The 62609-nt window shown below is 43.5% G+C and overlaps 1 protein-coding gene across 4 annotated transcripts; it reads left to right on the top strand.

Moving 5' to 3' along the window:
• The first annotated feature begins 2070 nt into the window (after positions 1-2070).
• LOC118393150 (GTPase-activating protein and VPS9 domain-containing protein 1) lies at positions 2071-32499 on the top strand. 4 transcript variants are annotated; one of them, XM_035785522.2, is made up of 28 exons: positions 2071-2324; positions 7896-8107; positions 8603-8870; positions 9079-9654; positions 9799-9882; positions 10011-10145; positions 10741-10930; positions 11574-11648; positions 13749-13903; positions 14092-14221; positions 14439-14564; positions 17334-17507; positions 20558-20695; positions 21905-22039; positions 22691-22801; positions 23163-23243; positions 23910-24100; positions 24450-24537; positions 26110-26181; positions 26303-26422; positions 26500-26629; positions 26824-26936; positions 27265-27424; positions 27711-27898; positions 28155-28368; positions 28595-28667; positions 28787-28984; positions 29347-32499. In XM_035785522.2, the coding sequence occupies exons 1-28, from the start codon at positions 2298-2300 to the stop codon at positions 29485-29487; spliced, it is 4305 nt and encodes a 1434-aa protein (XP_035641415.1). In that variant the 5' UTR covers positions 2071-2297; the 3' UTR covers positions 29488-32499. The 4 variants fall into 4 exon arrangements, with proteins under 4 accessions (XP_035641415.1, XP_052317418.1, XP_035641416.1 ...); XM_052461457.1 differs by lacking the exon at positions 2071-2324 and adding an exon at positions 2402-2591 and having other exon boundaries at positions 23910-24256; XM_052461458.1 differs by lacking the exon at positions 11574-11648 and having other exon boundaries at positions 2073-2324; positions 23910-24256.
• Positions 32500-62609: the final 30110 nt, after the last annotated feature.

Genomic DNA, 62609 nt, shown 5'->3' with positions numbered 1-62609 from the left:
TTTCCCAAGCTTTAAACATCCCAAGGAGCACTGTGCAAGCGATAATATTGAAATGGAAGGAGTATCAGACCACTGCAAATCTACCAAGACCTGGCCGTCCCTCTAAACTTTCAGCTCATACAAGGAGAAGACTGATCAGAGATGCAGCCAAGAGGCCCATGATCACTCTGGATGAACTGCAGAGATCTACAGCTGAGGTGGGAGACTCTGTCCATAGGACAACAATCAGTCGTATATTGCACAAATCTGGCCTTTATGGAAGAGTGGCAAGAAGAAAGCCATTTCTTAAAGATATCCATAAAAAGTGTCATTTAAAGTTTGCCACAAGCCACCTGGGAGACACAACAAACATGTGGAAGAAGGTGCTCTGGTCAGATGAAACCAAAATTGAACTTTTTGGCAACAATGCAAAACGTTATGTTTGGCGTAAAAGCAACACAGCTCATCACCCTGAACACACCATCCCCACTGTCAAACATGGTGGTGGCAGCATCATGGTTTGGGCCTGCTTTTCTTCAGCAGGGACAGGGAAGATGGTTAAAATTGATGGGAAGATGGATGGAGCCAAGTACAGGACCATTCTGGAAGAAAACCTGATGGAGTCTGCAAAAGACCTGAGACTGGGACGGAGATTTGTCTTCCAACAAGACAATGATCCAAAACATAAAGCAAAATCTACAATGGAATGGTTCAAAAATAAACATATCCAGGTGTTAGAATGGCCAAGTCAAAGTCCAGACCTGAATCCAATCGAGAATCCGTGGAAAGAACTGAAAACTGCTGTTCACAAATGCTCTCCATCCAACCTTACTGAGCTCGAGCTGTTTTGCAAGGAGGAATGGGAAAAAATGTCAGTCTCTCGATGTGCAAAACTGATAGAGACATACCCCAAGCGACTTACAGCTGTAATCGCAGCAAAAGGTGGCGCTACAAAGTATTGACTTAAGGGGGCTGAATAATTTTGCACGCCCAATTTTTCAGTTTTTGATTTGTTAAAAAAGTTTTAAATATCCAATAAATGTTGTTCCACTTCATGATTGTGTCCCACTTGTTGTTGATTCTTCACAAAAAAATACAGTTTTATATCTTTATGTTTGAAGCCTGAAATGTGGCAAAAGGTCGCAAAGTTCAAGAGGGCCGAATACTTTCGCAAGGCACTGTACATGTCGACGTCTGTAAGGCGTTCATGGTGAGATCTTTAATAATAAACTAAACATAATAAACTTATAAGCAAACCGACACATGACGTGTCAGTGCCACGTTACACGACGTGAACGCTACGTCTACATGACGTGTACGTGTCAAGTAACGTGAACTCGTCGGCAGTTTGGCGCCTTAGAAAAAAACTTGTCTCCATTAACAGTGTTAATTCATGGAGGTATTTTATGGAGTTAGGAAGACATTAGGTGACTTCGTGAGAGGTATGAGTAGCTTCACGAGGTTTAAATATGGCCCTTATCACCCCCCATAAGTTTCCTTGTCATGGGCATTTTCTCTATTGGTTTGCTCAACTCCTGCATCCTCTGTCTTCTCTTACCTCCTTTTTTAAAGAAGGTCAAAGGTTATAGACTAGAGGCGGTGAGGAGAGGGAATGTGGACGAAAATGTGCTTGTATGAAATCTACTCCACCCGTACGTCATCAGGCAAATTATATTTACAGGGATCTCAAAATAAGTGTGTAATGTGATAAAAACTAACTAAGTTAGTTGTGCAAAACATTTGATAGATACATTGATAATTAGCATATTGTTTTGAAACGTGCATGCTTTTCTCCTCCAACAAAACAAAAACTAATTCAATGGGGGTGTGGCTGATTTCAAAACTTTTCCGCAGACTCATGTAGGATCACAGGAGGTTGGTGACACCTTAATTGGGGAGGATGGGCTTGTGGTAATGGCTGGAGCGGAATCAGTGGAACGGTATCAAATACGTCATGTATTTGAAAGGTGGCTATCGAGAAGGGGAGGACAATCTTCATTTTGCCTACTAAAGAATTGATGTCTCCTTGACTACTTATTGGTTTCCAGGTCATGGAGGAGAACAGACAAAGGAGAGAGAGTGAAGGACAGACTTTTCTAAATGAGAAAAGGCCCTGGTTACCTTGTCCCAGAATTACCCAGAACGCACCGCATGGCCCACAACTCACGGGCAAAGTATGTAATGGGCGTTCATACAGATCAAACAAGAGTTGACCTGCTAATTTCTTAAATTATTTCTGACCTCAACAGCCTTGAGTCTCCAAGAGGAAAACGTCGAAACGGCATCATTGTAAAGTCCAAACTCGGACATCACCCTCAATGAAGTTGAAATGTAAAACAGTTAAGGTAAGGGTTAAGGTTTTAGGGTTGAGACATTCCAAGGACGCAAGAAAGCGCTGACCGCGTCCAAGAGTATTCTATGCCCAGTGCGCATGCGGGTGGTGCGCGTCTTCTCATTATGACAGCTAACGTTAGCAAGCGCTGTAAACCCGAAAGAGGGAGTTCAGAAACGTTGTGGAATAGACGTATCGAGCTAACGAGTTATTGCTTACTGCAATTATTTCACGGTTATTGGGAATCCGTAAACAACTGTTATACTAATCAACTTGTTTGGTAAGTCATTGAATTAGTGTTATAGTTATGTTTGCATGTTTTCCTCGCAGGCCGCCTCCATGCTAGTTTGCACAGATAGCAGGCTAGCTAGTAGTAGCTGTTAGCTACTTCTTGATGTTTGAACACGAACGGTCCTCTGATTGTACCGGTTTGCTGCTGCAACTGGCCTACCACGGCAACATTGGCGTAGGTATTCCCATAAGATTGTCCCACAGTAACTCGATGTTTGGCTCGTACAGTACTAGTACTGCCAGCATTTAAGGTTAGCTAACTTACGTTAGATCGCTAACGTTAGTTACCTTAACTAGATAACGTTAGCTAGTTATCGTTGTTGATAGTTAGCGCGTTAGCCATTCTCTCTTCGATAGCTTGATATTTTGTTTGTTTAGGATATAACGCTAATAATTAGATAGCTACCTACCTAACCAATGCTTGCTATCTCACTACTAAGATTTGCCAGCATCATGATAGCAAACTAGCTGTTTACAACAACTAACGTTAACTAGGTGGTACAGCTACTACTGTTGTAAACAGCTACTATCGCTTGTTATCATAATGCTTGCAAACCTTAGCAGTGAGATGCTAACAAACAAACCAAAAATTCCGCAAGATGTCGACTATGCTGCACCAGAGTGAACAAGCTAGGGCCTTGACAAATCATAGGACTGGCTAGTTTGTAACTACTTCAATGTCAGCTATCATATAGATGTTTAAATCAGAAATTCCGAAATGGTCTGTAGCTTTTTTGCCAAGTTTAGGATGACAAAGAGGGGTTGTTATATGGTTCTGGGCTGCTGGGCAACTACAGTTTTCTTTCTTCAGACCGCTGCATGGCTGGCACACAAACGGTGGTCGCCCCTTTCATTACCCACCCGATCCCTTAGTTAGGTGTACAGTTGAGCCCCACCCACTGCAGGGGCCATGAATGTAGTGCAGTATGATGAACCATAGAAAAAGGCATGTGTGTATCAAGAGGGCCTCAGTCTTTTTTTAAACCGGATGGTCACTATTTATGTTGATTCAGGGATGCACTTGACATTTTGATTAGGTTCATTGTTTGAGCCAAAAAACACACACACCTCAATCCCTGCAAATAAGAAGTGTGCTCCTAGCTTCTTTAATTTATTATTTAGTTATAGTGATCTACCAGAAATTGGATATAATTCTGGTAACATTGAATCTTAACTGCCTCTGCCCATGCAATATTAGTTGTGTTTCGGCAAGGTCAGAAGTTAGGAAGTTGAACACTCCAGGGGATGTTTCATTCAGCGTTGAAGTGTACTGCCAGGCTTTGTCTTCCTGGCAGGCAGCATTTCAAACGACATTTTGCAAAATAAAATTTGGAGCATGAATATGTCAGTAAAGGTGTTGATTTAGGCCTATATCATTTATCCTTTTCCTGTATTTGGATGCTACTCCTTTGCTCCCTCCCACCTTTGAACTTGAAGTCTCTAAATATTTCCTGCCAGCACTCCTCTTACCTACAGAATGCCCCCCTTTGGTTATGGTGTTTGTAAGAGGAAGCATTTACTAATTTGTCATCTCTGGGCTCAGATAGCCTAACTTAAGTTTCTAGGTATTTATGACAGTACTGCACTGGATTATTCTTTACAAGGTTGGGAAAGCAGAAGAGCTAGCCAAGCATCGAAATTACTCTCAAAGTGAAACTACTCACTGAAAACATCAATTTGGCTTGTAATGCCACACAGCATATTCTCCCCCAACATTGTCCCTCTTCTCAGTGGCCAGGGAGACACCAGTGTCAGTGCGATTCCCTCTACTTCTCCATCCCAGAATCAATAATCTGAACATAAACATGCTGAGCCTCCTAAGGGTACAGCAGTTGAGTATATTGTGTGTATGGCACATGTACTGTTAAACAGGGACATATGCAGGAGGCTTTGCTCAATAATGAAAGTTGTTGTAGGACAGACATAGGCCTAGGCCTACTAGATGTGACAGACAACCTCTGTGGGGAACTCACGAGTGAGAGTGCTGTATGCCTGAGCTTCTGTGATGTAGCCATTTTTATCAGATCTCTGTTCTGACTGCAGTACACTCTCAGCTACCCTGCTCACCCTGGTTTTAATTTCATATTTTTAGTTTCCTAATCATCTAAATCAGAATATATGACTGTCCTATGTTGTCAATTGGATATGGGGAGTGGTGGGCCCAGAATGCTGGAATAGGCTAGGTAGAGTTTTGCTATGTCTCTGTTGTGTGAGCTCATTCTTAGAGGAGGCGATTGTAGGGAGGTGCAGTGTGCAACCCAAGGCATTGCACACAGGAGCTGGTAAATGTCTGCAGTCCAATGGAAGGAGGCCTGACGAGTTTCAAAGGGAGATGCTGCGGCTCAGCAGTGGTGTGGCGTGGACCATAGATTATGGTGTACTGGAGTTGGTAACTTTCTCATGCATACAGTCCTACTTGATCTGATGTGGAGGGGAAGTGAAAAGGGGACTTTGGCTGAGTTTCCAGTGCCTTTAGAAAGCACTTTGTTCTCTTGGTTTGTGTTGTATGTTCAACTGAGGGAATGTTTGGGTTGTGTTCTAAACACCACGACTACATCACTGGTTCAGGTGCTGTTATGGTGTTTTGATCAGATGGATGGTGTGCTTCCTTGTTCTGAGCCTAAGGATGATGTATAGAGGGTTGGGGTGGCTTTGGACTGAGAATTCTATTTCTAGCCTGCCTGCCTGCCTACCTGTAACTACAGTCATTCTGTCTCACACATTCCAACCTGCGCCTTTCCCCACCACCTAGTGTTCTTCTGCTTTCAAGTTCCCCTTCTTTTTCCATTACTTACTCATTGGGTACAGTGCATTCGGGAAGTATTCAGACCCCCTGACTTTTTCCACATTCTGTTACGTTTCAGCCTTATTCTAAAATGGATACAAATTTTCTCATCAATCTACACACACAACCCTATAATGACAAAGCGAAAACAGGTTTTTTGATTTTTTTTGCACATTTATTAAAACAGGAATACCTTATTTACATAACTATTCAGACCCTTTGCTATGAGACTTGAAATTGAGCTCAAGTGTGTACTGTTTCCATTTATTGGTCCTTGATGTTTCTACAACTTGATTGGAGTGCACCTGTGGTAAATTCAATTGATTGGACATGATTGGAAAGTCACACACACCTGTCTATATAAGGTCCCACAGTTGACAGTGTTTGTCAGAGTAAAAACCAAGCCATGAGGTCGAAGGAATTGTCCGTAGAGCTCTGATACAGGATTGTGTCGAGGCACCAATGTGTAGAAAGGTACCAAATAATTTCTGCAGCTTTGAAGCTCCCCACGAACACTGTGGTCTCCATCCTTCTTAAATGGAAGAAGTTTGGAGCCACCAAGACACTTCCTAGAGATGGCTGCCTGGTCAAACTGAGCAATCTGGGCAGAAGGGGCTTGGTCAGGGAGGTGACCAAGAACACAATTGGTCACTCTGACAGAGCTCCAGAGTTCCTCTGTGGAGATGGGAGAACCTTCCAGAAGGACAACCATCTCTGCAGCACTCCACTAATCAGGCCTTTGTCGTAGTGGCCAGGCGGGAGCCACTCCTCAGTAAAATCCTCATGACAGCCCGAGTTTGCCAAAAAGGCACCTAAAGGACTTTGACCATGAGAAACAAGATTTTCTGGTCTGCTGAAATCAGGATGGAACTCTTTGGTCTGAGTGTCAAGTCTTGAGGAAATCTGGCACCATCCCTACAGTGAAGCGTGGTGGTGGCAGCAGCATCATGATGTTGGGTTGATTTTCAGCGACTGGGAGACTAGTCAGGATCGAGGGAAAGATGAACGGAGCAAAGTACAGAGAGATATTTGATAGCCTAATCCAGAGCGTTCAGGACATCAGACTGGGACAAAGGTGCACCTTCCAACAGGACGATGACCCTAAGCACACAGCCAAGACAACACAGTAGTGACTTCGGGACAAGTCTCTGAATGTCCTTGAGAGGCCTGAAAATAGCTGTGCAGCGACGCTCCCCATCCAACCTGACCGAGAAGATCTGCAGAGAAGAATGGGAGAAACTCTCCAAATACAGGTGTGCCAAGCTTGTAGCGTCATTCTCGAGGCTGCCAAACGTGCTTCAACAAAGTACTGAGTAAAGGGTCTGAATGCTTATGTAAATGTGATTTTTCAGGTTCTTATTTTTAATACATTTAGATGAAGGCTGTAATGTAACAGTTTGGATAAAGTCAAGGGTTCTGAATACTTTCCAAATGCACTGTAGGTCTACTCAACAAATCTCTGACGCAGAAATGGCTTTAATACCAGTACCAGGCCACAGTTCCTACAGTACCATCTGTCTGTCTGCCCTAGGCCTATACCCTTTCTCTTCCCCGCAGGACTATGACAAATATAGTCCTCTCTCTCAAGAGAATACGGCACATGCATCATCTCATGGGCAAGTATACTAGTCGTTCAATAATCTATTGATTAACCTTATACATTTGACAGAATTTGATTTAGCAGAGCTCCCACAGTGTTCATGTTTCTAGAAAACTCCACAGTGGCCTGTCCATCATTGGATTTAGCATACTAAAGAAACAGAGACTGCCTTGTGTATTACCCATGATGATAACCTTGCTTATTTGACATGTTTAAAATAAATGCTTCTAAGCCTCTACACTATTTATACCTCAAACCACATTAATTGATTCTGTTTAAAATAGTATCAAGCATTTGCACTTGTTACTAGCTAGCAGGCGGTGTCCTCTGATAGCCGTAGCCTTCTGTCTGAGGCAGGGTTCTCTGGGCTGTTTTCACGGGCCTCCCAGCCTTACAATCTTGTCTGTTTTCCTCGGGAGCAGCCATCCACAAAGAGCCTTTTGTGTCATAGAATACTCCAGGAAATCATTTAAATTTAATGTGTTCTTTCTGGTTTGTGTATGTGTGTGAATAATACTACCAAACGCGTGTGTGTGTGTGAGAGTAGGAGTTAATTATTTTAAAGGCCGCCCCAGTATGGGGCCAGCTGCTGAAGATGGCTTGAAGCCACACCCCTCTTCTCTCTTTGCTGTCATTCTCAGCCAGTGGAAGTAGTGTTTCTACCTTCTCTTGACTACTGACAATCCAATTCCTCTGCCTGTGTGTGAGCTAGGATTCTGCCAGCTATGCATCCACAGGAAAAGGGTTATTTCCAGCTCTTCATCTGAATTCCTCTCAGATATAGAAATGCTACATTGTCCACGCTTATAAATCTACTCCAAAACTGCCCTGTATGTAGCTCTGCCCTGAATGTCTAGGACTCATTCTCCCAGTGTGACTGATCCCTCTCTTCTCTCACTCTTCTGCAGTCCTTTGCCTCTCTGCGTGAGCTGGTAAAGATGAAGCCAGACATCCACACTCTGGCCCATCACCTGAAGCAGGAGCGGCTGTATGTGGCCTCAGAGAAGCAGCTGATCCAGCGGCTCAATGGGGACGTGCTGAAGACTGCTGAGAGGCTGTACCGTGCTGCCTGGATCACCAAGCAGCAGAGGATCAACCTCGACCGGCTCATCCTCACCAGGTCAGCATGGTGCCCCCACAGCTACTGTTACACCAGTGCACTTAATTGACACTGATCCAATTGTAGAATAGAAACAGTTCTAATAGGAACTCTCAATTATTTGGTAATTTAAATTGTCCTGCCCATTGTCCTGCATTTTAAATTGTACAGCAATGTGTGACCACCGAGTGACCTATTAATGAACTAGTAACTTAGTAGTCCTGAAGTCAGATTCCACAGTGTTAACTGTCTTATCTTCCTGATGTGATCATCTTGTTTATGGTAGATCCTGCCAAATACAAACATGGTGCATGCCAGACCCAACTGAGTATTATTTAGTTTAGCAAGTCAAAAGGGAAATTACAAGGAATAAGAGTAGTCCCGTGATCAGCAAGAATATCATACAATTACATGTCACTCCAACCACTAATCAACATTGTGGCCCGCTGTTGCCTAATTCCAGCTCCTGGTTTGTGGAGCCTTCTGCTCTTGTAATTAAAGCTCTCTTTCCTACAGTGCTGAGGCTTCCCCGGCCGAATGCTGCCAGCATGCCAAAGTGCTGGAGGACACACAGTTCCTGGATGGTTACAAGACTCTGGGCTTCCAGGAGAGCATCTATGGGGAGTTCCTGGGCCGGGTGCGGGAGAATCCCCGGCTGGTGGCCTCCTGCCTGGTGGCTGGGGAGAGGCTGAACCAGGAGCACACACAGGGGGTCATTTACACTGTCTTCACCTCACTCTATGGCAACTGTATCATGCAGGAGGATGAGAGCTACCTGTTGCAGGTGAGCAGCCCAGACCTCTTCTGATTTATACACTTACGCTATAAACATGTTGTTCACACACAGCCAATAGCCAGTTGCACTCACAAAGTCCAAGCAGCCACATGTTACTATTACAGATCCCCATAGGCAGTGTGATCAGGCAGTTAGTTTCTAACCTCTGCACTGCTAAAACTGATGGTAACAGTGCTGCTGTTTCTATAAATTCCAGGTCCTGCGATACTTGGTGGAGTTTGAGCTGAAGGAGAGCGACAACCCTCGGCGGCTGCTGCGGCGAGGAACGTGTGCCTTCAGCATCCTCTTCAAGCTCTTCTCTGAGGGGCTGTACTCCGCCAAGCTCTTCCTCACCGCCACCCTCCATGAGCCCATCATGCAGCTGCTGGTGGAGGATGAGGACCACCTGGAGACGGACCCCTCCAAGGTGACAGAGCGTTTCACGCCGGCGCAGCAGGAGCGCCTGTTTGGGGAGAAAGGCTCGGAGGGCTACAGGCAGAAGGTGGCGGCTGCTGTGGAGGCCAATGAGGCCAAGCTGGTGACCCTGGTCAACAAGTTCATCGGCTACCTGAAGCAGAACACCTACTGCTTCCCCCACAACCTGCGCTGGATTGTGTCTCAGATGTACAAGACTCTGTCGTGTGTGGAGAGGCTGGAGGTGGGCGAGGTGCGGACCATGTGCACGGACCTGCTGCTCACCTGCTTCATCTGCCCAGCCATAGTCAACCCTGAGCAGTACGGCATCATCTCAGACGCCCCTATCAACGAGGTGGCTCGCTTCAACCTCATGCAGGTCAGTGGAGGAGCCAACAGACTCATACATCCACACTAGTCTTATATTGACAGCTTAGAGTACAAATCTTGTTTTAACTGTTAAATAACAAGACAAAATATTGTTACCTTTGTATGTATTCTAATCATTATCTTTGTCCTCTAGGTAGGGCAGCTTCTTCAACAGTTGGCAATGGCTGACGGTGATGGAGACCCTAGGAGGAAGAACAATTTGGCCAAGTTCGATAAGGTAATATCCTCAAACACATATCTTAATATGGACCGGTTTGCCCATGGGGTAGCTTTAATTACATTCTGAATACTTGTTTTGCTTCTTGCCTTATTATTGAAGTTGACTGTCTGGTTGTGTCACCTCAGAGCTGCGTATCTGCCTTCCTGGATGTGGTAATCGGAGGGAGAGCTGTGGAGACGCCGCCCATGTCCTCCATGAACCTACTTGAAGGCCTCAGCAGGACGGTGGCGTACATGACACACAGTCAGCTGCTCTGCCTGGTACGCTGCTGAAGCCCAGAGTCTGACTGTTATATAGTTAGCCTAGCCTAAGAATTGTATACCCCCATGTTTTATACAGGCAACGGTAGAGATTCCTATGTTACAGAAAATGTACATGATATGCCCAAACTTGTCAGAGCAGAAAGAAACATTTCACACAGGTTGTTGAGAGTGCTGTTATGTTTTAAGGACTGGTATTAGGGTTACAAAATTCTGGTAACTATCCCAAAAGTCACAGGTTTTCCAGAAATCCTGTTTGTAAAATTCCAGGAATCAGGAGGGAATAACCAGGAACCCTAGCTGGGATATACCATACTCAAGTATACAAAATAGTCTCACATATTCCTGGAGTTACAGGAACCTTTCCTTATAACAGTGCAATAATCAACGCTTACTCTAGCTGTATTCTGCACATTAGCATGTCTCAAGCGCCACTTTTAGTTTAATTGTAAAGCAGAGCCCTGTACTTATCACCTATGCCATAAGTTCTCCAGCTTAGCTATTCATGCATTATTAAAAACATCATAATTAGGTTCCACATAGAGACTATGATGTGAGAGTATTAAATGAAGTAAATCAATCGTATGATGTTCAGGTGGACTTTGTACGGAGTGTGATGGCAGGGGACTACCTCCGGGAGGAGGAGCACATACTCCTGGAGACCCTAATGGCCAACGTGCCCCAGTCCCGCACAGTGAAAAGCAACAGTCTGGAGCTCACCCCCTCCAACACCCCTCAGCTTTCCCCAACCACCACCCCTGCCAACAAGAAGAACAGGAACTTGGGTACCTACCTCAGCTATTGTTACTGTACATGTGCAGCCACTGGCTCTCTGACAGATAGAATTACATACTGCTTAATGATGTACGGTGTTCATCTCCAGTACTTGTCATTCCCATTATAGGATGTCTTTTCAATAGTGTATTTTGCTGTAACTGATGGCACCAGTTGTAGAGTTCAGTTTGAATCTTCGCTGAAACCAGCCTTGCTGTATTTATGTACAAACTATAGGTTGTTTCATTCATGGTAATAAATAACCAGGTTGCTAGAGTTGTAATGGCTGCCTTAGAAAGCCCATGTTACGTAGGAAGCTAATGAGGTTCCCGAACTGTTCTACAGGTAATTAGCAGCTTCTAGATTGGAGCTCAATTCCAGAAATGACAACCAATTAAATGACCAAATATAAATGAACCCTTTTTAATTGGTATAGATGGAGAAATGTATACCTTCCTCCATTAGAAATATATTCATTAAATGTGAGGGCACAACATCCTCTGCCATGAAATAAGCCGCTTCAAGCTGCCCTAAAATATGAACCTTTTAGTCAGATTTTAAACTGTTTTATACTGTTGCTACTAAATATTTGCCCTGTATACTCTTTCACCCTCAACCTTCTTCCTTCCTCCTTTGCTGCCTATGAACGATCAGGACAACAGTTAGCAACGTCCTGGGATTCCACAACCACCACCCTGTCTGCACACATTCCATTAGTTACCCCTTTTGGTGGGTAGCCTGGCAGCCCTGTGAGGCTGACTAGAACTAGTGTGTTTGTACCACTGCCAGTCATAAACATACAGTAACAGCCATGCTTTTAGCCATGTAGCTGCAGTCCCACTGCTTCACCACCAGATAGCGCTAGATGTGCTCTTGTCCATGTTGTTTTGACAATGCCTGCTTCGCCCTGTGCTTTCGTCTTGTTAACATCGTTTATACCCGGTTGTTTGCTGAATGTTTTCAGACGTATGCTTTTGGCGAAAGAGATATTAAAGTTGCTGATGTTGGGATTGTGCATCCCTCTGTTTGAAGGTCTTGCACCATAACCATTCTGTTTACATCTGACCCTTCCTTGGACACTGTTAACAAACCTCCAAACGAGCTTCAATGCCATACAACACTCCTTCCGTGGCCTCCCAACTGCTCTTAAATGCTAGTAAAACTAAATGCATGCTCTTCAACCGATTGCTGCCCGCACCTGCTCGCCCGCCTAGCATCACTTCTCTGGACGGTTCTGACTTAGAATATGTGGACAACTACAAATACCTAGGTGTCTGGTTAGACTAAACGATCCTTCCAGACTCACATCAAGCATCTCCAATCCAAAATTAAATCTAGAATCAGCTTCCTATTTTGCAGACAAAGCCTCCTTCACTCATGCTGCCAACATACCCTCGTAAAACTGACTAGCCCCCAGCACTTTACTCAGCAAATTGGATGCAGTCTATCACAGTGCCATCGGTTTTGTCACCAAAGCCCCATATACTACCCACCACTGCGACCTGTATGCTCTCGTTAACTGTACCTCGCTACATATTCGTAGCCAAACCCACTGGCTTCAGGTCATCTATAAGTCTTTGCTAGGTAAAGCCCCGCCTTATTTCAGCTCACTGGTCACCATAGCAACACCCACCTGTAGCATGCGCTCCAGCAGGTATATTTCACTAGTCATCCCCAAAGCCAACACTTACTTTGGCCGCCTTTCCTTCCAGTTCTCTGCTGCCAATGACTTTAACGAATTGCAAAAATCACTGAAGCTGGAAACTTATATCTCCCCCTCTAACTGTAAGCATCAGCTGTCAGAACAGCTTACCGATCACTGCGCCTGTACACAGCACTTCTGTAAATTGCACACCCAACTACCTCATCCCCATATTGTTATTTTTTGTTTCTCTTTTGCACTCCATTATTTCTACTTTCATTTACATTTAAGTCATTTAGCAGACGCTCTTATCCAGAGCGACTTACAAATTGGTGCATTCACCTCACATCTATCACTTCAGTGTTAATGCTACATTGTAATTATTTCCCCACTATGGCCTATTTATTGCCTTACCTCCCTAACCTTACTACATTTACACACACTGTACATATATTTTATTGAGTTATTGACTTATCCCATGTGTCGTTTTTGCTTTATCTTGGCCAGGTCACATTTGTAAATGAGAACTTGTTCTCAACTGGCCTACCTGGTTAAGTAAAGATGAAATAAAATAAATAAAAAACCACAGAGCACAATGTAGGAACAGATTGTCATCCTGTAGAAGTCCATCAGGTCGGTCATTAGAATGGTATGCATGCCATGTGCAGAGTGTGACTGCTTCATTGTGTTTGGCATGCACTTATGATTTGTGAACCTGATTGGATGCAGTCATTGACCTGTATTACACTGCACGGGTTATACAGCACAGGTTATCTAAGCAGGGCCTAGCAAAATATTCAGTCTCTTAGGAGAGATTCATTGATTTAATTATTAAATGTGAGATTCATTAGTCCAATATTTCTGTTAACTGCAATACTTCTTTCACAATGCAAAACTGAAAGATTGGGAGCAACTAACAGGTTGGGAGCAACTTACAGGTAATCTAACTAGCAAAGCAGTCTGTATGTAGTTGTGTGTAGGTAGGTGAGTCTGTGTACGTTCGGTTGTTTTATAGATAGTATATTGCCTACGTTTTGCTTTTGTTATAATTGAAACCGATCCCAGTCTTTTGCGCACTCTGAATTTCTGTTAATGAGTGAATATTAGAGTAACTCCTTGTCCCCTGCTAACCCTGAATATCTTATTTAGTTAGCCTCATCCCGTCTGTCTTCCTGCTCCCCCAGCAGCCTCCCGCAGTCGCAGCCGTACTGAGCTGGCCCAGCAGGGGGAAGCAGAGGCCAGCTCCATGGAATCCCTGCAGGAGGTGATGCCAGAAGAGGTGCTGGTGATCTCACTCGGAAGCAGCCCGCAGACTATCCCCGGCATGATGTCAGAGAATGAGGTAACTAAGGAGCCTGGATCATGAAGATTAGTTCATTAGGGAGATGTGCTGTAATACAGTTCCACACAATCGTTCAAATCAAAGATCAGTTACTTTTATATATACTTTTATGTAACAGATGTATTTGTCATTATTGGAAGCCCATATCAAGAGCCAGGGTGGCAGTAACCAGTGCTGTTCTCTCTCAGGTGTTGACTGTGCAGCAGACTGATGGAGCACAAGGGTACACTCCTGCAGACGACACCAAGCACCATTGCAAACCAGACAAAACCCTGCGTTTCTCCCTCTGTAGTGACAACCTGGAGGGTATCTCAGAGGGTCAGTGTGCTGACCCTCAGTAGTTACTACAGCAACACAACAGAATGTGTTCAATGTTTGACCATGGAATTGAGTTTATAATAGATGTTATTACAGTGTGTCTTTTGTAAACCACAGTAACTGTTAATGTACCACAAAAATAGGATTCAGAAGAGGACTTTGTAATCTGATGCATTGTAGTTAGAGATGTCACACTGTAATTGTTTTCTTTGCACAGGTCCGTCCAACCGCTCTAACTCTGTGTCGTCTCTGGACCTGGAGGGAGAGTCTGTGTCAGAGCTGGGAGCCGGGCCATCAGGGAGCAATGGGGTGGAGGCTCTACAACTGCTGGAGCATGAACATGGTGTGTTGTGAGAAATCATCAGCTACACTACCGGTCAAAAGTTTTAGAAACTCTACTCATTCCAGTTTATTTATTTGTTTTGCTTTGACTTATGGTAGAGAAATGAACATTCGATTGTCTGGCAACAGCTCTGGTGGACATTCCTGCAGTCAGCATGCCAATTGCACTCTCCCTCAACTTGACAAAATTACACATTTTAGAGTGGCCTTTATTGTCCCCAGCACAAGGTGCACCTGTCTAATGATCATGCTGTTTAATCAGTTTCTTTTTTTCGGTCTTTAAAAAAAAAAAAAACATTTTTTAAATATTTTTTTTACCCGATTTCGTGGTATCCAATTGTAGTAGCTTCTATCTTGTCTCATCGCTACAACTCCCGTACGGGCTCGGGAGAGACTAATGTTGAAAGTCATGCGTCCTCCGATACACAACCCAACCAGCCGTACTGCTTCTTAACACAGTGCGCATCCAACCCGGAATCCAGCCCCACCAATGTGTCGGAGGGTGCACCTGGCAACCTTGGCCCGCCACAGGAGTCGCTGGTGCGCGATGTGACAAGGACATCCCTACCGACCAAGCCCTCCCTAACCCGGACGACGCTAGGCCAATTGTGCGTGGCCCCACGGACCCCCCGGTCGCGGCCGGTTACGACGGAGCCTGGGTGCGAACCCTGGGACTCTGATGGCACAGCTGTCCTTAACCACTGCGCCACCCGGGACGCCCTGTTTAATCAGTTTCTTGATATGCCACACCAGTCAGGTGAATGGATTATCTTTGCCAAAGAGAAATGCTCACTAACAGGAATGTGAACAAATTTGAGAGAGAGAAGCTTTTTGTGTGTGTGGAACATTTCTGGGATTATTTTATTTCAGTTTATGAAACATGGAACCAACACTTCACATGTTGCATTTATATTTTTGTTCAGTGTTGTAAGGACCTCTGTCTATCTGCAAAAAAAGAAAAGTCCCCTTTTCAGGACCCTCTCAAAGATAATTAGTAAAAATCCAAATAACTTCACAGATCTTAATTGTAAAGGGTTTGTTCAATGAACCATAAATAATTAATGAACATGCACCTGTGGAACGGTTGTTAAGACACTAACAGCTTACAGACCGTATGCAATTAGGGTCACAGTTATGAAAACTTAGGACACTAAAGAGGCCTTTCTACTGACTCTGAAAAACACCAAAAGAAATATGCCCAGAGTCCCTGCTCATCTGCGTGAATGTGTCTTAGGCGTGCTGCAAGGAGGCATGAGGACTGCAGATGTGGCCAGGGCAAAGCATTGCAATGTCCTTACTGTGAGACGCCTAAGATAGCGCTACAGGGAGACAGGATGGACAGCTGATCGTCCTCGCAGTGGCAGACCACGTGTAACACCACCTGCACAGGATCGGCACATCTGAACATCACACCTGTGGGACAGGTACAGAATGGCAACAACAACTGCCCGAGTTACACCAGGAACACACAATCCCTCCAATGCTCAGACTGTCTGCAATAGGCTGAGAGAGGCTGGACTGAGGGCTTGTAGGCCAGTTGAAAGGCAGGTCCTCACCAGACATCACCGGCAACAACGTCACCTATGGGCACAACCCCACTGTCGCTGGACCAGACAGGACAGGCAAAAAGCTCTTCACTGACGATTCGCGGTTTTGTCTCACCAGGGGTGATAGTCGGATTCATGTTTATCGTCGAAGGAATGAGCGTTACACCGATGCCTGTACTCTGGAGCGGGATCGATTTTGGAGGTGGAGGGTCCATCATGGTCTTGGGAGGTGTGTTACAGCATCGGACTGAGCTTGTTGTCAGTGCAGGCAATCTCAACGCTGTGCGTTACAGGGAAGACATCCTCCTCCCTCATGTGGTACCCTTCCTGCAGGCTCATCCTGACATGACCCTCCATCATGATAATGCCACCAGCCATACTGCTCGTTCTGTGTGATTTCCTGCAAGACGGGAATGCCAGTGTTCTGCCATGGCCAGTGATGAGCCCGGCTCTCACATCTGGGACCTGTTTTAATCGGAGGGAGATGCACTGCAGTACTTAATGCAGCTGGTGGCCACACCAGACACCGACTGTTACTTTTGATTTTGACCCCCCTTTGTTCAGGGACACAAGATTACATTTCTGTTAGTCACATGTCTGTGGAACGTGTTCAGTTTGTCTGTTGTGGAATCTTCTTTCCCATGTTAAGTTTACTGAAAATAAACACAGTTGACAGTGAGAGGACGTTTCTTTTTTTGCTGAGTTTATATATACACTCACACACATACATAAATATACACCCCCCCCCCTCCCCAGAGGTCCTTACTACAACTGCACTTGAAGAAACGTTCAAAGTTCTTGAAATTTTCCGTGTTGACTGACCTTCATGTCTTAAAGTAGTGATCGACTGTCGTTTCTCTTTGCTTATTTGAGCCGTTCCCCCCACCTTGTCACAACACAACTGACTCAAATGCATGAAGAAGGAAAAAAGTTCCTCATGAAGCTGGTTGAGAGCGTGCCAAGAGTGCAAAGCTGTCATCATGGCAAAGGGTGGCTATTTTGAAGAATATAAAATATATTTTGATTGGAGACTTTTTTTTTTTGGTTACTACATGTTTTCCTATGTGTTATTTCATTATTTTGATTTACAGCGTAGAAAATAGTAAAAATAAAGAAAAACCCTTGAATGAGTAGGTGTTCTAAAACTTGTGACCGGTAGTGTATATCAATGTCAGGTATTGTTAAATTGAGCTGTGATAACTTTGTCTATTTTTAACCCCCAGCCACCACTCAGGACAACCTGGATGACAAACTGAGGAAGTTTGAGATACGAGACATGATGGGCCTGACGGATGACCGGGATATCTCAGAGACTGTGAGTGAGACCTGGAGCACAGACGTGCTGGGCAGCGACTTTGACCCCAACATGGACGAAGATAGACTGCAGGAAATAGCTGGTAAGACATACAGTACCAGTCAAAATTTTGTACACCGACTCATTCTAGGGTTTTTATTATTTACTGCTTTCTACATTGTAGAATAATAATGAAGACATCAGAACTATGAAATAACACTTATGGAATCATGAAGTAAACAAAGTTTTAAACAAATCGAAATCTATTTTATATTTGAGATTCTTCAAAGTAGCCACCCTTTGCCTTGATGACAGCTTTGCACACTCTTGGTATTCTATCTACCAGGTTCACCTGGAATGCTTTTCCATCAGTCTTGAAGGAGTTCCAACATATGCCATGTGTTTTATTTATATATATAATTTATTTTATTTATTGTTCAGTGTAGTAAGGACTTCCCTGTTAGTGAGCATTTCTCTTTGGCCAAGATAATCCATTCACCTGACTGGTGTGGCATATCAAGAAACTGATTAAACAGCATGATCATTACACAGGTGCCCATTGTGCTGGGGAAAAAGGCCACTGTGAAATATGCAGTTTTGTCACGCAACACAGTGCCACAGATGTTTTGAGGGAGCGTCCAATTGGAATGCTAACTGCAGGAATGTCCACAAGTTATTTCCAGAGAATTTAACATGAATGTCTCTACCATAAGCTGCCTCAAATGTCATTTTAGAGAATTTGGCAGTACATCCAACCGGCCTCACAACAGGCTACGGACAATGAACGCAATTGCATTTTATCGGAGGCAATTTGAAAGGAAAGGGAAAGTGAGGATACCTAGTCAGTTGTACAACTGAATGCCTTCAACTGAAATGTGTCTTCCACATTTAACTCAACCCCTCTGAATCAGAGAGGTGTGGAGGGCTGCCTTAATCGACATCCACGTCTTCGGCGCCCGAGGAACAGTGGGTTAACTGCCTTGCTCAGGGGCAGGACGACAGATTTTTACCTTGTCGGGGATTCGATCCACCAACCTTACGGTTACTGGCCTAACGCTCTAACCACCAGGCTACCGTGACGAGATCCTGAGGCCCATTGTTAGGCCCATTTTGTTTTAAAGGTATCTGGGACCAATAAATGAATATCTGTATTCCCAGTCATGTGAAATCCACAGATTAGGGCCTAATGAATTTATTTCAATTGACTGATTTTCTCATATGAACTGTAGCTCAGTAAAATCTTTGACATTGTTGCATATTTTTGTTAAGAGAATGTAGCACAATACTGTTGTGGTGTATGTTGGATAACGGCATGTTATGGTTTCCTCTCCATAAGCAGGCCTGCCCTATAAAGCACTCAAGTCCTCAAGGGATAATCATTGCTATTTCTTAATTAACTTTTTTCGAGTGATGGGTGTGTTCTTGATTGAGGTCACTCTCTTGAATGCCCTTTTTAAGTATAACTATGGGTAGATGGTTATATGTGGGTGGAGAATGGGCACTTCGGGCTGAATCCCAACTTGAGATCCTTGTGCATAACTAGAATGTTTCCATTGAAGCATCGATGCATGATTTCAATCAAAGTATGAGTTCATGTGTGCAGCTCATTATCATGATCTGCTATTCATCTTGCTTGTATTTCTAACTTTTTTTTTTTAACAGTTCCACTCAATATAGCCTATGGTCACATTTATTCTGGAGTATCCCATTTTATTTAGCTAATTCTTTAAAGTAAGGACTACCTTTTAATGTTCTCTAATGGCGTCCGCATACATCCCAGTCGAAACAGTTCGGTAGAATTCGTGCAAATATTATGACGACATTTTGTGACGTTTTGGACTTCGGTGAGTTTTTTTTGGGGGGGGTTGGTTGTGCACACCAAAACATTTCTGGAGGCAAGCTGAAGGTCGAAGTCTACGCCCCTTCATCGGTTATTGGTCAACAGTAGGGGTTCTTGTCATTCAATGAGAGACGACATGTTTTCATGCACATTTTTTTTCGTTGAACAATAATTCACTGAACATCTTAGTTAGATGTAAAATCACGCAAATAAGATTTATTCGGCAAAAATGTCAATGACAGATTTCTTGATTAGTTCTGACTTTTGGAGAGTGGCTACGGCGTCTCAATGGCCAAACGGTACTATTGCTGCTTTTTTTTCTCGTTTTCAAGAGGTCTTTTTAAGGGAGTTTGCGAGCACACTTGTTCGGTTCGCCAAGTTCAGCTTGGCACCAGCTGAACTGAAGCATGCTGACGCCTTAAGACATCAGAATTTTTCATTTTATTCCATGCAAAGCTCTCTCTCTCGCTCATATATATTCACTCAGTCTCTGCAGTCTTATTGACCTTGGTTCCTTCTCATTTGCATCCACCATTTTTCATTGCTCGGAATATGGCGTTGGGGGACTTTTCCATCATTAAGTGAATTTACAACGGTTTCCTTATGTGTTTTCTCCAAGGGATTGGGTTATGAGATGCACATTAAATATCCATTAATACCTCATTATCCCACTGATAAGATTACCATGATAATGAGGCAGACATTCTAATTGTTTCACTTCTTGTTGTGCCACTCATTTAATCATCCACCTGAAAGACAAGTGCTCTGCGCCTCTACCTTGAAGACTGTAAACATGGACAGCAGGGTAGAGCTCTCCTGCCGCAAGGAAGGGCCCTGCCCCCGCCCTGCAGACTGTTGCCTGGGCGCTGTCACGCACGTGCACCTGTGTGTGTGTGCTGTGAAGTGGAAACATGGCATACCTGGGAGTGTGGGTACCACGGGTCAACTCATGATCCGCACCCCGGCCACCATACTCCCACTCACACCTGCTAGCTCTTTCCCCTCCTCCGCATTCTTCCGCCTTGTTAACCTGCCGCAGCATCCCAAATGGAAATGGAGGGACGTCGTGTGGAGGACTTTGTGGGAGGGTGGGTGAGGGGTAATTTGGTTGTGAGTAATGCCCGGCTTAATCAACAGCTCAAAGTCATGGCTCAGGGGGTGGCGGTGGGGTGAGATATTACCATTAACCGTTGACCTTTGGCACAGTTGTGTGTGTGTGTGCGTGCGCGCGCACACCTTTGGGCCCAGCATGAAATGCCTGTGACCCCAGGCTTTCTCTCTCTGTCTGTCTCTGTCTGTGCGTGTGTTCTCAGGGGCGGCTGTAGAGAACATGCTGGGCAGCCTGCTGTGTCTACCAGGCTCTGGTTCAGTGCTGCTAGACCCATATGGATCCACCATCTCCGAGACCACCAGCGAGGCCTGGAGTGTGGAGGTCCTGCCCAGCGACTCAGGTGGGTTCAGTGTGGAGAAGGGGATTATAGGGGCTGAATGCTGTCTCCTGTCTATTTCACAACTTTCTACATTTTCCATGAGTGTATGTATATTCATTTTCTTGTCTTCCTCCATGCACTGCATCTGCATGAGTCACTCCAGTAGGTGTGTGCACGGTATGAATCTCTGTGTGTGTGGGCGGACAGGTGTGGTGTCCCCCAGTTCCAAATCAAGGAAGTGGGTGCAATTTGTCATGTTTGTGTGCACTAGCCTGTCTATCAGGGCACATCTGCCTGTGACAGTGTAAGGCAGCTCTGGGCTTCCCCAGAGGAACCTCCAGGTGTGTTTGCACCTGTAGTGAAGGAACAGTCATGAGGAAATGGGCAACGTGTGCTGTTATCTGCTGGTGACATCCTCTCAGAAATTTGTAGGCTTTGCAACCCTCTTCGGACCATGTTCTATGTATGGACATGTGCTGAGCAGTTCCAGCACATTGTGAATGTGGTCCCATTGCAGCAGTTACAAACCATACCTTATGATGAACAGCAGGAATCATATCAATCTTGCACTCTGTTATTTAGTTAAAAACAAGGTTAAACCTTGTTAGATTACGTAAATCCCCTAGAAAGTCAGTGTTTCATGAATATCAATTGAGTGCTAATAAAAGCATAACTAGGGTTTCTTGGGAAAGCCCGGACTCTGTTAATTGAAGTGCACCGTTGCAATATGTGCAGTGTTAAATTGACATGCATGAGTGTCTTGATTGTTTTTTGTTCCGTTTGCTGCCCCTGTTCTCCTCTGTAATAGGGCTATCTGACGCTCACCTGGAGTTGAGCGCTTGTTTCATGGCTAGGCAGCAGAAAACTGCACTCCAAAGAGCACTTCACTAGCACATTATTACTAATGAGCATGCAAATGACTACGGCTGTTACTATGGAGCCTCTGGGTTAAGCTGAACAGCTCCATTGGGCAGCCACAAAATGGGCTGGACTTTCTGTTTTTCTCTGTCAGTTGTAAATGGTTTGTTTTCTTTCGTGCATATGAGCTTTTCTTCGCTATTACTTTGTCCTCCCAGAGAAGGGAGAGCAAACATACAGCAAGGTGTACATTGGCATTCATAGGCCTATTTTAGGCTGCCTACTGTATGCATGAACAAACCACAATGACTATAACGGGATGTGACTGTGCTGTGTGTGTGTGTGTGTGTACCTCCCCATAATCCCCTCCAGAAGCCCCAGACCTGAAGCAGGAGGAGCGTCTACAGGAGCTAGAGAGCTGCTCCGGGGTGGGCAGCACCTCCGATGACACAGAGGTCAGAGAGGTCAGCTCTCGGCCCAGCACCCCAGGGCTCAGCGTCGTCTCAGGTACCCTGCATCTATGTCACTAATTGAAGCTGTGCGGTTACACCCTATACATCAGGTTTCATTACATGTAAAATGCATAGTGGGAAATCAAGTAAAAGCAACCTAACCGGTCAGTTGCGTAGAATACATGCAGGCTAGTTTAAAACCACGTTGGGAGTTGTCTGTGTTAGTTGGAAAACCATCAAATAATGCTAAATAGCCAGGACAATCAGGTTGGTGTGAGTTTGGCAAGGGCACAGAGCTTAACCCTGGCACTCTGTACTGGTAGCTCTGGTGAACAAGCCGCGCTGACATGTTTGGCGTAGCATCCCAGATTAAGAGGACTGGGCTAGTGCCCATGGCTGAGCCCCTATAGGAACATGTCCCAGAGTGGCCGGGCCGATGGATAGGCTCTGTCTGATTATCACTCTTGCTGCTGCTATTTGTGTCACCATCCCACCCATGGGATCTCCCGCTACCAAATTTAGAGGTCCCAGTGGGATCGTTCGGCATATCCTCTCTATACAGTGTGTATGGTGTCATGCTGCTACCTTTCAAACGTCACACATTCAATCCCTCAGAATAGGAGCTAGTCAGCAAAACCAAGTATTCCACCAAATGTAAACATCTCCTGGATGACAGACTTTTGAACAGACATTTTTTCTTCTGCAGCGACATCAGAAGACATCCCCAACAAGACAGAGGACCTGCGGTCAGAATGCAGCTCGGACTTTGGGGGGAAGGACTCTGTGACCAGTCCAGATGGGGAGGAGTCATCCCACGGTAGGAGAGCGGGAAGAGTCACCTCAACCCTGGCCTGGCTGTGCCATCACTACACTGTCATCAGCAAGACCTATCAATCCCTGTCTGCTCTATAGCTGAGCTGCCACGACCTCTCCACTACACTAGAATGCTGCTGACCCTGTTGGAGTCTTTCTGCTATGTTTTCATACAAGATGTTTAGACTATATTTCTCAAATACAAAGTGTAGGTACATGATGATGATGATGATGATGACTTGTATAATACGAAGCACAGAATAGCCCATGCGCTTTTCAGTGACATGACCAATTATAGCAGAAAGTGGCTCTCTGTTTAGTATATGAATGTCATTCAGAATTCTCTATTTGCCTTGTTGTTTCAGGAGCACATCACAGTTTGGCCTCTCCGCCCTCTCAGGCTGACTCCTTACTGGCCATGTTTGATCCCCTCTCTTCCGGCGAAGGTACTTTCTTCTTCCACAATGCTCTGGGGTCTTTGCTGTGTCGAGTGTCCAATCAAACCCAGAAATGAGCATCATTAAGTCGTGTCTAATGGCATGGGCTCACAGAACAGCTTGAGCTCTGAGAAATGAACCAAAGAGTCCCGCCCCAATTACTGGACAAAACATTAGTGCAATAAAAATGTCTACTGCGTGGGAATGTCATTTCAATTAGCTAATTTGGTGTATAATATTTCCATTGTGGTTTGCTCTTTGTTCTCTCTGCGCTTGGTAAATTGTGGCCCTGTCTTGCTCAGTGTTATTGTGAGTGGAGGAGGAAGATGGCTGGAGAGGGAGGGGAGCTGTGGCAGGGCTGTGTGTCTGTGGCAAGGTGAAGGGATGACAGGTTGAGAGACCTCACCCCAGGCACTTTGGCACAGTCCCCTTGTCCCACTGTGCTCATGGCACCAGGCTGCCATTGGAAGCTTTTCAGGAGAGACAATCTACCCTTGGAACAGGTGGCCTACCCACACCTAGGGCTTGTCTCCCACCAACTTCTCTCTAGCACTGTCCCTTACTTTCTAATTGTATTGCTGTTTTTTTTGTTTCTGGACAATCTGGGTAATAGTGTGATACACCCCTATGTATAAAGCTGTATAACCAAACTAGCCATGTTTTCCCCCACCACAGATTCCTCCACTGGTACCATCGTGAGGCCCAAGGTGCACTACGCCAGACCCCTTCATCCTCCGCCTGACCCACCCATCCCAGAGACCTGTGCCCTGGGCCAGGAGCCCCGCTACTCCCTGTTCACGCCCCACTGCCTGGCCCAAGCCGAGCTGGAGCACACCAAGCAGCGCCACTCCTACACAGACAGGCTGGTACGCAGCCGCAGCTCTGACATTGTGTGCCCAGGCCGCCGACCCACCAGCGACCCGGGCCTGAATCGCAGGGCTGCAGCCGAGGAGCGGGACCATGCGGGGGCCTTCTTTATGGGGCCGTTCTCGTCTCCTAGCAAGGACTCCCTGAAAGGGGAGGTGAGAGCTGCTGGTCATCGCTGCCTGTGTCGCGCGTTAGTCCTGTATGCTGCTCTCAAAGCCTAGTTTTAGACCTGCTGCTCTATAGCAATAGTCTAAGTTTGAACTCTACTGCAAGCCTTTCTTTCTTGTCCTACTGTACAGTATGTCACTACGGATTCTAAAACATACTTGAATGTCTGTTTTCCCTAAGGTTGAGGAGAGAAAGGACAGTGATGAGGAAAAGTCTGATCGCAACAGACCATGGTGGAAGAAACGCTTTCAGTCAGCCATTCCCAAAGGTAAAGAGTCACTTCAACTACTCTCTTTCCCCTCCATCACCGTGTCATTTTGGCATGCTGTCTGTTGCAAAAAAATGCTTTTAGTCGGTTGAAAATGGTTACAATTCGTTAGAGAATTGCATGGTTCCTATGTATCATACATTATTTTCACTCTTTCACGATCTTCTCTTAATCACATCTGTTCCAGAAAATGGAGTGTTTCAGACCTGTACTGTTTGTAATGTGAGAAAGGGAGTGATGATGCGTGATCGCTCCACTTCAAATACTGTTTGTTGTTGAAAGTTTTCCTCACGTCTCACTTGCGCTAGATTTATTTTTAGTTTGTGAAACGAATCATTAATGTGAGGGGCTTGAGCAGGTGTAGATTGTGCGGTGGTACCCCTCCAAGCAGTCCTGTCATCCCCAGCCTAATGGTCATTACATAGACCTCGCTGTCATCACGGCAGATAGATTACACATCTCTTGTTGCAGTTAAACACCAAAACCATCTTTCATGGAAGTGTCAGGGAAATAATGGGGCTGTGCCTACAATAGATGACTGTTTATTACTATTTTAGATAATGATGTTCCTTTAGTGAACATTGAAGTTGTATTAATAAAGCCAGATCTGCAAAGAGAAGTGTAAACCTGTGAAGTCCACATAAAGGCCCTTCTGTTGGCCTTGCTGCTGCTGTGCTGTGAATACCATGGTGATGTGTAGCCCCTCACACAGAGTGGCAGCCAGGCAGACTGAGTGCGTGAAAGGCCAACCTTGTCTGTTGTGTTCCTCACACAGTGCTGTATTGGACGGCTGAGAGTGAAGTCCCAGGTAACACGTCCCGACACTGTAACTGTCACCATTGAGCTAGCGGCTCTGAAGTCAGTGCCTGAGTTCTGTAGGTCATGAGGCTTGTAGACGTGGCCCTTTGTGATAAAGCTGTGATGTGACATGGTGCCACCTGAGTTGATGTCTCTGGCTCAGCATTCATGCATTTGTTTTGGTTGTCTCCATTTTTCTTTTTGCACTGTACTGTTTGCGATACAACATTGTGAGCCAATGTTTTTGGAGCGTACAGAATGACAACCCATTTAGTCTAATCATTGCTAGTCCTCTTCACATTCTTTCCCTTTAAATATCAGTCCTGTAGGATACGTCTGTTATCTGGACGCATCCCGTTTGTCTAGTTGACACGTTATTAGGATGAGCCTCCCCTGCTTATTTGTACAAATATACACACTTAGTGTATATATTGTTATTTTATCATGTGTATATATCTATGTTCTTATTTCTCCATTGCGGTCTGGCAGTTGTATTATTTCAGCCATGTTGGTTTTATTTACCACTCTTTTCCTTTGCTATTTTCATGCAGTAAAAATATGGATAAATCTCCTTCGTTTTGTTCAGTGAGATGATGCTATGCTACGGTATGCATCTCTCCTCTGCATTGTTAGTTAGAAAATACCTTGTATAAACACATGCTGTCATGAAACACTGCTGTGTGAAGTGAGTCATGATGGGACTGTGGTCCAGAGATGGTGATAGGAGAGCGTAGCTGCACTTCTCCTAGCTCACTCATTATGCCCTCTCCACAGCTCCGATAGCAGCCTTACGGAAAAGGGACAAGCAGGAGAAAGACAATATGGGCCATGAACGTGTCCCACAAGGTCTGTCCTGATTTACTGTCATTGCACTCAGATATGGCTGAATCACGGGGAAAGGAATTGGGCATGTTTCCCATGGTGGGTTTAATCCAAATGTGCCTGTGGTGTCTTCTGTGTGTGTCAGACGACCCTCTGTCCAGGAACTCCCAGGCCCAGGCAGCAGAAGACATCCTTGACAAGTACAGGAACATCAAGAGGACCAGTCCCAGTGAAGGAGCCACTGCCGCAGCCTACGACGCCACAGGTCAGTGTCTTTCTCGCTCAGGTACACCCACTCACACACGTTACATCAATTTGAGCGTGTGAATGTGTTGTACACAGAGTTGTGTGGAGAGGAGTGTGTGCACAACTCCCCCAGAGACGAAGCTCTGCAGAACATATCCACAGACGACCTGCCAGACTCAGCTAGCCAGACAGCCCAGCAACACGATTCCAACAAGTTCTCATTCAGGTCAGCCAGCGCTCATCAACTCACAAGAATCACACAGCTAGGATTTTGATAATAGTAATAATAAGATCTTTGTTTATGCATCAGATTTCATGTGATGCTTAATTAGCCAGAAGTGCTTCAGAGGTAAAAGACAGAGTGATAAGACTGTCAAACCAAATCTACATTTGGCTATTTTTTTTACTCATATTTTGCAGTGATGCAAAGAAGAAGTTGAGGCTGGCCTTGTGTTCAGCAGAGTCTGTGGCCTTCCCTCTCATGGCTCCTGCCACCACACGCAATGGGCTGCCAGACCACACAGACTTTGAAGGTACCAGACGAGCTACTGTAAAAAATCACTGAATCTGTTTTGCACATTCTATCATCACTGTTCATATTATATCTGACCACATTCATTCCTGTAAGTAAGCCATCCCACTACACGTTTACCATCAGGGCACGGCCACACACAATAGAAAGTGAAATCCTTTGAAATGATTACATTTGAAATCCATAAGAGACAAACTCTGTAGTCATCAGTCACATCCACATGTCAGGGGGGAGCAGGGAAGGCTGATCTGATTACTGCAGTAGCCCTTCTCCCACTGAGGGGCCTGCGTATCTGACCCACCGCCATCTCCCTCCCGTCTCCTTCCCAGACAACGAGATCGTGTGCTTCCTGAAGGTCCAGCTGGCGGAGGCCATCAACCTGCAGGATAAGAACCAGATGGCCCAGATCCAGGAGACCATGCGCTGCGTCAGCCGCTTCGACGCACGCACCTGCAAGAAGCTGCTGGCTGCCATTGCTGAGGATTACAGGTAACTATGGAGGAAGACAGACATGCTGCCGAAGGACCAGCACTGCACATTCACCTCTTCTACTGCAAGGACATAGTTCTGTGGCATAGTTAGGTGTTGTTTGAAATACCTGTGTGTATGTCGATTTGAAAGGATAAAATAAACATTTTGGTAGACTATCAATGAATGTTTAGTGTACTGTCTTATTTCACTGGTATTATCTCAGATCAACATAATTTTGTCACTGAACACAACTGTTAATAAGCATAATCCATCATGCCTGTGTGTCTGTTGTACCCTCGGGTAGGAAGCGGGCACCCTACATAGCATATCTGACACGGTGTCGGCAGGGTCTGCAGACATCCCATGCCCACCTGGAGAGGCTGCTGCAGAGGGTGCTGAGGGACAAGGAGGTAGCTAACCGCTACTTCACCACAGTCTGTGTTCGCCTCCTACTGGAACACATGGAGGCGAAGTCCCTGGACTTTATCAAAGGTCTTTGCCGCTTATTACGGACACAATCACTTTAATATTGTAACCATTAATCTACTCATGTTGTCTCTGCTAGTTGATTGTCTGCTGAATGTCCATAGAGTGGAATTCAAAATACAGACACTAATATTCAACCTAACTACCTGCACCAAACTGCAGTGCCTCAATCTGTAACCTCGCTAAAAAGACTATCTCAGGTTCCTCCCCCAGCCTTCCAGGGGTGCATAGTGCTCAGTGTGTCTGTCTCTGCCCCCCCCAGCCTTCCAGGGGTGCACAGCATCAGACGACAAGACTGCGGCGGTGGAGGACTTCCTGCGCTACCTGTACGGGGCCATGGCCCATGATGCCATCTGGCAGTACGCCAGCGAGGATCAGCTGCAGGATGCCCAGATGGCCATCGAGCGCAGCGTCATGAACCGCATCTTTAAGCTGGCCTTCTACCCCAACCAAGACGGGGACATCCTAAGAGACCAGTGAGTAACGGTGCCCGCCACCTCACCTCCGTCACACAGCCACAGCCTCGGTGTGGCTGTAACCCCTGACGCTATCAAATGACCCAGAATCCTCTCCTCCTCCTCTGATGCTACTGTAGCAGCAGTATCTTTGACATATTTGATTAACCAATATGTATTGCTATGTTATGTGTTCATCTTAGGCTACTGTAGCTATTGCTCTCTACATCCATGTTTCCCCCTCTAGGCTTCTTCAGGAACACATAGCACGTCTCTCAAAAGTGGTGACAGCGAATCACAAAGCTCTTCAAATCCCAGAGGTAATGCCCCACAGATTTGTATCCCCCAACTGTCTGTCAAAGTCTGAGATGTTTTGTGTTGATGTTTTGCAGCTCTTACAGATTTGACATGCTGAATGCTTTTTCCTGTGTGGCTCCAGGTGTATGCGAGGGAGGCTCCCTGGCCGTCTGCCCAGTCAGAGATCCGGACCATCAGTGCCTACAAGACCCCTCGGGACAAAGTGCAATGTATTTTACGCATGTGTTCCACCATCATGAATCTCCTGAGTCTGGCCAACGAGGACTCTGTCCCCGGAGCTGACGATTTTGTCCCTGTGCTCGTCTTTGTCCTGATAAAGGTGAGCATCCATCGCAAACTGATATAAAGTTACTCTGAGATGTTTACAACAACATATTCACTTTAGATATTGAAAAGTGATACCTCATTAAACCATATCTTTAATTTCACAAACATGGTTATTAAAATGATAGGCTTTGCTAGAATTATGACCCTCATCTCCCAAAAAGGCAGAGGGTAAAACTAAATCCTTAGCAGAACTTCTGACAATTCTTTCTCACCTAGACAACTGCATAGTAAATGTGTAGTAGCATAAAGATCTTGCTGTATGATAACTTGTATGGACATATTTACATACGGCATGTATTATACATGGCGGACGTGTGGCTCTCTCCGTGGTTAATGTGAGCCCCCTCCCTCCAGGCAAACCCGCCTTGCCTGCTGTCCACTATTCAGTACATCAATAATTTCTACGCCAGCCGGCTGAGTGGGGAGGAGTGCTATTGGTGGATGCAGTTCACCGCGGCAGTGGAATTCATTAAGACCATCGACGATCGCAAGTGAAGCAGAACGAACAGCCACCTGTATGGGCAGACCGTGGTGAAGGAGACTGGACTGGGAGCCTTCCCAACCAACTGCTCCCTCTCTCTCTGCTCCCCACAGCCACCAGGACCACACCCTGTCTGCTGTCTATTTGTATAGCTGTACATAGTCAGAGACTGAGAGTATATATGATTATTAAGCTGGCAAAGTCCAGGTTTTACAGTAGAGGAAAAGGCCTTGGAAAAATGGCAGATGTTAACTTTGAACTTAAACTAATTAGATGTTTTTTCCTTTCATCTCTTGGGTCTCCTTAGTCATGGTGAGGTGTGGGGGTCTGTATCTATCTTAAGTTATGATTCTGATGTTAAATTGACTGATAAAGCTTCTAATCAGATGAAAGGGAACCATGTTTCCCAGAGATGATCTCAGATAAATGTAGTAGTAGGTGATGGAAGTTCTTCCTTGTTAAATTGTGCAATCTTTCCCCTGAAATACTTATGCTCTTCAGATGCATTGTATCCTGGGGAATCACAAAACTCAATAGATACTGAGTATTCGTGACTCAATACATAACATCAATCCAATATACTAATGCTAATGTTTCTATTTTTAACGCTACCACATTGATAAAAGGGTAACTTTTTTTCATCAAATGTAAACAAATGTAGTAATTTCAGTTCATCCTTTCCTAAATACTTATTTTTATGTGGCAATTTTGACACAAGGGCCCACATATTTATATATGAAATAAAATGTATGTATTTATTTCATTCTATTTAATGCTTTTAAACAAAAAAACAAAAAACAAAAAAATATATAGTGTTAGGACAAGGAGCAGTGTTGTCCTTGGACTGAAAACCCCCCAGGATGAGATATCAGTAGCACTGCTTATTTGGAAATACTGAAAATGAGTGCCTTGAGGGGTGTTTTGTGTAAGTCTTCATTTTCTATACATTCTTGAGTATGAGGGTTCTGCTCTTTATTTTCCATAAATGATTGGCATTACTCTCCCCCCTCCCCCCCATTATCACCAATGAGCCCCACAGCCTCTTTTTTAATAAACCTCTGTCCAACCTCTATGCTGGGAGTGACCTCTGAGGAGGACAGGCAGTGTGTGGAACACCGCTGGTTGTTTCAGTTAATTCCCTTTGCTCTCATTTCCTTCCCATTACCGTTATGCCCTTGAATAGCCAAGATTCTACCTCAGTTAGAACCAATGAACATGCAATTTATTTTTGGGCACAATTCTTTAACATTGGTTGGATAGAAAGAATCATGGAACAGGTATTCACTGTTCAAGGGGCTTCTATAGCATCTTCCCCTGCTACAATGAAGCATACCAGTATGTAATATTTTTACTTTAGGCGGGTCAAAGTAACCTTTAGTATTCAAGGTAGTAAAGCATTTCCAAGCGAATAAAGTTAGTTATTTCTGTAGTTGAATGCATGTATGTTTCAGCATAGAGCAGACAGGCTAGTGATTGGATTAGCTCTACCTCACATGATCAAGAAAGGGACTCTTCACGCGTATGCTCGCGTGGATTATTTAATTTATTATACAATTTTAGAGCGCAGGGATATTCCAGTTTCATACTTTTCTTCCACTTACAGGCATGTTGCTCTTCTGCCTGTTCTGTGTCAAAAAAAAGAAGGGGAAAAAAACTTTCAAAATCACTTGCAGCCAAAGTCATCAAAACTCAAACTCCTGTTCTGTTTTCATTGCAGCTACAAAAGAAGGAACACACTGTTTGTGCGCTTAGTATTGTGCCAAGTGTTTTGTCTTATTTGATGTGTTAAATGACTGCTTTCATATCACATGAATAGACAGCACAACAAAAAGAACAAACAATCAGAACACTGACATGTTACTGACTGCTGGAAAAGGCTGTGATGGGCGTGAGAGGTTTGTATGTTGAATGTGTGAGAGGTTGGTCTGTTAAACAAGTGCATCTGCTCTGTCTCCTTTTGCACTGTCTTATAGGATGGTCTTCTTACTGTAGCTACAGTACTACACGAGCAGTAAGTCCTTGCTGGTAAAAAAATCTCTAAATACTTCTATTTTCCAACTCAGTATGAAAGGGTTGAAGAATGAGGCTTGGTTTTCTTTTGAGTCTGTGACCCTGATGTCATTTATTTTTAAAAGTTCAGAGCTAAATTACTCTTGAGTTTTTTTGTACGGGTTTAGCGACGCTTGAGCCCTACATTCTACAAGCAGAACATTTGACATGTTTTCTACTTCCCTGCTCTTTAGTAATGAGTTGCATTCATTTGAACTACTGCCTCTGACATTAAAATACTCTAATTGAGGTGATTATATGGGTAGTTTAGCTAGGTCTTACTGTTAGTCATAAGGACACACATTTTATAAGCAATCTCTAAAGGTGGGATGTTTGTTTTCTCCCCATTCCCGGACTTCTCTTCCTGGTTTTTGAGGAATATGTGTGTACAGCATCTACCGTTTTAAATACACCTCTGCTAAATAGATGATACTGTTGTCTAACCTGTTTGAAAACACACCATGTACTATGTCACCAAATACAGATAGACTGTATCTATAAGTGTTTGTGGTGTCACTTTAGAGGTACTGTACAGTACAGACCAAATGTGAAACAATCTGGACCTGAATAGTGTTTCAATGTTCCCTTATACATATCAGTGACTCTTTTTAGCTAAAAAAAAAACTACAACCAGCCTTAGTGTCTGACCTGAGTGATACTGTTCATACACAGTGACAGAATAACTCTTATTGTGAAGTTCAAGTACACATCCTAACATTGAGAAGTCTGTACTATAGCCTGATTTAGCAAACAAGTAGACCGTTGGTGGACGAAGAGACACTTGCCTATGAAATCTGGTCTTCAAAGCTTTACAATCCTCCCTGTGCTCTGGTCCCTGTACAGAGTAGGCAGAATAATACATTTGACATTTGTAAGCTTGCACAATTATGACATATGCAGAGGGGTAGGCGATCTGTCTTTAATGTGATTAATGTATTATATAATTCTTAAACTATTAAACAGTCATTTTTCTGTTACTCAGTATCCTGTTATTTGTTTGCATGCAAGTATAATGTGTGAAGGCTCTCTAATGGAGGGATGTTGTAGTCTAATTTTTTTTGTTTCATATTCTGTGGCTTTGTAATTCAGATTTAGCTTCAGAGAAATTCTGACACAGGCTGCACAATAAATGGTACATGTTGACTGTATCTTTGCATGGAACATAATTGTTGGAGAGGGCAACAGAGCAAGATCATCCTATCTCGGCAGCGCCACATATAGCAACGTCTAACCTAACATTTAATTACTGCTGACAAGTGTACGGCAGATTTGTAATTGGAGATTTCTCATCTAGAAGCATCACTTCACACACAGCCTTCTCTAATAGTCATCTTTATTACAAAAAAAGTCCTCTGAGTGGCTTGCGTCTCCTGATATCTCAATTGTTAATTTAAATTCAAATGTTCTGTGCAGTTATTTAGTTGGATTAATTAACCAATGGCAAAATTGGCCTGGTTTAGAGTTTGGATCTTTTTGTTTGTGATACATGGTTGATTTCCGATACATTGAGAATGAGGTCTTTGTTTCCCCAATCACTGCTTGCCCATGATCCCAATGTGATCATATCCTGCTACACAGCTCTGGCTGTATGGGCAACAGCTACGTTTCATTATATACTATATTTTTAAAGTTTGATGCAAAAGATGCTTGCCGTTTTATTATTTGAGGGATGAAGTGGAGAAAATGTGGACTTGGCTTCTCTGACGCAACTCTTGTTTCACATTGATGTCAGATTGTTGCATGAGGATATAAACAGCCCTGTAGCCTGGCCCAGATGGCTCTGGAATAACAGATGATCAGTCCAGTGGGGCTTGTGCATGACTACTAGGGGAACCATGGAATGCCATATATCTCCCCTCACTCGCTCCACTATATTACCTTGAGTAGTTAAACGCTAAATGTGTTAGGTCTATAGAAAACAATCCTGAGGTACTGACCTGTTGCACCCTCTATAACCACTGTGATTATTATTTGACCCCGCTGGTCATCAATAAACATTTGAACATCTTGAAGAACAATTTGGCCTTAATGGCAATGTACTTATAATCTCCACCCGGCACAGCCAGAAGAGGACTGGCCACCCCTCAGAGCCTGGTTCCTCTCTAGATTTCTTCCTGTGTTCCTGCCTTTCTATGGAGTTTTCCTAACGACCGTGCTTCTACATCTGCATTGCTTGCTGTTTGGGGTTTTAGGCTGGGTTTCTGTATAAACACTTTGGGACATCTGCTGATGTAAAAACGGGCTTTTATAAATATATTTGAAATTTGATTACCAGAATGTATTCATCTACACAGAGCGTACAAAACATTAGGAAGACCTTCCTTTTGCCCTCAGAACAGCCTCAATTCGTTGGGGCATGGACTCAACAAGGTGTCAAATGCTTTCCACAGGGATGCTGGCCAATGTTGACTCCAACACCCAGTTGTGTCAAGTTGGCTGGATATCCTTTGGGTGGTGGACCATTATTCATAAACACAGGAAACACAGCAACGTTGCAGTTCTTGACACTTTAACTGGTGTGCCTGACACCTACTACCATTCCCCGTTCAAAGACACTTAAATATTTTGTCTTGCCCTTTCACCCTCTGAATGGCACACACACAATCCATGTCTCAAGGCTTAACAATACTTCTTGAACCTGTCACCTCCCCTTCATCTACACTGATTGAAGTAGATTTAACATCAATAAGGGATAATAGATTTCACCTGGATTCACCTGGTCAGTCTGTCATGGAAAGAGCCAGCCTGGTCTCAAGGACGAGACGTAACATAGTAAATGTAAATCCAGGACACTCAAATTAATATACACTGCTCAAAATAATTAAGGGAACACTAAAATAACACACCCTACATCTGAATGAATGAAATATTCTTATTAAATACTTTTTTCTTTACATAGTTGAATGTGCTGACAACAAAATCACACTGGAGTCACACTCAAAATTAAAGTGGAAAACCACACTACAGGCTGATCCAACTTTGATGTAATGTCCTTAAAACAAGTCAAAATGAGGCTCAGTAGTGTGTGTGGCCTCCACGTGCCTGTATGACCTCCCTACAACACCTGGGCATGCTCCTGATGAGGTGGCGGATGGTCTCCTGATGGATCTCCACCCAGTCCTGGACTAAAGCATCTGCCAACTCCTGGACAGTCTATGGTGCAACGTGACGTTGGTGGATGGAGCGAGACATGATGTCCCAGATGTGCTCAATTGGATTCAGGTCTGGGGAACGGGTGGGCCAGTCCATAGCATCAATGCCTTCCTCTTGCAGGAACTGCTGACACACTTCAGCCACATGAGGTCTTGCATTGTCTTGCATTAGGAGGAACCCAGGGCCAACCGCACCAGCATATGGTCTCACAAGGGGTCTGAGGATCTCATCTCGGTACCTAATGGCAGTCAGGCTAACTCTGGCGAGCACATGGAGGGCTGTGCGGCACCCCAAAGAAATGCCACCCCACACCATGACTGACCCACCACCAAACCGGTCATGCTAGAGGATGTTGCAGGCAGCAGAATGTTCTCCACGGCGTCTCCAGCCTGTCACGTCTGTCACATGTGCTCAGTGTGAACCTGCTTTCATCTGTGAAGAGCACAGGGCGCCAGTGGAGAATTTGCCAATCTTGGTGTTCTCTGGCAAATGCCAAACGTCCTGCACGGTGTTGGGCTGTAAGCACAAACCCCACCTGTGGACGTCGGGCCCTCATACCACCCTCATGGAGTCTGTTTCTGACCGTTTGAGCAGACACATGCACATTTGTGGCCTGCTGGAGGTCATTTTGCAGGGCTCTGGCAGTGCTCCTCCTGCTCCTCCTTGCACAAAGGCGGAGATAGCGGTCCTGCTGCTGGGTTGTTGCCCTCCTACGCCCTCCTCCACGTCTCCTGATGTACTGGCCTGTCTCCTGGTAGCGCCTCCATGCTCTGGACACTACGCTGACAGACACAGCAAACCACTCCTTTATTGGGGGTGTCTTGCTAATTGCCTTTAATTTCCACCTGTTGTCTATTCCATTTGCACAACAGCATGTGAAATGTATTGTCAATCAGTGTTGCTTCCTAAGTGGACAGTTTGATTTCGCAGAAGTGTGATTGACTTGGAGTTACATTGTGTTGTTTAAGTGTTCCCTTTATTTTTTGGAGCAGCGTATGTTAGGTATGGTTACATAAGACAGATGGTTACTTAATGAAAAAACAAAAGTACAGTGGTTGGTTGGAGTGAATGGGTGGGCTAATAATGCGAACGTCCAGCAACCCAGAGGTTGCAGGTTCAAATCTCATCATGGACAATTTTAGCTAATTAACAACTTTTCAACCACTTCCTACTTTTTCACCAGTTTGCAACTACTTAGTATGTTAGCTAACCCTTCCCCTAATCCTTAACCCTTTTAGCTAACTCTTCCCATAACTCTTTAACCTGACTCCTAACCTTAACCCCTAGTCTAGCTAATGCTAGCTACCTAGCTCAATAGTGTTGGTCATGCAGCTCTGAACACAGTGAATTCTGATCAGGGTTAATTCAGACTCTCTTTTTGATTATTTATTTTACAACTTGCTTGATATCAATAGTATATCTCACCAGTCACTCTTTGAGAAAGACAGACACATTTATGCTGTATTGTAGGCATCCACTGTGCTCATTTACCTTTTGTAATGGACATTAGACCTACCCAAACTATGGGATCTTAGGGCAATGGATGTTTACTTACTGTATACTGGACATGCTTACTGCACTTGCCTTTTAACGACGTGGTAAATCAATAATCTGAAAAGTAGAGGTGCATATAGCCGTGAAGCTGTATCAAAGAAAATATTTTATTATCACAGTGTAATATGCTATAAATCAGAGCTACATGAATGTGTTGGCTCTGGCCAATGGAATGGCCATTTAATGTGGTGTGCCGTCGCTCTCCTGCAGATGGCAGACGCATCATTCTTGACGACGGTCTCCTGAGCTGAGCTTAGACAAAGAACACCAGGGACCTATGGAACATTACCACATTAAAAGTCTATGGACACATGAATGTTAGTTAATGTAAATTATATCCTTGAGAATGAATGAGGATTATATATATATATATATAAATAAATAAACAAAAACCATGGATTAAAAAAAGTGTTATAAAGTTAAACTAAATTTGGAAATCCTCTTATTACTACTACTAATATTATTGTCTCTACTTATAGGTTTCATTTATTAAACAAACAAAACATTACTTTTTTTGTGTAGCCCCATGTTTTTTTTGTAGCCTAATTATTCAAGATTCTATCAAAGTCCCTAAGGATAGAAGAAAACTTATTACAATTAATGGACTACTGACAAAGACAAAAAACTACTTAGTAAGTGTCCATAACATTAAAACCTGTATTTGGTCTTAAACCAAATTGATGCGAACTGCAGAAAGGCTTTTAGTTTGGTCACAAGTGAATCCATCAATTGGCGCCACCTAATCTAATAGTAATAATGAAAGGTGTGCGTCCCCATTCATTTGGGTAACTCACCATTAGCGTTGCACTCTCACAAAAATCGCCACAGTATTTTCGAATTAATGCATATTACCATCACAAGCACTACATTTAAATTACTGGGTGGACAGACAGAATCAATAATCATTTGCATACACATAGGTCTACATTTGTTGTCGACACGGTCTCAGAAGTCTCCCATATTCCTAACTACTTTTCATTCAAGCATTCAAATGGTCAAACGGTCAACGGTGGCATTGCGAAACTCCCCCATCTAACTCCAGAAGTTTACATTTATAGATTTGTTAAAATCATAGCACACCACTGTCCAAATAAATTGGAAATTGGACAGTGTGTGTGGTTTCAAAATGGTAGCCATTAATATTTTTGTTAAAATGTTCAAAACCCTGTATGCAAGCTTTTCATCCTCTCTTCTCTAATACTAATCTAACTTCCACATCTGGAGATGTAGTACATCTGGAGATGTAGTGAAGAGAAATTGAATAAGCAATAGGCCCACCATGAGAAGTAGGCAGGTGAAATCCTTTCACTGAGGAGAAAACAGCAGAAGGCAGCAGCAAATCAATTAAATGAAAGGGGAACCTAGATGTCAAAATGTCAAATACACATTAAAACCTAAATGAAATAGCCAGGAGGATGCTTGGAGACAAGCAGATTAAAACTCAGGAGGATACAGTGTCTGTGCCTGGGGTGATAACAGACATAAATAATACAACTCAGCTTTCTTCTCTGAGATAATTCCCACCCAAACTATACAGACTGGGAATGTATCGGCAATGTGATGGAGATCTCCCACTGGTATGATAAAATCAAATCAAATGTTATTTGTCACATGCTTTGTAGATAACCAGTGTAGACTAACAGTGAAATGCTTACTTATGGGTCCATTTCCAACAATGCAGAGTTAAAGATTATGTTTAAAAAATAAATATAGAAATAGTAACACAAGTAATAAAAATGCACAGTGAATAAATAATCAAATAAGTAAAAATAACATGGCTATACTGTATCTGGGGAGTAGAAAATAACATGGCTATATACAGGGAATACCCGTACTGAGTCGATGTGCAGGGGTACGAGGTAATTGAGGTATCTATGTACTGTACATATAGACAGGGGTAAGTGACTAGGCAACAGGATAGATCATAGTCAGTAGCAGCAGTGTACAATATGTGCTGAGGGTGAAATTGTGTGGCGTCAGTATGCATGTGTGTGCATGTTATGTGTGTGTGTGTAGAGACCAATGTGTATGCATGGACCATGATAGAGCCTTAGTGATGTGGATACAGTTGAAAGCTCAGCACTCATGTCAATAGACTCAATCATGGTACATACTATTTCACTACTAAATCATGACAGAACCTGTGGTATTGATGCATAATATTTTTAATTTATTTCAACATGATCAAGAAAATAATTAAAACGTATAGTATTTGAGTTGTTCAAGTTCATGTTTAAATAAAGCTGTAGTCTATATAACTTAGAAATTCAATGTCTGATACACACACAAAAGTATGTGGACATCCTCTTCAAATTAGTGGATTTGGCCATTTCAGCCACAATAGTTGCTGACAGGTGTATAAAATTGAGCACACCGCCATGCAATCTCCATAGACAAACATTGGCAGTAGAATGGCCCATACTGAAGAACTCAGGGATTTAATGTGGCAGTGTCATAGGATGCCACCTTTCCAACAAGTCAGTTTCCTACCCTGCTAGGGCTGCCTGGTCAACTTTAAGTGCCATTATTGTGAAGAGAGGCTCAGACGCGAAATGGTAGGCCAAACAAGCTCACAGAATGGGACCGCCCCGTGCTGAAGCACAAAACAATTCTGTCCTCGGTTGCAAAAACTCACTACAAAGTGCCAAAATGCCTCTTGAAGCAACGTCAACACAATAACTGTTTGTTGGGAGCTTCATGAAATGGGTTTCTATGGCGAGCAGCCACACACAAGCCTAAGATCACTATGTGCAATGCTAAGCATTGGCTGGAGTGGTGTAAATCTCGCATTGGACTCTCTGGAGTGATGTATCATGATTCACCATCTGGCAGTTAGACAGACAAATCTGGGTTTGGCCATTGCCAGGAGAACACTACCTGCCCAAATCATAGTGCCAACTGTAAAGTTTGGTGGAGGAGGAAAAAAGATCTGGGGCTGTTTTCCATGGTTTGTGCTAGGCCCCTTAGTTCCAGTGAAGGGAAATCTTATTACATTCTAGACTATTCTGTGCTTCCAACTTTGTGGCAACAGTTTGGGGTTATTACCTTTCCTGTTTCAGCATGACAATGCCCCCGTGCACCAAGCGAGGTCAATACAGAAATGGTTTGTCAAGATCGCTGTGGAAAAACTTGACTGGCCTTCAGAGCCCTGACCTCAACCCCATCGAACACCTTTGGGATGAATTTGAATGCCCAGCCTCACTAATGCTCGTGGCTGAATGGAAGTAAGTCCCTGCAGCAATGTTCCAACATCTAGTGGACCACCTTCCCAGAAGAGTGGAGGCTGTTATCACAGCGAAGGGGGTTGCATAATTTTGGAATGAGATGTTCAACGAGCAGGTGTTCACATCGTTTGTCATGTAGTGTAGGTTCCTTTGTGCACTGAATAGTATTAGGCATTGTGTCAAGTACAGCTGTCTGTGTGGTTAGAGCATAGCGCAAGTTCAAAGTTGCACTTAACTTAGTTTCTAAAGCAAGCTTTCTATGCATGTGTAATCACCCATGGAAACAAGAATTAGATGCGCTTAGCCAGCATTATGTTAATGAAAACAAATAAAATTACCCTTTGGACTTGACAGTTAAAAGGTGCACAAATCTCTTTTTCATACATAGCATTCACATAAATGGCATCAGTAAGGTGCTGCCATTACTGTACAGGCACTTTCCTTTGTTCTTGCAATTAAGAAGCATAGTTAGGTAGACAAAAATCCCCTGGAGAGAGAGACCACAAGGCATTTCCTGAAGCATACATTTCTGATGCTTCTAAATGAATTGAACTGATGTTTGAGAAAAACCTGTTTGTAACAATATACAGTTGTGAATAATGTGTGTCAAAAACCAGTTTCTTTGGATCCCAGGCCAACACAGACAAATGTAAGGCTAAGGGTATGTAAGGTTCTGGGTTCACACCAACCATACATTCAGTCCCAGAGATAGTCCATGTTGCTGGAGGGTTGTTAAAATGGCCACCACCACCACCCTTCGGTCTCTCATCTGCAGTTGGTTTGTTTGTTCGTCGGTATTCACTTGGCAGTCGTTCCTCATCGTCGATTGTCATAAAGCATCTGTGGCATCCAGCCAATGGTCCAGTCCAGTGCAGGCGACAGAGGGGGGAGAAGAAGCATGAGCAGGGAGCCATTCTGAGCAGACATATTCGACCACGCTCACATGCATGAGTACCCTTTGGTTGCAAGGTCATCGCCGTGTGGCGCTGATGACAGCTGTTTTGACGTGGTCTTCCTCTAGCAACCCCAGAGTGAACTGGAAGCTTCTTTTTAAGGAGCCCAGATAGCTTGGTATGAGACGACGACTGGCTCTCATGACCCGGGGTGGACTGGCTGGCAACATGCCTGATCTAAAAGTGAGCTGTCCTATCATTGACATCAAGTGAACGGAAGACGTCATGTCATGTCTTCATCTTGTAAGGGTTCAAGCCACATTTCAGGAGTGATCTGTCATTGGAGAGAAGCAAGAGGACAAGTACATTAGAGTTTCTAATTTGAGAAACAGACGCCTCACAAGTACTCAACTAACAGCTTTATTAAAACCTCTTAGGGCTAGGGGGCAGTGTTCTGAAGTTTGGATGAATGACATGCCCAAAGTAAACTGCCTGTTACTCAGCTAGGATATGCATATAATTGGTAGCATTGGATAGAAAACACTCTAACATGTCTAAAACTGTTAAAATAATGTCTGTGAGTATAACAGATATGGCAGGCGAATACCCGAGGAAAAACCATCCGGAAAATGTTTTTCTGAGGTCACAGTCCATTTCAATACTTGTCTATGGGATATACAAATAAATAGCTCCCAGATTGCAGTTCCCATGGCTTCCTCTGTCCAGTGTCTGTGTTCTTTTGCCCATCTTAATCTTTTCTTTTTATTGGCCAGTCTGAGATATGGCTTTTTCTTTGCAACTCTGCCTAGAAGGCCAGTATCCCGGACTTGCCTTTTCACTGTTGACGTTGAAATTGGTGTTTTGTGGGTACTATTTAATGAAGCTGCCAGTTGAGGACTTGTGAGGCATCTGTTTTTCAAACTAGACACTCTAATGTACTTGTCCTCTTGCTCAGTTGTGCACCGGAGCTCTGAACAACTCTAGACCACCTTTACTCCACACACTGAGACGCATACAAAGCTCTCCCTAGCCCTCGATTTGGCAAATCTGACCATAATTATATCCTCCTGATTTCTGCTTACAAGCAAAGACTATAGCAGGAAGTACCAGTCACTCGCTCAATACAGAAGTGGTCAGATGACACTACAGGACTGCTTTGCTAGCACAGAGTGGAATATGTTCAATAAGAGCATCGACAATGTCGTACCCACAGTGACCGTATATACTTTTCCCGAACCAGAAGCCATGAATTACAGGCAACATCCGCACCGAGCTAAAGGCTAGAGCTGGCACTTTCAAGGAGCGGGACACTAATCTGGAAGTTTATAAGAAATCCTGCTATGCCCTCAGACGAACCATCAAACAGGCAAAACATCAATACAGGACTAAGATTGAATCCTACTACATCGGCTCTGACACTCGTCGGATGTGGCAAGGCTTGAAAACTACTACGGACTCTAAAGGAGACCCAGTCGCGAGCTGCCCAGTGAAGCGAGCCTACCAGAGGAGCTAAATAACTTTTATGCTCACTTTGAGGCAAGCAACACTAAAGCACGCATGAGAGGACCAGCTGTTCCGGATGACTCTGAGATCACACTCTCCATAGCCAATGTGAGCAAGACCTTTAAACAGGTCAACATTCACAAAGCCGCGGAGCCAGAAGGATTACCAGGACATGTACTCAAAGCATGCGCGGACCAACTGGCAAGTGTCTTCATTGACATTTTCAACCTCTCCCTGGCAGAGTCTGTAATGTCAACATGTTTCAAACAGACCACCAAAGTTCTTGTGCCCAAGATAGCGAAGGTAACCTGCCTAAATAATTACCGACGCGTAGCACTCACGTCGGTAGCCATGAAGTGCTTTGAAGGCTGGTCATGGCTCACAACAACACCATCATGCCAGAAACCCTAGACCCACTCCAATTCGAAACAACCACAACAGATCCACAGATGACATAATCTCAATCTCACTCCACACCGCCCTTTCCCACCTGGACAAAAGGAACACCTATGTGAGAATGCTGTTCATTGACTACAGCTCAGCTTTCAACACCATAGTGCCCACAATGCTCATCACTAAACTAAGGACCCTGGGACTAAACACCTCTCTCTGCAACTGGATCCTGGACTTCCTGACGAGCCGCCCCGGAGTGGTAAGGGTAGGCAACAACACATCTGCCACGCTGATCCTCAAGACTGGGACCCCACAAGGGTGCATGCTCATCCCCCTCCTGTACTCCCTGTTTACCCATGACTGGGTGGCCACACATGCCTCCAACTCAATCATCAGGTTTTCAGATGACACAACAGGAGTAGGCTTGATCACCAACAATGATGAGACAGCCTACATGGAGGCGGTGAGGGCTCTGGGAGTGTAGTTCCAGGAAAATAGCCTCTCACTTAACGTCAATAAAACAAAGGAGTTGATCGTGGAATTCAGGAAACAGCAGAGGGAGCAACCCCCTATCCACTTCGACGGGACCATGGTAGAGAAGGTGGAAAGCTTCAAGTTCCTCAGCGTACACATCACTGACAAACTGAAATGGTCCACCCACACAGACAGTGTGGGGAAGAAGGTGCAGTGATTGAACAATGCCTCTTCAATCTCAGGATGCGTAAGAAATTTAGGTTGGCACCTAAAACCCTCACAAACGTTTACAGATGCACAATTGAGAGCATCCTGTCTGGCTGTATCACCGCCTGGTACGTCAACTGCACCGCCTGCAACCGCAGGGCTCTCCAGAGGCTGGTGCGGTCTGCCCAACACATCACTAAGGGGCAAACTACCCACCCTCCAGGACACCTACAACACTCGGTCACAGGAAGGCCAAAAAGATCATCAAGGACAACAACCACCCGAGCCACTGCCTGTTCACCCCACTATCATCCAGAAGGCGAGGTCAGTACAGGTGCATCAAAGCTGGGACCGAGAGACTGAAAAAAAGCGTATATCTCAAAGCCATCAGACTGTTAATTAAATAGCCATCACCGCACATTAGAGGCTGCTGCCTACTGTATCTTAGTCTATGCCGCTCTGACATTGCTCGTCCATATATTTATATATTGTTAATTCCCTTCCTTTACTTAGATTTGTGTGTATTGTCGTGAAATTGTTAGATATTATTTGTTAGATATTTTTGTATTTGCATTTATTACGGATCCCCATTAGCTGCTGCCATAGCTACTCTTCCTGAGGTCCAGCAAAATTAAGGCAGTTTATACAATTTTAAAACATTGCAATACATTCACAAATTTCACAACACACTGTGTGCCCTCAGGTCCCTACAAAACCACTACCACATATCTACAGTACTAAATCCATGTGTAGGTATAGTCCGTATGTTATAGTACGTGTGTGTGTGTGTGTGTGTTTCTAACTGCAACAGTTTTAGCTGCACTGTTGCAACTAGAAACACAAGCATTTCGTTTACAACTGCAATAATCTGCAAAACTTCGTTATGTGACCAATACAATTTCATTTGATTTATACTGTATTGTGCAAAGCATGAGGTGGATTAAGCTCTCCCAAAAAAGGTGGAAATGGATCCATTTTGAGAGAGAAGCACAATGCCCCTTGCCACTAACTGTGATTTGGCTTTATAACAGTCCACTAAACACTGAGCTGGGGATCACTTACTGGGATGTAATTTGAGTGACACCTCTGGAGGAGAGAGTTTATTTGCCCACTGGCCGCAGCTCCCTGTCTACAAAAAGGAACAATGGCCCTGGGCTTCCTGGGTTACCAGAGGGAACTGCTGTTGAGGAAGACACACATCTTATCAAATTATAATACATCAGGATCAATTGACTTTTTCAATATACTAATGTTTTGCGTACAGTATGCTTCTTATTTTGTGAAGGTATTTGAACCGAAGGTTATACAGTGAAAGTAATCAACAACTGAATCAATTAATATATTTTGTGTAGAGTGGGAAATATAACACCAACTAGCAACCACTTCATATTTATGGTTTAGAAAAGACATCAATAGAACAGAATAATGGAAAACATACCAATTAAACATTGATTACTCCAAAACATGATCCATGTTGTTAGAGGTCATGTGCAGACTAACATTATGTATAGTAGATATGTGCAGATATATATTTTGCGTCAGTTCTCTCTGTATGTGTGTGTGTGTGTGTTTCTCTGTCTCTGTGTCTCTGTGTCTCTCTCTCTCTGTGTGTGTGTGTGTGTGTGTGTGTGTGTGTGTGTGTGTGTGTGTGTGTGTGTGTGTGTGTGTGTGTGTGTGTGTGTGTGTGTGTGTGTGTGTGTGTGTGTGTGTGTGTGTGTGTGTGTGTGTTTGTGTGTGTGTGTGTGTGTGTGTGTGTGTGTGTGTGTGTGTGTGTGTGTGTGTGTGTGTGTGTGTGTGTGTGTGTGTGTGTTTCTCTGTCTCTGTGTCTCTGTGTCTCTCTGTGTGTGTGTGTGTGTGTGTGTGTGTGTGTGTGTGTGTGTGTGTGTGTGTGTGTGTGTGTGTGTGTGTGTGTGTGTGTGTGTGTGTGTGTGTGTGTGTGTGTGTGTTTGTTTCTCTGTCTCTGTCTCTGTGTGTGTGTGTGTGTGTGTGTGTGTGTGTGTGTGTGTGTGTGTGTGTGTGTGTGTGTGTGTGTGTGTGTGTGTGTGTGTGTGTGTGTGTGTGTGTGTGTGTGTGTGTGCGTCTCTCTGTGTCTCTGTCTCTCTCTCTCTTTCTGTGTCAATACTGTATGACCTCGGTCTCATGACAAGCAATGACGCAGTAACAATGGGAGATGCTCTCTCTCTTTCTCTTCCTGCAGCACATCTCATTCACTCATCACTCTGTCACCAACGATCCTCTGCTACCCCACAGAGGAGTCCACAATGCTATATATTAATTAAGTGTTTCAGAAATAATAATAATAACAATAAAGAAATCCCTCCCTCTCTTCCTCCACCCCTAGACAACATTAAGAAGTGTGTGAGAGAATACAGGGGAGAGCTTCTCCTCTCTGGAATCTAATATCCCGATGTTACATGGTGCAGCCTAAACTGATAAATTGCAGATTAAATGACGGTCACAGTTCACTTCATCCTCCACCCTACACCACACTCCCCTTCATTTCACACGTTTCTGCTATTCGCTTCCTTCTTGGCCTGTCAATTCTGCCTAATCGTGAGAGGCACTAAAACACTAGGCCCTGACAGAGCAGGATCAAGAATGATGAACATCTTTCAGTGGTAAAAAAAAACTCCAGCTCCTAACTCCAGCTCCTAAGGCTTGCATTACTTATGCAGAAATCAGCGGTGTACCAGCACACAGGAATTATGCCTGCTGACAGAATATACATGAGGTACATATTGTGAGGCTGGAGCAGCCTTGACAAGGTATAGTTATAGTAGGCAATGGTGACCCCGAACACACAACGGACACAGTGGCTTATTAAAGACCTACAGCATCCATGTCAATATTCCATTCTTTAGGGTTGTGTCCATGCATACCCATGTATTTTGCCTTCATGCTATTACACATAACCATCCGTGGTATTTATCGTATGTACACTACCTATACACCACACTTTTTCCTCTAGCTTTAGGATTTGATGATCCTTAAAACCTTTGCAATTCTCCACGTGAAGATAAATCCAGTAAATATTATTCGCAACTCTATACGTAGGTAATTATTTATATTTTTTTAGTGAGGGCAACAAGCCCATCTACCCCCTTTGAAAACAAAGAAAGAAGTCATTAAAAACCTAACTGCATGCCATTAATGTCTGCTATGGAAATATTTGTAATGTATATTATAATTCTCTGAATAAATTAGAGGAATATTCATTTCCATGTAAATGTATTCAAGGCTAAGGAAGAGAGTGTGGGGGGTGCACATTAGGCATCATTTTTGTATTGCAGCCCTCATTTTTACATCAAGCTCTTGCCTTATTGCCTTGTCATTAAATTCTAAAATAATGGTGAACTCACAGTTTCTCCATCCTAATTGCCCCTACCGTACAATTGCATTCTCAAGACAATAATGATGCAGTGTGCCGGTAGCATGTGTCTGCCTATTAATGAGAGTGTATTTCTAACTGAGGAGGACCATTTATTTGGAGTTCAATTCCCTGTGTTAACGAAGCAGAGTGGCTCCTCTCAGTCTCTCTCTTTCTTCTTTGTACACATATTGTTTGATGCCTTTGAGGAGACAGCAAAGCAACTGAGCTCATTGAAACTTCACATATCTGGAGGAACCTGGGATTTCTGCATGTCGCTACTAATCTAAATATTGGCTGAAAATCAAAGAGAAAAAATGCTCATTAATAAAAAGTTGGGAGGGGTTAAGAGCACGCTACTCGAATAAAATGCAACTCCAGGCTTAATTGCATGGCTTTACAAGGAGCACAGTGTGCATTTCTAAGGGAAGTCTATACATGGGTCTATTTAAAATTAGATTAGTCATTTATTTCTCTCTCTATTGAAATCTGATCCCTGCAGAGATCCCTCTCTTGGATGCTCCACATTCAGCAAACTTTCTCTGTATTACCTTTCAGTTGCAGCCAGATCACTATCCTCTAATACCACCTGCAATACAAACCAACACACCCCGTTCCAACATGCAAGCAGATGTATCCCTTAGTTTCTTTAACATGTTTTACAGGCCACTCGCGTGCCTCAAGGTTCACAGACCCAGCGGGAAAAAAACAAGACCTTTGCATAAATTTGTCCTGGGCATGGACTCTACAAGGTGTCGAAAGCTCTGGTCTCGGTTGATTCCAATTCCTCCCACAGTTGTGCCAAGTTGGCTGGATGTCCTTTTGGTGGTGGTCTATTCTTGATACACATAAGAAACCGTTGACCATGAAAAACCCAGCAGCGTTCCAGTTCTTGACATTCCAGTTCTTGGCCCTGTGTCTAGCACCTACTACCCTACTCTGTTTAAAAGCACTTACAGTGCATTCAGAAAGTATTTACTTTTTCTACATTTTGTTAAAATGTCTTAGGGATAGCCCCCTTTATTAAATTTTCGCCTAAATGACATACCCAAATCTAACTGCCTGTAGCTCAGGCCCTGAAGCAAGGATATGCATATTATTGATACCATTTGAAAGGAAACACTTTGAAGTTTGTGGAAATGTGAATTGAATGTAGAAGAATATAACACAATAGATCTGGTAGAAGAAAATACAAAGAAAAAAACAAAAAAAAATTCTACCACCGTCTTTGAAATGCAACATAAATGTCCCACTTCCAGCCATCACTCTGGTTATAATTCCGTTGCTGTTCGCAAGATGGCAGCAATGTATGTGAAATGTTTCAGATGGATAACTTGAAGTATGAGCGAACTACATGACATTTAGTCTAAAGTCACCCAGGTACATTTGGGCAAATAGTGAAGGAGACATTTGCATTCATATGACATTTTTCTGCAAGAATATCGTCAAATCTGTATACTTGGACTTTGATTTAGCTTTTCCAGTATTAGTAGCCATACTATAAGTTAAACATTTGCAAAACAACCAGTTTTCATAACTTCATAACTCTGAATATTCTTATAATTTTTGTCCAAAAGGAAAAGGCATGCTGTCGTACAAGGTTAGTAGCGACATTTTACGACAGATACAGGGTTTCCAAATACTTCTGTAAAGCCCGGCTCATTGGCTATCTAGCTAGCTTTGTTTGACCCCGATTGGTGATTATTTGACAAAGTTAGAGTCGTTCAAGTGAAGACCGCCCGAGTCATCGGCGTGCCATGAAGGCGTCGCTCTCTGACTACATATGGTGTTCTATAGGATATACTACACCCCTAATGATATAGTGAAGTCTGGTTACATTCTAGGATATCAGTGGAATACATACAAATGTGATTTGACTGGTAGAAACAACGTTTAGGGTTAGATTTCCACATATTCCTTTCTTTGCAAATTGAACGAGTGGAAATACAAAATCGATCGTGCATGTTATATGGACTTTTTTAGGATATGATAAGGATTTTATCTAACAAAACAACACTTCATGTTATCTCTGGGACCCTTTGGATGATAAATCAGAGCAAGATTTCAGAATGTAAGGGAAAACCCCCCTAAAATGGACAAAAATGAATGGGAACTTATTGGCACCGTACGAAACACATACACGATGTACAATACCACTCAAATGGATGATGGCATTTCATTCAAAAGTTATTGCAAATGTCATATGGCAAATGCTAAGTGTCATACAGTAAAAATCCAATAGATTACGAGCGAGCTTCACAGTAAATTTTCACATTGCAAATGCACATCAAGACCCAAGGGTCAAATTTTGAAAATTTGAAATGTAAAACAAATACTTATCACACCATTAAAAAAGTGCTTTCCGGATCGTTTTTCAAAATTCTTTCGATTCTTTTGTCAATTATACATGTATACGAACTGTACGAACATACTTTTGTCATATTTTATTGTCATATTTTTTTTAACTTGTCGATAAGGCATATGTTTTGTACATTTGCAATTTGATTTCATAGGAAGTCAAAAGTCAGTGAACCATTGCCAAATGCCATAAGAAATGTCCAAATGCAATATGAAAGTATTGAAAGTGCCAAATCACAATGTTTTGTCCATTTGCAATATGATATCATAGAAAGTCCAAGTCAAAAGTCAGTGAACCATGTCCAAATGGCTTTTATAATGCCCAAATGATATATGGCACTATGTTAAGCCATGAATCAACCTAGATGCTCTATTTGTCATGTATGATGAGGGAGAAGTGGGACTCTTGTTATTTAATGTTTTTTTTTAAATGTCAAATATGACCAGGGGTGCCCCCTATTGGATGGGCATGGGTGGGGGGTTCTCCCTACCCAACCGTAGACCCCTTGCTCCCCCTAAAGGCATTAAAAACCTTTTAAAAATGTGCTCGTGGTAACCCATTCCAATCACCAGGTGCACAGCTGTTCATTTGCAATATGTTTCAATGGGCATTTACCATCACAAATTCGACATGCTAAAAAATATGACTGGCCCAATGAACTCGGGATGGCCGGGCAGTGATAGTGGTTCCTCGTCATCGCTTGTTGTGTTGATTTCAACATGTCCATTTGGTGATGTTTTTTCACTGTTGAATCTTATTGCAAATGTACTGTCCATTTACAATATGTTTCAATGGGCATTTACCATCATGAATTTGACATGCTCAAAAATACTGCAGAAATGCGAAATTGATTGGCCCGATGAACCTGGGATGGCCGGGCACCGATTCTGGTTCCTCTACATCGCTCGATGGTGTTGATTTCAGAATGTCAATTTGGTGATGGTCTATCACTGTTTAACCTGTTGCTTCGACCAATCCCGTATCCGGGAGCGTAATTATAGCCTCAAGCTCATTACCATAACGCAACATTAACTATTCATGAAAATCGCAAATTAAATGAAATAAATATATTGGCTCACAAGCTTAGCCTTTTGTTAACATCACTGTCATCCCAGATGTTCAAAATATGCTTTTCAACCATAACTACACAAGCATTTGTGTAAGAGTATTGATAGCTAGCATAGCATTAAGCCTAGCATTCAGCAGGCAACATTTTCACGAAAACAAGAAAAGCATTCAAATAAAATAATTTACCTTCGAAGATCTTCGGATGTTTTCAATGAGGAGACTCTCAGTTAAATAGCAAATGTTCAGTTTTTCCAAAAATATTATTTGTGTAGGAGAAATCGCTCCGTTTTGTTCATCACGTTTGGCTAAGAAACCCCCCCCGTAAATTCAGTCATTACAACGCCATTACAACGCCAAACTTTTTTCCAAATTAATAATAATAATAATAATAATAATATCGACAGAAACATGGCAAACGTTGTTTAGAATCAATCCTCAAGGTGTTTTTCACATATCTATTCGATGATAAGTCTTACACAAATGCTTGTCTAGCGTTGGCTGTAAAGCATATTTTGAAAATCTGAGATGACAGGGTGATTAACAAAAGGCTAAGCTGTGTCTCAATATATTTCATTTGTGATTTTCACGAATAGGAATATTTTCTAGGGATATTTATGTCCGCTCGTTATGCTAATTCGTTTCAGGCGATGATTACACTCCCGCATGTGGGTTTGGGAGTCGCTAGAGGTTAATAACTCAAAATGTGTTGAGGCCTCAATGCCATCTTGTTCCTTCAAAGTGTTTTGTTGTTAGTAGCTCTCCTCAAACAATAGCAAGGCATTTTTTTCGCAGTAATAGCTACTGTACATTGGATAGTGCAGTTATATTAACAATAATTTAAGCTTTCAGCCAATATAAGACACTTATATGTACCGACATTTGTTGTTTCTCTAAAATCTGCGATCGTGACACAAGGCGCTGCATGATTTCCAACTGTCCCGTTGATGGGACGCCTATCCCTTAAGTTAAAGCCTTATTCTAAAAAGTATATATTTTTTTTATCTCTCATCAATCTACACACAATACTCCATAATGACAAAGCAAAATTCATTTTGTAATAAAAAATAATAATTAAAACATAAATACCTTATTTACATAAGTATTTAGAACCTTTGCTATGAGACTAGAAATTGAGCTCTTTTGCATCTTGTTTCCATTGATCTTTCTTGAGATGTTTTCTACAGCTTGATTGGAGTCCACCAAATTCAATTGATTGGACATGCACACACCTTTTTATATAAGGTCCCACAGTTGACACTGCATGTCAGAGCAAAAACAAAGCCATGAGGTCGAAGGAATTGTCTGTAGAGCTCCAAGACAGGATTGTGTTGAGGCACAGATCTGTGGAAGGTTACCAAAAAATGTCTGCAGCATTGAAGGTCCCCACAAAAACTGTGGCCTCCATAATTCTTAAATAGAAGAAGTTTGGAACCACCAAGACTCTTCCTAGAGCTGGTTGCCCAGCCAAACAGCAATTCGGGGAGAAGGGCCTTGGTCAGGGACGTGATCAAGATCCCAATGGTCACTCTGACAGAGCTCCAGAGTTCCTCGGTGGAGATGGGAGAACCTTCCAGAAGGACAACCATCTATGCAGCACTCCAACAATCAGGCCTTTATGGTAGAGTGGCCAGACAGAAGCCACTCCTCAGTAAAAGGCACGACAGCCCGCTTGGAGTATGAGAAAAAGCCACCTAAAAGACTCTCAGACCATGTGAAACAAGATTCTCTGGTCTGATGAAACCAATATTGAACTCTTTGGTCTGAATGCCAAATGTCACATCTGGAGGTAGCCTGGCATCATCCCTACAGTGAAGCATGGTAGTGACAGCATCATGCTGTGGGGATGTTTTTCAGCAGCAGGGACTGGGAGAACAGTCGGGATTGTGGGAAAGATGAACGGAGAAAAGTACAGAAAGATCCTTGATGAAAACCTGCTGCAGAGCACTCAGGACCTCAGACTGGGGCGAGGGTTCACCTTACAACAGGAAAATGACTCTAAGCACACATTCAAGACAATGCAGCAGACTTGGACCAGCTCCGCAATGCCATCTCCTCCCAAGGAGCCACCATTGGTAGGCACGAGGAGTTGTTTCGCAGTCTGATGGAAGGGTTCCAGGCCATGACCGAACGTTACCACCTAGCATTGGACACATTGTGGGAGCAATTCTATGGGTTGTCTACTAGGCAGCCTACCACGACGGTAACCTCCCAGACCCTCAGTAACCCGGCTGGTAGCAGCGCCGTGACCCTGGTTTCCCGGGAACCCCGCTTACCTCCTCCGGAGTGCTTCGATGGAGAGTTGGGCAGCTGTTGGGCGTTTCTCGCTCAGTGTTCCCTCGTCATGGATCTGCAGCCTTTCTCCTCCTCGAACTGCTCTAAGATAGCGTACCTCATCACGCTGATGTCTGGGAGGGCCCTCATCTGGGGTACAGCTGTTTGGGAACAACAGTCGGCCACATGCTTCAGTCTGTAGGGATTCGTGGTTGAGGTGGGAAAAGATTTTGAGGCTCCGGTGTCCGGGAGAGAGTCTGCCCAGAAGTTACTCCAGCTTCGGCAGGACTCCCTCAGTGTGGCAGACTATGTGGTGGATTTCTGCATGCTAGCAGTTGAGGATGCCTGGAACCGGGCAGCGCTGTTTGACATGTTCCTGAATTTATTATCGGAGGAAGTAAAGGATGAACTTGCAGGCCGGGATCTACCGACGGACCTCGACACACTCATTGCTTTAACCATTCAGATTGATGGTCGGCTACGGGAACATAGGAGGAAGAAGAGGTCTGATTGCGGTCCCAATTGCTCACTCAAGGATCCCACCTTACATCTGATGAACTCCGGAATTCCATGGCGTCTATGTCCCCAAGAGGATCCGAGCTTACCCGAGTTCCTCCAAGAGCCTTCAAGGACTGCCGATTCACCTCTTCCCAAGCCAATGCAGCTCGTCAGGGATAGGCTGTCTTTAGCCAAATGCGTACGCAGACTTGACATTGTGGTTGTTGTCTGTATTGCAGTTCTTCCAGGCATTATGTGTCTCCTGTCCCTTCAAGAGACCTAGCTCATTCTTTGGAGTGATGGGTGGGTCTTAAAGACAATTTTTCTTCTCCCCTTACTCACCCCCTTCTCTATGCCGTCCTGCTGTGCGGGACCAGTCCAAGTCTCTCATCGACTCGGGTGCCGATGTGAGTCTTATGGACATTCCCCTGGCGTAGGGGCTTGGCATCCCCACTCAACCCCTCTCCATTCCCATGGATGTTAGAACACTGGCCAGTCGCTCTATAGGCCGGGTCACCCACCATACCACCCCCATCAACCTACGAGTGTCAGGGAACCACAGCGAGACGATCCAAATCCTGTCAGTTGAGTCTCCACAGGTTCCCATGGTATTGGGATTCCCTTGGCTCCATCGACACAATCCCTCTATTGACTGGGCTACTGGTGCCATCGTGGGCTGGAGCCCGTCCTGCCACACTCAGCCCTGGGACATCTTCCTGTGGGCTTTGAAATTGCCCCGAACCTCTCAACCAGCCCTACGGAGTACCAAGACCTCCGAGAGGGGTTCAGTAAGTCCCGGGCCACTTCTCTTCCGCAGCACCAACCGGTATCCAAGAAGGTCAAGCCTGATGAGCTGGCACACTGCTATAGCCCCGCGGCTACACCCCCGGAAGCCGAGATCTTTCCCCCCCACTCCAAGATCATTAGCCCCTCTGTTGCTCCGTACCCTCCGTATACTTCCTATCTTTCCTGAGTCCAGAATTAAAGCCATGTCTCACAGCCCTTTGTCTCCTGTTTCCATTGATTTATTTTATTTTGAAGGCACGTATAAATAACAACTGCACGAAGATAGACAGTGACTGAAAGGCTGACACACATGTCACAGTTACAAACAGTAGCTAGTTATAAATTGTCTACAACTTGTCCCGACAATTCCAGACGAAGCATGCAGAGAAATATAGGAATATGTCTTCTGAGTAGAGCGCAAGTGCATCGAAAGAGTTGCTTTCTCAGTTGCAAAAGCAGCAAGGACTTTTCACAAAACTAAACAAAAGCTAAACATAGCAAGCCTTTTGCTGGAGGCAAATTCATTAAAGAATGTGTAAATGAGCTGAACCCAGATCAGAAAATTATTTTCCTGCATTGTATTATTCATCTGTAAATGTGTTCTGAAAATGAGCCATGTTGTGGATACTAAAGTGGTAAACTTCATAAGAGCAAAATCCTTAAACCACAAGGCAGTTTTTCTCACTGTTGGAAGAGACTGAGTCGGGTCATGCACATCTCCCTTACCACACAAATGTGAGATGGCTGAGTTTGTGGAAGGTGCTTAAAAGGGTGTGGGACCTGAAGTCGGAGATGGCTGAGTTTTTGCAAATGAAAGGAAAATGTGTGGATATCTCTCAACTGCAAGATAAAGAATTGTTGGCTGATTTTGCCTTCACCGTGGACCTCATGGCCCTCATGAATGAACTGAATAGCGACATCAAAAACTATACTTAACTTCACTGTTTTAGTCAATGCCCATCAAAGACTTCACTCCTCGCACTGATTGAGTAGTTTAAATGTAATGTTGAGCTCTCTCTTTCTTGTGTTTTTGTGCATTCTCATTAACAAGAGTTCTGTCCGTGGTGCTGAATGCACAGTGTACTTTTCCCTCCGTGTAGTTCATTACATGTTTAATATTGAAAATACAGACAAAAAGGAGAACATGGATATGGTTTATTTCCGTGCATGTTAAAAAAGTAAAATAATAAGCATATCTGGAAGTGATTTACAATAGATATATTTGCCAACACAGTCATACATATGATGAATAGTCCTGTAATGTGATTCTGGCCCGCAATGGCAAAAATATATTCTAATGTGGCCCTCCATGAAAAATAATTTCACAGGCCTGGTCTATGTCATGGAAAAAGCAGGTGTCCTTAATGTTTTGTATATTCAGTATATTTCCACACTATGAGGTTGGAATAACACTGTGAAATTGTGAAAATTATTATAATGCCCGTTAAGTGTAAGAACTATTTTAAAAGACCGCCTGTCACGCCTGCTCATGCTCTTCCCCCCTGGCGCTCGAGAGCGCCAGGATCCCCAGCATTACACACTCCTGCCACCATCATTACACACACCTGCCATCCTCCATCACGCGCATCAGCGATTATTGGACTCACCTGGACTCAATCACCTCTGTCATTACCTCAACTATATCTGTCTGTTCCCCCGCTCTGTTCCCCCCTACAGCATTGATTGTCTTATGTCCTTGTATGATGACGCTGTTCCTTTCTTGTTTAATGTCTGTTCCTGATTAAATGTTTGACTCCCTGTACTTGCTTCTCTACTCCAGTGTTGGTCCTTACACTGCCTGAACTTTCTGCTTGGGAGGGAGTTTTGGCCTTCCATGGTGACATAACCATGCAGTAAATTAGTTAATAGACCAATAATAAAAAGAGTTCCAAACCTCTCTGCCAATAACAAATGTTCCGTTTTCCCCTTCCCACTCAAGCCACTACCAGACAGTCCTAGCAAATTTCTTGGTTGAGAAATTGTTCGTTGTTTACTAAGAAGCAATTCTTGTTTATTTTTGAGCATTTGAATTGAAAACAGTCACAGGAAGGTCCTTAATTGTTACCCAGAAATGATTTGATATTCAGATAAAAACGGCTGAGTTGGACCTTTAACGTTTAGTGTAATACACTAGGGAGGTAAGCCTACTGGGGCCATTGAATACTTGTTTCAGAGAGGGTTGTAATATCTTGAATTGGCCCCAGTAGACATGTCTTCCCTCTTTGCTCTGCCTGGCTCTATGGAGTCATCACCAAAGGCTCTCCTCTCCAGACCTGGTCAAACCCTCCAGAGGCCCCGCTAGTCTAACCTACCTTAAACATCCCCTCAGCTCTCCTAGGCTCACACATTTAGCAATGCTTCATCTCCACATCCTTAAAAGCAGAAATTAATGACAAGCACAAAGGCACTCATTTATAATTGCTTCATTATGCGGGTGTGTTCTCTTGACAATAATGGTGTTTGTGGTGTTTTTCTAATTATGTGACTTTTTTTCTCGTTATCAAGGACTTCAGGTAATTGTGGAGAAAATAATGACTGCCTGCCTGGTTGCTGTGTCTCTTATGGATTGTGCATCACATACAGTCTTAGTGCAGCCAGGAGCCTTATCAGTGAGGCCACTCTGTTCTCCTTTAAAGCATTCTCCATTTGCAGTGGTGTTCATCCAAATGGCCTAAATAGCTCTGACGTTTTTAATGAGGTGTTTATTTCATAGTGTTTAACTTTAGCTTTATGACAGATTACCATTGGCTTATATTCTAATGTATGCTATGTTGTTTTTTCACGAGTGAAGTTGTGTTTATGTTTTATAGTTAATTAGCTCCAGTATCTGTTTCTTCCTCACCTGCTGGATCCTTATGTAACGTACCTTGTCCTCCTCTTCTGAGGAGGAGAAGCGAGAAGGAACGGAGGACCAAAACGCAGCGTGGTAAGTGTCCATAATGTTTATTTTAAAACAAAACATAAAACAACTGAACACTACGAAATACAAAACAATAAACGTGAAATGAACGAAACAGTCCCGTGTGGCGACAAACACTGACACGGAAGACAAACACCCAACCCAAAACTGAAACACAGGCTACCTAAGTATGATTCTCAATCAGGGACAACAATTGACAGCTGCCTCTGATTGAGAACCATACTAGGCCGAACTCAAAACCCAACATAGAAAAACAAACATAGACTGCCCACCCAACTCACGCCCTGACCATACTAAAACAAAGATAAAATAACAGAACTATGGTCAGAACGTGACACCTTGGCTCTGTTGTTTCCCTTTTCTTTGCTTACTAATACCTCTCGTGTTCTAATGTACAGTAGCTACTCAAGAAAACCTTTTGCATTCATTTTCGAACGATCTAAAGTAGCTTGTAAATATACATCGGCTTGCGAAAGTATTCACCCCCTTGGCATTTTTCCTATTTTGTTGCCTATTTAAAATTGATTTTTTTTTTGGGGGGGGGGGGGTGGATCATTTCATTTAGACAACATGCCTACCACTTTGAAGATGCAAAATATGTTTTATTGTAAAACAAACAAGAAATAAGACAAAAAAACACAGAAAACTTGAGCATGCAAAACTATTCACCCCCCAAAGTCAATACTTTGTAGAGCCACCTCTTGCAGCAATTACAGTTGCAAGTCTCCTGGGGTATGTCTCTATAAGCTTGGCACATCTAGCCACTGGGATTTATGCTCATTCTTCAAAGCAAAACTGCTCCAGCTCCTTCAAGTTGGATGGATTCCGCTGGTGTACAGCAATCTTTAAGTCATACCACAGATTCTCAATTGGATTGAGGTCTGGGCTTGACTAGGCCATTCCAAGACATTTAAATGTTTCCCCTTTAACCACTTGAGTGTTGCTTTATCAGTTTGCTTAGGGTCATTGTCCTGCTGGAAGGTGAACCTCTGTCCCAGTCTCAAATCTCTAGAAGACTGAAACAGGTTTCCCTCAAGAATTTCCCTGTGTTTAGCGCCATCCATCATTCCTTCACTTCTGACCAGTTTCCCAGTCCCTGCCGATGAAAATGATCCCCACCGCATGATGCTGCCACCAGCAGCTGTGGGGATGGTGCTCTCGGGGTGATGAGAGGTATTGGGTCTGGCCAGACATAGCATTTTCCATGATGTCCAAAAAGTTCAATTTTAGTCTCATCTGACCAGAGTACCTTCTTCCATATGTTTGGAGAGTCTCCCTCATGCCTTCTGGTGAACACCAAATGTGTTTGCTTATTTTTTTCTTTAAGCAATGGGTTTTTTTCTGGCCACTCTCCTGTAAATCCCAGCTCTGTGGAGTGTACAGCTTAACGTTGTCCAATGGACAGATACTCCAATCTTCGCCCTGGAGCTTTGCAGCTTCTTCAGGGTTATCTTTGGTCTCTTTGTTGCCTCTCTGATTAATGCCCTCCTTGCCTGGTCCGTGAGTTTGGTGGGCGGCCCTCTCTTGCCAGGTTTGTTGTGGGGCCATATTCTTTCCATTTTTTAATAATGGATTTAATGGTGCTCCGTGGGATGTTCAAAGTTTCAGATATTTTTTTATAACCCAACCCTGATCTGTTCTGTTGTCCACAAATTTGGCCCTGACCTGTTTGGAGAGCTCCTTGGTCTTCATAGTGCCGCTTGCTTGGTGGTGCCTCTTGTATATATACTGAGATCATGTGACAGATCATGTGACACTTAGATAGCACACGTGGACTTTATTGAACTAATTATGTGACTTCTGAATGTAATTGGTTGCACCGGATCTTATTTAGGGGCTTCATAGCAAAGCGGGTGAATACCTAAGCACCCACTACTTTATATTATTTAAAAATATATATATATTTTTCATTTCACTTCACCAATTTGAACTGTATGTCCAAATGTATGTATGTCCATTACATAAAATCCAAATAAAAATCTATTTAAATTACAGGTTGTAATGCAACAAAATAGGAAAAATGCCAAGGGAGGTGAATACTTTTGCAAAGCACTGTATACTGAGTATACCAAACATTAGGAATACCTGGACTCTACAAGGTTGTGTCAAGTTGGCTTTTGTGTCAAGTTAGTTAGATGTCCTTGGCGTGGTGGACCATTCTTGATGCACACAGCAGCATTGCAGTTCTTGACACAAACTGGTGTGCCTCGGACCTACAACCATAACCTGTTCACAGGCACTTAAATATTTTGTCTTGCCCATTTATCTTCTGAATTGCACAAATACACAATCCATGTCTCAATTGTCACAAGGCTTGCAAATCTTTCTTTCACCTGTATCCTCCATCTACACTGATTTACAGTTTTTTTTTTACAATTGCTTACACACTAAAATTGAACTTTTCCCACAATTAGCAAAACCTTACACGCAGGGAGCAAAACACAAGGCTAGATTTGCACAACTGTAAGCACATTGTCAGCGTCACACTATTTGCTAAAAACACAAAACACACTTGTATACATCAGACACAGAAGTATATCATGATGTCACTTCCTTGCAATTCCAAAGCACTGACTGTCAAATTACCACACCTATGAGCCAATCTGTTAAACACAGCCATCAGGTGCACAAACACATGATTGCTAAATTGTAGACACACCAATCAGGGTTAAGCACTATAAAAATGCAGCAGGTAGGTTGACCTGCCTTCAACCAAAATGGAAGGAGACATAAGAAGAATGAGGGTGAGAGGATGAGTACAAGGAGGAAGAGGCCGAGCCAGAGGTCGAGGAAGACCTGAAGCAGGAGGAGAACGTGCACAAAGAAGAAGAGGACCAAACTTATCAAATGACATTCGTGCAACACTAGTGGACCATTTTGTGAACCACGGATTGATGCTGAGGGAGGCTGGACTGAGAGTTCAGACAAATCTTAGCAGATATACACTGGCATCTGTCATAAGGACATTTTGACAGGAAAACAGGTAGATCTGTCTACAGTTAGTGATCAGCCGCCATTCACCATATCAGCACTTGTGATACTCCTTCCTGTGACATTGTACAGTAAGTTACTTGTATTATTCTCTACATAGGATTGAGGGTAGGGAACGACAAGGAGGAAGGGGGCCCATATTCACGCAAGAACAAGAGGGAGAGATAATAAACATGGTTTTGGCCAATAATGCTATCAGGCTCAGAGAACTACAAGCCAACATTATCGGTGACCATGCCATTTTCAATAATGTCATCAGGTCTCTGTCCACTGGCACGCATCCTGAAAAGACATCAGGTTCAAATGAAACAACTTTATCGAGTGCCCTTTGAGCAGAATTCAGAGATGGTCAAACGGCTGCAGCATGAGTATGTGGAGGTTTGTAGTATTGTTAACTTTTGCACTGTGATGTTGCATACTGCACACATTACTTTTTTTACATTGACTGTATACTAGACCTATCCTGAACTACACAATCTTGTCTTTTCACTGTATTTCAGGGAGTTTTGCAGATGGATGCTGAGGAAATCCTGCATAAATTCATATATATTGATGAGGCAGGGTTCAACCTCACAAAAGCAAGAAGGAGTGGCAGAAATATCACTGGCCACAGGGCTATAATCAATGTCCCAGGGCAACATGGGTGTAACATCACCCTTTGCGCTGCCATTTCACAGCATGGGGTTGTCCTCCATCATGCAAAATGGGCCCTTACAACACACCTCACATTCTTGCATTTTTGGACCGATTGCACCACATCGTCACAGCAGGTAATGAAATGCACCAGATGCAATACACGGTCATCTGGGACAATGTGCCATTCCACCGCTCTGCTTTGGTCCAGAACTGGTTTCAACACCATCCACAGTTGACAGTACTATACCTCCCACCATACTTTCAGTTTCTAAACCCTATCGAAGAGTTTCTCTGCATGGCGGTGGAAGGTTTACGATCTCCAGCCCCAGGCTCAGGTACCCCTCATTCAGGCCATGGAGGACGCCTGTGACCAAGTCTACGCCGCAGCTGTGCAAGGATGGATTCGTCATTCAAGACGGTTCTTCCCACGTTGTCTTGCTAATGACGATATTGCTTGTGATGTTGATGAAATTCTCTGGCCAGATCCAGCTAGGCGAAGATATAATGTATATAATATTTACTGCAGTATTTTCTGTACAATATTGTCAGTTTTTTTTCAGATTATTTGTTTGTTTGTTGTTATTTACTGTAATTGTAACATGTACTGGATACAGTATTTTATGTTTGTCTGTTTGCTGAGCTAACAGTGTTATGCACACTACTGTAGTAGCATGAAAACTGGGACATGTTTTGTTGTGATTCTCCATGTTGACATGTTGACTGATTTGTGTATATGGAGAGAAATAAATGATGTTTTCCTCAGTCTGCAGCATTGGTCTTGTGTAGTGTTTGTATAGTTGCACTTTCTCTGTGTACTTCATTTACAGTACTCTAATCACTGACAATTAGCCTTGCTGAAAGTGTTTTAGGTTAGCAACAGCAGTGTAACTGGTTCAAAAAGATTGAAGTCCTATGAAATGTCTTTCGTATGGTAACAAAATATATATATATTTTTGAAGTCGTGTATAGTTTTGACAAGTGTTTCATTTTGCAAATGATCTGAAGTGTTGTGCTACTATGGTGTAGGGTTGTGCTAATTGTGTTTAGTGTTTTGACAAACCGGGCCCTGTTTTCAAAATTGTGCTTAAACAATAAAAAAAAACTGTAAATGGATTTAACAAATTACATTAATAAAGAATCATAGCTTTCACCTGGATTCACATGGTCAGTCTGTCATGGAACGATCAAATCAAAGTTTATTTGTCACGTGCGCTGAATACAACCGGTATTACAGTGAAATGCTTACTTACAGGCTCTAACCAATAGTGTGTAAGTAAAGAAATAGAACAGTAAAAATACATTTGAAAATGAGTCTCAAGGCTATATAGAGACACCGGTTAGTCAGGCTTATTGAGGTAGTATGTACATGTAGGAATGGTTAAAGTGACTATGCATATATGATGAACAGAGTAGCAGTAGGGTAAAAAGAGAGGTTGGCGGGTGGTGGGACACAATGCAGATAGCCCGGTTAGCCAATGTGCGGGAGCACTGGTTGGTTGGGCCAATTGAGGTGGTATGTACATGAACGTACAGTTAAAGTTACTATACATATAAGAAACAGAGTAGCAGCAGCGTAAAAGAGGGGTTGGGGTGTGGGGGGACACAATGCAAATAGTCCGGGTAACCAATCAGGAGTCTTATGGCTTGGGGGTAAAAACAGTTGAGAAGCCTTTTTTGTCCTAGACTTGGCACTCCGGTACCGCTTGCCATGTGGTAGTAGAGAGAACAGTCTATGACTGGGGTGGCCGGGGTCTTTGACAATTTTTAGAGCTTTCCTCTGACACCGCCTGGTGTAGAGGTCCTGGATGGCAGGCAGCTTTGCTCCAGTGATGTACTGGGCCGTACGCACTACCCTCTGAAGTGCCTTGCGGTTGGAGGCCGAGCAATTGCTGTACCAGGCAGTGATGCAACCGGTCAGGATGCTCTCGATTTTGCAGCTGTAGAACCTTTAGGACCCATGCCAAATCCTTTTAGTTTCCTGAGGGGGAAAAGGCTTTGTCGTGCCCTCTTCACGATGTGTTTTGTCTTGACAATTTCAAAGCAAAATACAAAAATTGAGCATAACAAAAAACATCATAGTCAAGATAATTCAAATATGGAGGGAGACAACAGATACAACTAGAGAGAAAAGGCTTTGTGTGATGCATCTCCCCAAAGTTTCCAATATTGTGTTGCACTGATGATGATAGCATCACTCATAATGCCTTCTTTATGGGGTGATCTCATTCAAAAGTGAGGTCTGTGAGGAGATTAAACACCTATATTTAATACCTGGTGGGCTGGGTGTTTCTTTTTCATGCAACATTGCTGGATATGGATAATGACGTAATAATAATTCAATAATTTTACGAACAGACGGAGCTGTGCTGTTTACAACTGCACATAATGGTGACCACCACTGTTATTTCTATTTGAATCCATTCAAGAGTGAAACAATAATAAGCCCCCAGTGTCATTTTTATTCTCCTATACAAAAAGAGAAAAAAATACTCAACCTCACTCACTCTCTCTCATTCTCTCTCTCCCTTCTTCCCTCTACTTGTCTTTTTCTTTTTTAGTTCTGCTCTTACAGCATCCACCACCGTTGCTGTCAGGAACCTCAGGGGCGGACTTAATTAGTTGCTAAGAGAAAGCTGCCAGTAGCGGGGTCCTGGGAGCGCTGGTAAAGCACTGCAGATTTTAGTTTGCTCTGAACTTTGATAATTATCAGGTAGTCTGTAATTTTCTCCTCTCCCATGTGGCCCCTGACAAAGAGCTGCACTAATGTAGAGGGGAGAATGAGAATCAGAA

This window comes from Oncorhynchus keta, chromosome 14 (genome assembly GCF_023373465.1).
Source record: "Oncorhynchus keta strain PuntledgeMale-10-30-2019 chromosome 14, Oket_V2, whole genome shotgun sequence".
NCBI classification, from domain to species: domain Eukaryota; kingdom Metazoa; phylum Chordata; class Actinopteri; order Salmoniformes; family Salmonidae; genus Oncorhynchus; species Oncorhynchus keta.
Note: the sequence above shows the minus strand (reverse complement) of the source record. Positions and strands in the feature narration are given on the sequence as shown.

Excerpts from the sequence above, each read along its gene's own strand:
- LOC118393150 (XM_052461457.1), top strand. The coding sequence starts at position 7,926 with ATGAAGCCAGACATCCACACTCTGGCCCATCACCTGAAGCAGGAGCGG. Across the intron at positions 23,244-23,909 it reads TCCCCTCTCTTCCGGCGAAG|ATTCCTCCACTGGTACCATC; the intron begins GTACTTTCTTCT and ends CCCCCACCACAG. Across the intron at positions 28,668-28,786 it reads AAGCTCTTCAAATCCCAGAG|GTGTATGCGAGGGAGGCTCC; the intron begins GTAATGCCCCAC and ends GTGTGGCTCCAG.